At 57.2% G+C, this 64,798-nt stretch overlaps 1 protein-coding gene across 1 annotated transcript; it reads right to left on the reverse strand.

Moving 5' to 3' along the window:
- Nucleotides 1-23,276: 23,276 nt before the first annotated feature.
- On the reverse strand, nucleotides 23,277-45,625 carry MAP2K3 (mitogen-activated protein kinase kinase 3). The gene is made up of 12 exons (XM_029212252.1): nucleotides 45,424-45,625; nucleotides 33,095-33,161; nucleotides 32,727-32,775; nucleotides 31,858-31,971; nucleotides 31,643-31,762; nucleotides 30,905-31,021; nucleotides 29,942-29,993; nucleotides 28,665-28,792; nucleotides 28,163-28,240; nucleotides 25,924-26,063; nucleotides 24,785-24,830; nucleotides 23,277-24,291 (listed from the first exon to the last, which is right to left on the reverse strand). Exons 1-12 carry the CDS (start codon nucleotides 45,470-45,472, stop codon nucleotides 24,208-24,210), a joined length of 1,044 nt encoding a protein of 347 aa, XP_029068085.1. The 5' UTR covers nucleotides 45,473-45,625; the 3' UTR covers nucleotides 23,277-24,207.
- Nucleotides 45,626-64,798: the final 19,173 nt, after the last annotated feature.

The following is a 64,798-nucleotide window of genomic DNA, read 5'->3' on the forward strand; positions in this document are numbered from 1 at the left end:
GTCCACTCGGGTGTGAGCCCACAGCCTGTGACCCAGCAGGTCCACTCTGGGGTGTGAGCCCACAGGAACCCAGCAGGTCCACTCGGGTGTGAGCCCACAGGAAGTGAATCCACCGGAAGGTACACAGCAGACGCTCTTGCTGCTTTATTCGTAATCACCCTAAACTGGAAGCAACCCATCAAGAAGAGGAAGGACGAACGCACCGTGCACATCCACACGGCGGCACAAAGCACAGCGGCGACGCGGACCAGTCACGTGCACCAGCGCTGCAGACGCGCTCCCGGCGAGGGACCCAGATGCAGAGCCACACACATGCCTCCAAACGGGCCCGTCGGTTCTCGGCGATGCCGTCGGAGTGGGGCTGCCTGCGGGGTGCCGGGGCCTGACCTGGGTGGTGGCCACGTGGCGGACGCGTGAACACGTCGTGAACACGCTTTATTTAAGCAGAACCATGAAGAAAAGGTTGACAAAATGAGTCCACTTAACCCTGGTGTTGTGGAGACACCTGCCCCAGAGGCTTTCAGATCTGGGCTCACTCTGGCTCTCCCAGCCACGCAGCCTCGGGCCTCCCTCTGACCCCACGAGGCTGCAGGCCCAGGTCAAGCCAAGTCAGCCATTGGAAAGGGACACCACCATCCTCCGAGGGGACCCTCAGGCCCTGTTGCTGCACTCTAGCCGCAGCCACCCCCGGGCCTGCCAGCCTGGACGTCCAGAGGGCTGCTCTCTCCATTCCTCCAACAGACCCTGTTTATTCCTCAACACAGGCGCTTTGCACCTGCCCTGCCAGGACTGCCGTCCACATCTCCGTGCACTTCATGTCACCTCTTCTGGGGGGCCCCAGACGGCTCAGCAAACCCCGGGAAAGCTGCCTCTGCCTCACCCCTCCTGTGACTGTGATTAGGATGACTGCTTTCTCTGCCATCTATTCGCCCTCCCAGCCTGAGCCCCCTGGGGCAGGTCAAGTTCGGGGCCGCATCCACAGGCAGCCTGCTCACAGCGGGGCTGGTGGACGCGTGCTGGATGAGTGAGTGGACAAGAGAGTGAATCAGGGCATGTGGAGCCGAGCTCAGAATCTCCCGAGGCCACAGGCAGGCCGGGAGGTCTCCGGGGAGCAGAGGCAGTGATCGGCAGGGCAGGACAAGGCCGGGGGGCCGGGCCTCAGCAGAGAACGGGAGCCGCGGGCTTCAGGACTGAGGAGGACGGCACTCCCCTAATGGCCCCGGAACCAGCCCTGCCTGCGGGGTCGCGGCAAGGAGCGCAGCCTGGAGCCGCCCACCTGGGGTCAGACGTCTGCGCCGCGCCCTCGGGAGGGGAGCTGTGCCGTGCAGGCTGGCACGGAAGGTGCTCAGAACAGAACTGGCTGCACAAATGTTAGTGCTTTTGAGTGTCTGCCGTGGGCCATGGCCGGCTCGCGCCCGGCCCCGAGGCAGTGCTGTGACACCATTTTGCAGATGAGGAAACTGAGGCCCAGGGAGGTAAAGCTACCAGCCCGAGGCGGAGCCGGGATTGGAGCTGAGTCCTCACTCCAGAGCCCAGGACTCCACCCCCAGGCGCTTTACCTCCCGGCTCTGCCCCACACACAGCGCGACCTTGGCCACGTCACCACCCTCTGGGCTCATCGCCCCACCCCCACCCCCGACCCGGACTCTCTCGGGAGGCCCAGCAGCCCGAGGCCTCTGCCCACCGCCGAGCCCATTCATCCTCCCTGACGGGCGGCCGGACTCCGACCTCTGGCTCTGGCCAGCGAGGCTGAAAACACACCCACACAATGTTTCCATTGGCTTTCCTCGGCTTACGGGCTGGGGTCTGCGGCTGCTTCCAGCTCTGACTCCAGAGGCCCTGCAGGCTCCGGAGGAGCCAGGCCAGGTGACACCCCGCCTTTCAGCCCAGGGGGACCACCACACCTCTCCCCACCCCGAGAAATGGGCTCGCGTCGCCCCGCCCCCTGAGGGCCCACGTGGCGTTTCCCTGGGCGCATGTGCACCCGGCTCCTCTGGCCCCCACACTGTGGCCTGCGGTGACACGGATTCAGTGTGACTCAGCAGAGGACGAGGGCAGTGGGCACTGTGTTGCTGAGTCAGTGTTTGTGCTCTGGAGCAGGGCCTCAGCTGGATGCCTGAAGAGGGGTCAGGACATTGACCAGAAGCTGGAAGTCCGAGCCAGAGGGTCCTCGGAGACGCCAGATGGGAAGCTGCACTTTCTACCGCGCTCGAGGTGGGACCGAAGGTTCCGGAAGCCGTGAGCCCAGTGCACCGGCCAACCCACCCACGGGTGAGTGTTCCCCAGCTTCCCGCCTGGGCGGAGGCGGAAGCGCCTGCAGCCGCGGGGCCTCACCCTTCACACACACACCGGATCCTCGTCTGCTCACAGGCCGTCCTGAGCAGACCCCTCGCTGACCCTCTCAGAGCCTTCTCCCCGGATCCCTGAACCCAGACCTTACTCCAGCTGTGCTGGCCGTTACAGGAGCGTCTAGCCACACGTAGCTTTCTAAATTTAAATTAATTAAAGTTAAATTTAATAAAAATCCAGTTCCACAGTCTCACTAGCTACATACAGTTTAGTGCTCAGTGGCAACGTGAGGCCAGCAGCCACCACACCGGGCAGCACAGATCCAGAGCGTTTCCGCCTTCGCAGAAAGTCCTTAGCTCTAGAGGATAAATCCTGATGGGTCTAAACCAGTCATAGAATCCCATTGCCCAGAGCCAGTGGCTGGTCTCTTCTACTGAACAGGGAGACAGAAGGGAAGGCTGAGAAAGATGATCCTCCTGGTACAAAGGGATGGACGTGGGAGGAGCAGACACTTTACACATTGGTGACCCACCCCTTGCCTGCAGCCTTTGAAGACTGTAGTGAAAGGATGTGAAGGCTGGAGCTAAGGCAGCCTTCTTGCAGCTATAAGGCAATAAGTCTCAGAACAAAAGCCAACACACGGCAGGGGGCAAAACAGAAGGATGGAAGGAGACTGGGCCTCCACTGACCAGTGGAACTTACTGCCTCTGAACTTTTCTTGGTATGAGACTGTTTATTATTCAAGCAGCTGTGGTTGGGGATTTCTCTCACCTGCAGCTGAGTACTTTCTAACTGATAAACTATGAAACAATACCTGCCTCCGACTTCCAGGCCTCTAAGTCGTTCCTTCTAAGTGAAAGGTCCCTCTTCTCAACTCTCTCCAAATCCCAGCCATGTTTTAGGGCCCAGATCGAGGGCCACCTTCTCTTAACATCCCCCACAAAGCAGGAAGTGACCCCTTCCTCCTGTAACCCATAGGCTGGTCCCCGTCTTTCAGCACTTGGCACCAACGCACGGCACAGCAAGGACAGGGTCACTACCCATCCTCATGGAGCTGTACCCCCAGACCCTACGAAAGTGCCTGGCGAGTAGCAGGCACTCAAATAATATTTGGTGAAGAAAGAACAGATGCTTTGGGACTTCCCTGGTGGTCCGGTAGCTAAGACTCCACACGTCCACTGCTGGGGGCACGGGTTCAATCCCTGGTCGGGGAACTAAGATCTCGCATGCCACTTGGTGTGGCCAAAAAAAAAAAAAAAAGAATAGATGCTTTATCTTAGCATCTCCACCATGCCCTACACGTGATGTACGTTTACACCAAAGTTTGTGAAGAAGTGGAGAAATTCAAAGTGAGCTGTCTACCCCTACCTCACACCATCTACCCAAATACAGTCCTGGTCAATTAAAGGGTCAAATGCAGAAGCAAACGGTTCATATTTTTATTTCTTTCTTTAAAATTCTATGTGGAGCCAATTGATGAATGAAAGGATCAACAGAATGTAGTATATGCATACAACAAGATATTATTCAGCCTTGAAAAGGAGGCAAATCCTGGGACTTCCCTGGTGGTCCAGTGGTTAAGACTTCCCCTTCCAATGCAGGGGATGCAGGTTCGATCTCTGGTTGGGGAGCTAGGATCCCACATGCCTCTTGACCAAAAAACCAAAACATAAAACTGAAGCAATATTGTAACACAGCAGTCCCCAACATTTTTGGCACCAGGGACCAGTTTCGTGGAAGACAGTTTTTCCACGGACCGGGGCCGGGTTGGGGGGCGGGGGCGGGGGTGGAGGGGAGGGGGGTGGTTTCGGGATGATTCAAGCACATTACATTTATTGTGCATTTTATCTCTATTATTATTACATTGTAATACGCAATGAAATAATTATACAACTCCCTATAATGCAGAATCAGTGGGAGCCCTGAGACCCCTCTGCTAATGAGAATCTCTATTTGCAGCCTCTCCCCAGCGCTAGCATCACCACCTCAGCTCTACCTCAGACCATCAGGCATTAGATTCTCGTAAGGAGTGTGCAACCTAGATCCCTCACACGTGCAGTTCACAGTAGGCTTCGCGCTCCTATGAGAATCTAATGCCGACGCTGATTTGACAGGAGGCGGAGCTCAGGCGGTAATGCGAGCGATGGGAAGCGGATGTAAACACAGATGAAGCTTTGCTCACTCGCCCACCACTCACCTCCTGCTATGTGGCCCGGGTCCCAACAGGCCACACACCGGTACCAGTCCATGGTCCAGGGGTTGGGGACCCCTGTTGTAACAAATTCAATAAAGACTTTAAAAATAGTCCACACCAAAAAAATCTTTAAAAAAAAAAAAAAGGAAGGAAATCCTGCCACAACATGGGCGAATCTTGAGGACATTATGCTGAATGAAATTAAGCCAATCACAAAAATACAAATATCATACTTGTATTCATAGAGATAGGAAGCAGAATGGCAGATGCCAGGGCCTGGGGCTGGGGGGTGAGGAGTTGTTTCATGTTGGGGACAGAGTTCAGCTTTGCAACGTGAAAAGAGTTCTGGGGGCTGGCTGCACGACAAGTGAATGTACTTAACAGGAATGAACTTCAAAATGCACTTAAAAATGGTTAAGATCGGGCTTCCCTGGTGGCGCAGTGGTTGAGGGTCCGCCTGCCGATGCAGGGGACGCGGGTTCGTGCCCCGGTCCGGGAAGATCCCACATGCCGCAGAGCGGCTGGGCCCGTGAGCCATGGCCGCCGAGCCTGCGCGTCCGGAGCCTGTGCTCCGCAACGGGAGAGGCTGCAACAGTGAGGGGCCCACGTACCGCCAAAATAAATAAATAAATAAAATGGTTAAGATACTCAACATTACGTTACATGTATTTTACCACAATTTTAAAACTTTTAAGTGATACGTGGGATATACACATACAGAAGGGTACATAAAATGACTGTCCGGGTTGAACCAGAATGCAAAGACGAGCCCCCGTGGGCCCAAACCATCTGAAGAAATAGAGCATCATAGCCCCTGTGAAGCCGAGCGTCCCTACCTGATTTCACCGCATCCCTTAGAAGAAACTACCCTTTAGACGCTGTGTTCACCATGTCCTTGCTTTCCTTTACACTTTTGCCAGGCATGTTCTTAAACAACAGACAGTTCAGTTTTGTTCAGTTATAACCTCTACATAAATAAAATCAATAAAGCAAATGCGACATCTCTTCTGACACTTCTTTTTCTCCTGGTTATTTTTGGGGTAGGCATTTTTATTACTATTATTTGTTAAACTTGCATTCGTGTCATAGACTCTTTGGTATGTCTCATAGATTTCACAGTTAAAAATAAATACAGGGCTCCCCTGGTGGCGCAGTGGTTGAGAGTCCGCCTGCCGATGCAGGGGACGCAGGTTCGTGCCCCGGTCCGGGAAGGTCCCACATGCTGCGGAGCGTCTGGGCCCGTGAGCCATGGCCACTGAGCCTGTGCGTCCAGAGCCTGTGCTCCGCAGCGGGAGAGGCCACAACAGTGAGAGGCCCGCGTACCGCAAAAAAAATAAAAATAAAAATAAATACACACAGTGCTAAATGTAAAGATAGAAGTTCTTAAAAATAATAATAATAAGGGAATCTTGGTAACTGTTTTTATAACCCTCAGCTGAGGAAGGACTTTCCAAGCATCACACCAAAGACAGAGCCCCAAAGGAATAAGCCGACATGCTGGATGACAGAACATTTAAAAACGTCCGTGGATAAAATATGCCTGAAGCAGAGTCATAAAGGCAAAACAAAAACTGTGAAAAGTATTCACAACGTAAGACAGAAGAGATTAACATCACCGCTATATGAAGGGCCCTTCCAAATCAGCTAAGAAAAGATGAACACGCTCCCACGCTGCTGGTCTTGATATAAGTTGGTCCCACGGTTTAAGAAGGCGATACGCATTGATATGTATCAAAAGTCAAAAGAAAAGTTTAGACCCTTTAACCTCGTAATCCCACTTTTAGGAATTTTTGCCTTAGAAAATAACCAGAGATGTGTACCAACGTCACATAGAGGTCCTTCACAATCATATCTGTAATGAGGAAAAATGCAAGTGTCCTAAGTGCTAAACAACAGGGGATGGTTTGAATTATCAAAACCACTGAAATCCTGTTTCAGGGAAATATTGCTGATATATGAGTTAACTTTAGAAGCAGGTTATGCTCTGATAGACGGCTGATTGGGAAACAATGTGGTGCAGTCGCTTTGGAACACAGCCTGGCAGCTTCTTCTAGGGTCAAATATGCATTTGCTATACCACCCAGCAATTCTACCCTTAGGTATTTACCCACGAGAAAGGAAAACACAACCACACAAAACTTGGGCACAAATGTTCATAACAGCTTTCCTCACAGCAGCCCAAACTGGAGAGAACCCAACTGTCTGTCCACTGGGGAGCAGTCATGCGTACTGTGGAGGGCTGCTTGGCAACCAAAAGGAACAGACTTTCGGGTAAATCTCAAAAGCATCACGTTAAGTGAATGGAGCTAGACATGACAGGCTACGTACAGTGGGATTCCATTTATACAGCACTCTGGAAAAGGCAAAACCACAGTGTCAGGAAAGTGACCAGTGTTTGCCAGGAGCCGGAGGTGGGACTGGAGGTCGACTGCCAATTGGTCAGAGAGAATTTCGGGAACGAAGGAAGTGCTGTTCCTAACCTTGATCAAGGCGGCGATTATACAGCTGTCGACACTTATCAAGCTCATCAAGGTGTCACTTAAAATTGGTGGATTTTATTATCCATAAATTATGCCTCAATAAAGCAGACTGTTAACGGCCTTTTTGAAAAGAATGTTATAAAATAACATGGCTGGGGACTCCGCTGGTGGCGCAGTGGTTGAGAATCTGCCTGCCAATGCAGGGGACGCGGGTTCGAGCCCTGGCCCGGGAAGATCCCACCCGCCACGGAGCAACTAAGCCCGTGCACCACAACTACTGAGCCTGCGCTCTAGAGCTCATGAGCCACAACTACTGAGCCTGTGCTCTAGAGCCCGCGAGCCACAACTACTGAAGCCCCCACGCCTAGAGCCTGTGCTCCACAATAAGAGAAGCCACCGCAATGAGAAGCCCACGCACCGCAACGAAGAGTAGCCCCCGCTCGCCGCAACCAGAGAAAAGCCCACGCACAGCAACGAAGACCCAATGCAGCCAAAAATAAATTAATTAATTAACTAACTAAAACAAAAATAACACGGTTGATAGGGCCTCAATTTTGTGTGAAAAAAACAGTACAGGGCTTCCCTGATGGCGCAGTGGTTGAGAGTCCGCCTGCCGATGCAGGGGACACGGGTTCGTGCCCCGGTCCGCGAAGATCCCACATGCCGTGGAGCGGCTGGGCCCGTGAGCCATGGCCGCTGAGCCTGCGCGTCCGGAGCCTGTGCTCCGCAACGGGAGAGGCCACAACAGTGAGAGGCCCGCCTACCACAAAGAAAAAAAAAAAAAAGTACACATCTGTGTTGGTTAGGACTAGGATATGCTGGGTGACAAAAGCCCACAGTCTTGGTGGGTGAGCCAAACTACGCTTCTCAAACTCACGTCCCAGCCTAGAACAAGCTGGCCGATGGTCGCGGCTGCTCTCCCCTGCGTGCTGACTACAGCTGGCATCCGGGCAGCCTCCACCCTCTCGTTCAGAACCTGCAGAGTCTCTGTCCACAAGGCTGAGGATGGAGGAGCTCCAGCTCCCACCTGTGTCATCCTGAAATTAACACGTGTCACTTCTGTTCATTGCCCATGGGCCAAACAAGTCACGTGGCCCCAACCCAATGGCCAGGGAGACTGGAAACACGGGCCTCCAGTGAACGCTCGTGGCCTCTGCTGTAATCCTCCAAACACGCCTGCCCCCTCCTTCCTACACAGAGAACACACCCCTCGTCCCCTCCAGCACAGCCTCCAGCTCAGAGCAAGGGATCTCTGGGGACATGCAGTGGCCACTGTCTGGGCGGCTCCTCTTAACTCCAGAGCCTTGTGAACTAAAACAGTGGGTTATCGACCCTCTCCACGCACACACATGAGATACAGGCATCAGACAACAACAGTAAGATTCCCATCTGGAGCCCATCAAGACACTTCCAAGTTCAAAGCCACCAGGCACACTTTGTGCAGCCCCGTCTTGAGGCATTAGGCCCTGAGCCCTCTCTGCGCCGCAGGCCATGTCCCGGTGACCCCTCGCTCTGCCTTTTGGGGGTGCGCCTCTTTCTCTCCTATCTCGTTTCCCCTCTTGGCCGCATCCGGAGTGACTCTCCTCACTGCTCAGCCCCCTGCCCGTCTCCAGGGAGGGTGAAAGTCCCCACGCCACCTCATCCCATTTCAAGTCTCCAGTCACCGAGGCTTCTGCGGGCCAGGAATGGGATTCCATTGGAATGACACTCCCTTTGGAAACCTAGCAGGTTCTGACCTGCTCGCCTCAGGTCTGTTCCACGTGCCAGTTACTACACCTGAACTTCTTCTTCCCAAGAAACAGTTCTCACCTACGCAATTTCCCTTTATCATCTACGGGCCTCTTTCTCTAGTTACTGGTTGAATCTATCTGAAACAGAGCTGGGAAGGCCAAATCCTCACTGCAACGTTCACCCAGCGAGAGATGTTGCTGGGTTTCTGGCCCAAAGCCTTTTGAACCCCACTGGACTGTCAGGAATCAGGAGGCACCCGAGTGTCCCCGCCCTGCTCTCTCCTGAGCCTCTGACTCACCCCAACACCTTTCCATTCCTTCCGAGCTGATTCCTTCCTGTAACCCTTGCCAAATGCAGCTGGTGGCGGCAAAGAAACATTACCAACCCCTTCTTTTCCAGCTTCTCCCCGGGAGCCATGAACTCAGAAGCCGTTCCGTGCACCTTCCCAACCCTTATAGGAGGCTGGTCTGCAGATGGTTTACCTCTGCGGACGCGGCTCTGTCTTTCCAGCCCCGCATGTCGCTGTCCCGGCCGCCTGGCCACACTCAGCTAGGCCAGCGCCCCCCGCCATGGGTCTGCAGTGGCAGCATTTCTCCTCCGTGTTGGTTTCTCTGTGAGTCAGAACAGGGAAGGCTGTGGAATGAGCCCCAGAGTTCAAAGGCTCCCCACTCTAAAAGTTCACTGTTGGCTCCCACGTGGTCTGGCGTGGCCTGATGGGGGGTCCGGGCCCTCCCGACGCAGCTCTGCCTCCCAAGAAGAGCACAGCAGTGATGGAGGTGGAGAGACCGTGTACGCAGCCTGGGAACTGGGAGGGGTTCGCTGCACACGCCCAGGTGTGTGTGCCTGTAAGCGGGCAATGTATGAAGGAGCTACGGCGGGCCTGCAACTCGCAACACAAACTAAACCACTCTCCAGGGCAGGGCCCTACACTGAGAAGGAGGTGCTGAGAACAGAGTCCAAAATGGGCAGAACAGAGACAAGAGGGGCCAAAAACTAGAAATGAGAGGTGTGGGAGTGAGGAGAACAGGAAGAAAGGAAGGGAGGGAGGGAGGAAGGAAGGAGGGAATACAAGACCATTTTTTTTTTAATGTTTCATGAAAACAGCAGAAAAGGAAACTAAAGATTATGACGTTCTGAAAGGCATTTCAGATAAAAATGAACAACAGAAAAGGTTATGGTTAAGTCCCATACCAAGATACTGGAGAAATGAGAAAACCAAGCAGTGCCCCTACGGATAATGAAGGCGGTGTTCCAGAAACACCCACCACAGAACCACAGCCAGAAACAAACAAAAAAATGTATCCTAAAATTTTTGCATGAGTCAACAAAAAAAAAGTAAGAAATGATACAAAAGAATAGCAAGTCAACATGAGAAGACCTCAGAAAAGATGTGCTAGAACTGAGGAAAGAATTAGGAAGAAGAGAAAAAAACGCATTTCAGAACGACGACCGCAGTAGAAGGAGCACAACACAGCGAAATACTATGAGATGATGCCTAAGAGAATCAGAAGTTAGAATGGAGGGAAATTTTTAAACAATAAAAAAATGGGAGAGAGAAGTAGGATTCAAGAGAAAGCGACTACGTAGAGAGCAGGCAGAGATCTAACGTGTGCAACACCAGTCCCGAAGAAGGAGTCCAAGTGTTTAGCCAAATGCTGAACGCTGTAATTTTAAAAAAAGGAAACAACTTTCCTGAAATATATAAAAACTTGAAACAGCATTGGGTATCTGGACAAGCTGATCCAGAATAGCCAACAGAGAGGCATATTCTACAACATATTCTATGGCTGCCTTTGGGAATTCAGGCAAAAAAAGATGAAGTCACTTCCGGGAAAATCAGGTTGTCGTCAGACTCCCCGACGTGAGCACTTCCTGCCAGAAGCCCCAGGGGCACATCTAGACACCAAGGGCGGGAGCAGAGCGGGGCAGGTCCAGCCAAACCGCCTTTCAAGTACAAAGGTCGTAAACAGTTATCAACAGGCAAGAACTCCGGGACGTTATTCCCACATGCCCTCTGAGGACCCACCAGAAAACAGGTCTCAAACAACCAAGACAACCAGAGAAACGTAATCCTAAGGTCTGACTGTGAGTACTAAATGGGTAGAACATACGGGAACTTACACAGTTAAGACCAGTGATGGACACACCAGATAGAGTATATTTGAGGGAAAGTGGGAAGAACATGGAGAAAATAGAATAAGCTTACTGACTGCCTTGTAGTTAAAGTCTGAGAGTAAAAGGATATTAATTCAAATCAGATGCTGTGCACAGAGGATTGTAGCAAGTTTCAATATCGCTCATAGTAGGAAACCAACAGACAAATAAAAGAGAGGACCAATATTGCGTACAGATATTACTGTAAAAGTAACAGTTGCAACAAAAATAGGAACCTTTCCTAAGTACCAAAAAGATAAAGTCCAGTAAGAGAGAAAGAATATAAAAACCACACTGAGGGCTTCCCTGGTGGCGCAGTGGTTGAGAGTCCGCCTGCCGACGCAGGGCACACGGGTTCGTGACCCGGTCCGGGAAGATCCCACATGCCGCGGAGCGGCTGGGCCCGTGAGCCACGGCCGCTGAGCCTGCGCGTCCGGAGCCTGTGCTCCGCAGCGGGAGAGGCCGCAACAGTGAGAGGCCCGCGTACCGCAAGAAATAAAAAAAGTAAAATAAAATAAATAAAATAAAAACCACACTTAAAGACAAATTGTTTAAAACTCTTGCACGGGTAGGTGTAAGTGTAACATAAAACACCATGCGGAACTGAGGCTAAGCATACTGGTCGACTGGTCTTAACTCACCTATTAATAGAAAACAGATTTTCAGGTTGGCTAAGAAAGGAAGCTCCAAAGCTGGAGTGACCGCCAGAGCCCGCCATCCAGGGAAAGTCTGAGGCGGAGGGAGCAGCTGTGGCGTGGGGGAGATGCACGCGGTAGGTGTCAGCTCGTGTTCCAGTGTTCAAAGCTCGGGGGAGAGAGTTCCGATGACCTATTGCCCCCACCACCACCCCATGGCTGGCGTAGACGATCTGTGTAAACTGTGTAAACGATTTCGTGGTCAGGAGCCCAGACAGGCCCGCCGCACGGGTCCTCTTCCACGTGGCGTTGACAGAGGTCCCTCACTGGCATCCAGCTGGAGGACAGGCTGGCCTGGAGGCTGGGCTCACGGGGACTCTGGACTGGTGTGTCTACACCTGGCTCTCCAGCACAGGGTCTCCGCGGAGCGCGGCTCTGCGGCGTGTACACCCAGCTCTGCGGGCCCCCAGCGCCTGTCAGCCACACTCTGCTGGTGGCTGGGGCAGGCCCAAGTTCCCCAGAGTCAAGGGGGGGACAGAGACCACACTTCTCAATGAGACGTGTGTCCAAGAATTCGTAGCTGCGTTTCACAACTAAAATGGCCACCAAGGCTAAACCATTTTTTTTAATGGTTATATACAGGGGAGAGAGCCTCAATAAGGGTGATTATCACAAACAGCTGAAACACATAAAATATCTTTAAATCCATGTGTTCCTAATTGTTTTTTTAACCCCTACTTGATCACCACTGGAAGACCAACTTAATCAGAAAACTGTTACAGGGACAAGGCAAGCATATATCCTGCCTTTCCTCTATAAAACTGCACCACCAGGTAGCCAAACACTGGGGAGGGCAACTTTCTCTCCGAGAAACACTTCAGCTAACAAATGAGGCAGGAATGGTAGCATTAGGATGTCACCAGTCTACAGCCACTAATAAAGTAGTGAATCCAGGCGCTGAGAATCGGCAGCTGTCAACACAGCAGAGACGGTAGGACGCCGCGCCGCCCACTGGGGGAAAACAGTTCCCCCACAAGTAAGGCACAAGGAAGAAAACACGGGCTGAGCCTCTAGATGAAAGCTACTTGGGAGCTACATCAGGCAGTGTGACGTGGGGACCTTATTCAGATCCTGATTCAAACCGTATCTTGTTCATTTTGACATTTAGGACACAATTGTAAACTGAGGCTGGATACTTGCTGATATTAAGGAATGGTTGTTACATACGAAGCTCTAAACAATGATATGGTCTTCTAGGTCACAACCTTTCAGAAATACACTCTGAAATATTTGTGGATGAAATTACACAATGTCTGGGATGAACAGGACGATCGTCCCAACAGTTTGGGAGGGAAAAAGTGGCGAGGGCAGAGATGAGACCAGACTGGTGTGTGCCGATCGCTGTTGAAACAGGGTGCTGGGTGCCTGCAGGCTCATTACTCAACCTAATGTTGTATACGTTTGACCCTTTCATAATAAAAGCTTTATGTATGTAAATTTTTGCACAATAAAAACTTATATATAGATAAAAAGGCTGGAAGGATATAAAGCGAAATGCTAGCTGTACACCTTAAACTCACACAATGTTATATGTCAATTGTATCTCAGTGAAAATGAATTCTAAAAAATGCTAGCCATAAATACTTCTGGCAGATGGGATTATAGATAAATTTTCTTTTTAAATTGCTCATTACTCATCTTCTAAAATTTCTACAATGAACACATAGCACTTTAAAAATCTGGTAAAGAAAGATTAAACCAAACTGGCTCCCTCTCGCCCGGGCTCTGCAGGCGGGTGGGCCCCTTGGCAAGACCCAGCCAGGAAGCCATTTGGCTGCACAAGCCGTGGCTGTACAGGCAAATGTGGTTGCCTCCACCCCACTTCTCTTCTGGGAATCGTGCCCAGGGAAATCATCTAAACCTGAAACGCCAGCCGACCTGCCTGCTCGAGGATGCCCACGTCGGCGCAGTTACTGGGGTGAAAGCTTGGAGTTGGGGGCCACATCCCGCGACAGGGGTCGTGTCGGTGAAGCACGGACATCATGGCGATGGACCGCTGGGCAGCCACCAAAACGGAAATTGTGGACTTAACGCTGGGTGAACCGAGGATGCACGTCTGTACGTCTGTCAGGAGTCCAGTTTTGCAAACACACGTGGAAAATGAGCGGAGCCCTTCTCAGCTTCATGGGACATGCTGTGAGTATGAAGCGTGTTAAGATGCCCTGACCCTGGCCCCTCACGGGGAATCGGCTTTCCGTGAGATCCTCCAGAAGCCCTCAAACCCAGCCTGCTCTGGCCTGTGTCTCTCACATCCCCAGGTCAGCTTTGTCTTTTGCAACTCTCCCCTCTGCCCGCGGACAAGCCCCGCCCAGGCTGCAGTGGGGCACACTTCCACCGAAGGGTGGAGGCTGGTGGGTTCCACAGGGAGGGGCGCCTCCCACAGGCCACTCTTCCTGGCCCCTTCCTGTCTCTGCCTGCCCAGCCCCGGCTGCACCTCACAGCCCTAACCTCCCCTGCACCCATGGGCCCTCCCGAACAGGAGCCCCTTTACTGCCACAGGAACCTAAACATATTTTCTTAAACAGAGACCATTATCTCTGAAGGAAGAATTTTGTTCCAGATTTAGAGCAATATTCTGTCCTCCTTACGTGTGCTGAGAATAAACAGACTTCCCCCATTTCTATCCCCCTCTTCCCAGGCCATAGAGCCCCTGAAGCTTAGGTGGGTGCTGGGCTGCCTGTATGGACTACACTTCCCAGCCTCCCTTGCAGCGTGGTGACCATGTGACTGAAACAGGATGTGAGCCAATGATGCCTGTGCCTTTCAAGGGAAGGGATGTGCCACCTCTCCACCTCTCCTGCCGTCCTGCCGCCCAGTACTGTGGGCTGGTGCCGGGGACCATCTCGGGTCATGTGGATGAAGGCATCAAACACCCAGGATGGAAGGAATCTAGGCCCTGCTCCACGAAAAGGCCCTTTTGCTACAGACCGCTGACCCTCAAACTGTTACAGGAGAGAGAGATGATCGTCTATCTGGTTTAAACCAACATTAGCTTGGTTTTGCTGGTGTTTTTAATAAGCCGCCAAACCTCGATCCTAACCAATAAACTCGCCTGATTAAAATGCCCCCAAGACACCCAGTGCCAGCAGGCTGTCTAGTCAGATTCTCCCAGAAGCAGGACCTGAGGCAAGGATTCAGGTGCCAGAGCTTCAGGAAGGAAGTTCTCCCAGCAGAAACCAGTATGGAGCAAGGGGAACAGGAGAGAGCAGCAGAAGCCCACCAAGGGTGCATTTCTGTCCTGGCCGTGGCCCGACCCCAGGGAGCTCTGCAGTGTCCGTCACACCTCTGAGTTTGTGCTGCTCCAAGCGAGGAGCTGGGCTCTCCCACTGCAGCAGATGGGCCGGAGGTGCCCAGGGAGGCAGGTGTCAACTCCCAGGCATGCCAGACGTTCAGGGCAATGCAGCTCCGGGGGCCTGAGGGCCACTCTCTGAAGCAGGTCTGAGATGTGAGTGGCCAGCTGCCAGGCCCAGGACAGTGGGGGGACCAGGTAAGAGGTTCCCTTGACGGCTCTGGCAAGGCGCCGACAGGGCTCCACACACAGAAGGAAGCCCCCCAGACCTTTTGCGATTCCCATCCTGTCAGCCTCTCCACCTTCCTCACACTGTGGCCCCAGACGAGGTGAGTAATGGCCCCACAGACACTTCCCTGGGACCCTTAGCCAAGAGTGCTGTAAGATGCCGCGACACTGCGGATTTGGTTGCCCAGGAAGCCATGCTGGCGATTGCCCTGAAAAGGCAACAAGTCCCAGCACAGAGAGAATCAGAGAGGTGCAGCGACTTGCCCATGGCCACACAGCTGAAGTGGAGGGACTGAGGCGGGTGGGCCAGGGGAGGGGCAGTGTAACAGAAAAGCCCTGAGAGAGCCCGGGAGAAGTAGACCCCAGATTCTGTGCAGAGCCAGGACTGAGCTGATGGGGAGGGGACAGCGCCGCGGGAGGATCCCTGTAATGACTGCAGGTGTCACTTACCGAGCACATCTACGGACTGAAAACCTGACCTCGGTTAGCGCCTGCGTCCCCACCCTCATTCGCAGAGGTGCTCCCTCTGAGGTAGCAGACACTGAGGAGGATTTAGGTGCAAGGAAATCCTGGGAAATGCCCACAGGAAAGCGAGACGGGGCGTGTTCTCAACACAGTTCCCCTGAGCGCCTGGAGCTGCATCCAGCTGGGGCAGCTGGGGGCCGCGAGGGCCCAAGAAAGCTCGGGGGCAGGGGCGGCGGCTGCGGCGGCGGCACCGACACAGGCACCGGCACCAGGGCGGGGTCTGCGAGGCGGGGTCTGCGAGGCGGGGGCGGGGTCTGCGAGGCGGGGCCGGGGCCTGTGGGGCGGGGCAGGGCGGGGGCGGGGCCTGGCACCGGGGCGGGCCGGGGCGCGGCCGGGTGGCAGGGGCGGGGCCGGGGCGGGGCCGACGCTCTTCACCAGCTGAGGCTGGTACTTCCTTCTTCAGGCTCGAGGGGCTTCCCGTGGCCCCTCTGGCCCTGGGCACAAAATCCTTCCACTCCTTCCAGCACTTTCTCCCTCTAAGTTCTAGAAATAGCGGGAAGTCCCTGGCGGTCCAGTGGTTAGGACTCCGCGCTTTTACTGCCAAGGGCCCTGGTTCCATCCGTCGCCTGGGAACTAAGATGCCACAAGCCCAGCGGCCAATAAATGAGTAAATAAAGCATGCCAGTGTTTGAGACCTGTGTGCCTTCTTTATCCGAACAACTTCAAGAATTGAGTGACGTAGAGCTTTTCATCTGGACATTGGCATTTTATCTACTCACTTGATTAACCCACTCGGGGGGAGGAAGGTCACTGTCTTCAAACGCCTGAGAGGGGAGGAGCAGCAAAGTACCAGATCCCACCCGGATGGAGTCGGGCCTGGGGGACTGGACAGCCCCTCGCTCCCCTGCCCTTCGGGCCAGGCTTGCTGAATTTGGATCCCAGGTCTTCCCCTTACCAGCTGTGCGATCTTGGATAGCTGCCTAGCTTCTCTGTGCTTTGGTTTCTCCATCTGTAAAATGGGAAAGGTAACAGAAGCCACCTCCTAGGGGGTTCAATGCATAACTCCTGCAAAGAGCATGGGTTGGGGATGTGCCTGGCACAGAACGAGTGCTGGAAACATGCTGACCAACCTCTGGTTCAAGGCAGCAGATCCGGTGTGGGAAGCAGACCGGGACGTGGACATGGCCACATGTGTGACTGGGGCTGGATGGAGGGAAGCAGGGGGCTGGGGGGAACCCTGCAAAGGAGGTGACTAGTACCTGTGGAAGTGGGTTTTGAAGGATGAGTAGGAGTTCGCCAGCAAAAAAGGGGGTGTAGGGAATATGTGTGTTGGGGTGGGGTGGCTCTCCAGCACCCAAACCCCTTCTTAGTCGGGAGGGATCCCTCTGTGTAGAGTCCCCAGTGGGCAGGGTCCTATTTCCCACTGCAGAAGCTGTAAGGGCCAGACTTTGGTCTGGTCAGGAGGCCACTCCTGCCTGGGACTTTGAAGCTTAATATCTGGGGCAATGGCGACAAGGGATTCCTTACCACATTGGCCTTGATGGCCAGGCCCCTGTAGCCCCCTTAGCCCCTGAAAGTTCTCTTGTCCACGATGTAAGCCCTTAGATTGAGCCAAGAAATGCCCCCCTTTACTTATGGTGGACAGAGTCGCTTTGTGTTGCTCGCAGCAAAGAACTCTGTAGGGAAATCCTGGCAGAAAGACCAGGATAAGCAAGAAGTGGAAGGGAGCGATTGCATGAGAGATCCTGACCCCCAGGCCCTGCACCCGAGCCCTGCCCTCCCCCAGGCTTCCCTTATTGAGGCCATTGCGATCACACGGGGGGCAGGCTGGATGGGGGCCGGCCTCTCTGATCCATTTCACAGCCAACAACGCTGAGCCCTGAGAAAAGTGGTGACTTGCTAAAGGTCGCCCATAGAGGGTTAGATGCTGGCGAGGCTCTGCCCTTGTTCCAGTCAGGGGCTCCAGCACCCCGAGATGGGCAGGTCTGTCCCCACCTGCCACAGCAGCCTGTGAAATCCTACATTCGCAAGGACAGACCTTGAGACCAAGGTTTAAAAGGCAAGCCCATCTCGGCCACAGCCGTACATCCTAGGGAGACAAGGAGGAATGAAGCTTTGTTTTAAAGGCAACTGTGAGACGGGGAATGAATTTGGAGCCATGGGATACAGGGACTGAAGCTCATGACTCACCCTCTGCGCCTGGCCCAAGGGGCGGCCCAGGAACTGGAGGGACAGGTTCATTAACCGGGCACCTACCATGTGCCAGGATCGTGATGGGCCTTGCGCTCTCCAGCATTTCGTGGAAGCCACCTGCTATCCTGTAAGATCAGCATTAGTACCCTCAATGTGCAGAAGAGGACGAGTCTGAGAGACACTATGATGTCTTCGAGGTCACATTGCCCGGGGTGACAGAGTCAAGCTCAGGGCCGTCTGACCCGAGAGCTGGGGGTGGGAGGCATGGAACAGGGCTTTGGAGGCAAAAAGACACGAGGACGTTTCAGAAAGATGATCCTCTCGTTACTGTTGTTCTTCATGTAAATCCGGTTGCATCTCTCCCCTGCCTAAAACCCTACCACGACTTCCCTCACCCCCTGAAAATAAAGTCCAGAGTCTTTGCCATGGCTTTGCGTGGTCTGCCCCCAACCCCTGATTCTCTTTGGTGGCACCAAGGCCCCTCCCGCCCCAGGGCCTTTACACAGGCTGTTTCCCATCTGCTGTCCGCACTCCTCACCTACATGATTCCCAGCCCTCCCGCCGCTGCCCTACCCGCTCACTGGGAGTCTTCTGAGGCTGTGGGCCGCCCCCCAAGACAAGCACCCAGTAAGGGCGTCCCCCCCCACGCCTCGCGTGTCTCCTTTTCACCCCACTGAGCACAGATTATAATCCTCTGAGCCGTGCATTTTCAAGGGAGGCAAAATTTGGTTCTTGGGGGACTGAAAAAATAGATGTTACAATTACTTGTGGCCCCACATAACAAACTCTTATTCATTAGTATTGTATCTCTCATTAGGGAGAAATTAAATAATTTACTTAACTGTAATTAAGTTTAATTAAATGATTTAATTCAATAAGTCAATGTTTCTCCTTAGGGAATGAGAATGGGGAAAAAGTGGGAAATGTTGCTGTAAGCATTTATGAGTTTGCTTATGCTGTCTGATGCCCTCTGAGCTCAAGGAGGGTAGAGACCAGGTCTGTCTAGGTCCTGCTACAGCTCTAGTTCTAGAACGCTGCTGGCACACAGTAGGTGCTCAGGTAACACCTTCCATGTGCCAAGCCCTGCAGAGAATAATCCGGACAAGGCTCTGCCGTAGAAAGGTGGTGCTGGGCCTCCCCTCCCTGGATTCTGTGGGCAATAGGGAGCCATGGAGGGTTTGGAAGCCAGGAAAGGAGAACTTCTTGGGCTGGTGCGTCCCCAACCAGAGCTGACAGCTGCTTCTGCATCCCAAGCCTCTCCCCGCCCAAGTCCCCGCCACCAGGCCAGCCCAGGACAGAAATAGAGCAGCCCACGTCTTCTGCAAGGCTGGAGGGGGTGGATGCAGCTAAACCCAGCTCGGCAGGTGGCTCACTCAGGGTGGGAGCTGGGGGTAGGGCAGGATTCCTGGGTTACTGGCTCACTGTCTGGTGGGCCTCAGGCAAGCCTGGACCCTCACAGAGGCTTTGTGGCCTCCAGGAGAGCCTGACTGCCCTGGGCCTGAGGATGAACGAGCGACACTAAAGATAGCACAGCTGATTTATATATAGACCCTCCCACCTGGTTTCCAAAAGGATTCAAAACGGCTTTCACAAGAGGCAAAGAAATGAACATTTAGAGCGTGCCAGAGTTTACACATGAGGCTCCCACGTCACAAGCCTCGGGGAGTAGAACCAGGACAAGAAGAATCTCAGATCCCTCCAAGAAGCACGTCTGAATGAGAATGAGCTCCCCATCAGGGGCGGTGTGCAAGCAGAGGCCTCAGCCCCTGGCAGCGGTGTGAGTGGCGAGGGATCCCTGCACCGGACAGAGGCTTGGCCAGATGCTAAGTCCCTGCTGGGAGAGAAGATGGCACCAGCCCCGCTTTCTCAGCCACTGCCCCTGTCCACAAAGCAGTCAGGGATGCAGCCGGAGGTAGGGTTGGTGGTAGGAGCTGGGTGCTAGCCCCTTCCCCTTTTCCTGAGCCAGAGTTATCCCCACGGACTTAAAAACTGGAGCAAGGGTGGGGGGATGGGCGGGTAAACCTTACCGCTCCTGGGACTGCTGTGCTGACATCCGCAGTGACGCAGGCAGCCCTGCCTCAGACCCCAACGTGGTCCCAGCTTTGGCACTGCTCGCTGTGTGGTCTTGAGCTCATCGCTTCCCTTCTCTGACGCAGAGTCCCCGTTCAGTACAACCAGGGGGTTGCCTCGGTCCTAGAGAGCCCTCCTGGGATCCACAGCCCCAAATAAATAGAACTGCAGTGCCCACCCCCACCCCCAGCCCAAGCCTTCGCACAGATCCGGCAGGGCCCTGCTCTCTGGGCCCCATTGCATTGGTTCTGGGATCGTTCTTGGGGCCGGAGGGCACCTTCCCCGCACTTGCCCTGTTTCCTCTGTCATTGCCTGACCCTCGTCCATGCCAGGCTCTGAGCAAGACAGACCCATCTCAGCCCTAGAAGAGCTCCCAGTCTAGTGAGGGAGCTGGCCAGCAGACAAGAGTGTGAATAAATAGGTTGAGGAAAACACAGCAGGGCAAAGGGACAGAGAGACAGGGTGGTCAGGGAGGCCTCACTGAGGAGGTGAGCAGAGGTGTCCTGAGCCAGCCAGGAGGATGGCTTGGGGGAGACCACTCTGGGCAGTGGAGGACAGCTAGTGCAAAGGACCTGAGGCAGGTGAGCACGGCATGGCTGCAGAACAGGGAGCAAGGGAGAGTAAGGGTGGGGGCGTGGGGGGAGGGCTGGCTGGTGGGGGCCATGGGGAGGCTTGGACAGAGGGAGGCCGGAGCTACAGCAGAACTCTGAGGAGAGGGGAGGCCGAGCTGGTGTCTAACAAGCAAAGCCGCCTTTCCTGGCCTCTAGAAGGGAGTTCGCCAAATTCTCCCTCAGAGGCCACCTCCTGCTCTCAACCAGGCCCAGACGCTGTATTTTTTTTTTTTTTTTTTTTTTTTGTGGTACGCGGGCCTCTCACCGTTATGGCCTCTCCCGTTGCGGAGCACAGGCTCCGGACGCGCAGGCTCAGCGGCCATGGCTCACGGGCCCAGCCGCTCTGCGGCATGTGGGATCTTCCCTGACAGGGGCACAAACCCATGTGCCCTGCGTCGGCAGGCGGACTCTCAACCACTGTGCCACCAGGGAAGCCCCTAGACGCTGTATTTTTAATGCTGGCGGTCGAGGAGGCTTTCGTGGCTGTAACTGAAACAGAAAGTACAGGAACCTCCACCATGTGGCTGTCAGTCCAGGGAGACTCATTCACCCCAGGTCTGGGATAGGCCCCTGCCTGCCCATCTGGTCCCTGTGCCCATGACCGCCACCCCACAGCCTAGGGACAGGGAAGGGGGCCCTGCCACGTGCGGCAATCACGGGCTGAATAAACTGTCAAGGGCCTGGGCACTGGCATGTGCTTTGTAAATGTCAGTGACCTGCACACTGGCTTCTCCCACTTGGATGCCTGGACACCCTTTGTAAAAGCTGAAGCGTCCCCTAAATAGTACCTGAACCTGTAAACAACCGTGTTTGCACTAATGCCGAGAGGAACCTACAAACGCTAACGTTCTAATACGGCCAGGGCTTGGCAAACTGGGAACCACTTGCTGAGCTATAAAGCGCCTCATAATCCTGCGGAGGCCCTGTGCACGAAAAATTACTCTGTAAGCTGTGTTTTGTAAACAGCTCTGGGCTTTGTAAACCGCAGTCCTTTGGACACTGCAGATGACTTGCCAGCTGTAGAGCGCTGTGCACCCAGGAGAACGTGCGTCAGGAGTCGCCCTCCCTCGGCCCCAGGCTCCCCTCCGGGCCTCCACGCTGAGGACGGACGCGCGCGGGCCGCCGGCTGGGCTCCGGTCCGGGGCGCAGAGCTGGGCGGCGAGGGTCCCCCCGACCCCTTCCCCGCAACCCAGACACCGCCCTCTCCAGGCCCAAGCGCGGGTGGGGCTGGGGGCGGGCGCTCCGGGGCCGCGGGGTCGAAGCGCGGGCTCTGCCGCCTCCTGGTGGCCGCGGAGGGAGGAGGGGCCGTGGCCGCGGCCGGGACTTGGGTCTGCTGGTCCTGCGCGCGCGCGGAGGACACGCGTGCGTGCGTGCGTGCGTTCGTGGGCGTGTGTGTGTGAGGCCGTGTGTGCACACGGAGCCACACTCGCACGCAGGGCGATCCGCCCACGCGCACATCCACGCGCGCACCTTCAGGACTCATGCCCTCGTCCTTCCTTCCACGTGTTCATTCACTAGTGTTTTCATTGAACACAGGTTGAGCGCTCCCCGGGTGCGGGCACTGAGCACACGATGGTGGCGGGTCCGATCGGCCCAGAAAATTCAGAGAGAGGTTAGTACACCGATGGGACCAGGTGCCGGGCCTCCCTGGGGAAGTGACAGGGGAGACAGGAACCGGTGAGCAGGGGGCCACAAGGAGATGGGGAGGAGCGTTCCACACAGAGGGCACAATCAGTGCAAAGGCCCCGAGGTGCGAACAGCCTTCACGTGGGAAGGAGGTTGGAGCTGTTAAATGCTGTGCCAGGGACGGTTATAGGTAGAGGCTGTCCCAGACTGAGGCTACCTGGGGACGAGAACTGGACTCTGCCTCTGGCCGAACTGAGGCTGGGAGGACTGGTGGACGAGGCAGAGGGGAGATGGACCCCAGGGGATCGGTGTCTCCTTGTGGGAACACACCCACTGCCCTGGGAGGACTAGCAAGGCTAGTCCTCAGACCTTGGGATGTAGGGAGGCTGACTCTCCTGTGTTGGGTCCTTTTAGCCTGAGATGGGCTTGGGGATGAGCATATGACCCTTCCTAGCTGAGAAGAGCCGGCCCTGGGACTTCGGTGGGAGCTCTGGGCCCCTTTGCTAAGCTGGTGGGAGCCACTGAGTCCTGACATGGCCCCGTGTGGGGAGTGTGAAACTGAGACAGAGGAAACAGCTAAGGCAGACTTAAGTTCCACAGGATATTAACCTGGCTCCTGGATCCCACTATGCCTGAAGCCAGACTCAGTTCTGCTTACATGAGCTATAAATCCCCTTCTGCTTCAGTCTGATGGAAGAGGGCCTCTACCCCATTCTGCCCCAGCCCAGGCCCCGAGGATGACAGAGCCAGACCGGATCTTGCCGAGGATGCCTTCCTCCAGCTGCCCCACTTCCTCTGTAGGGGCTACTACCTGTCCCCAAGCCTGTTTCTCCATCTCACAAGCCATGTGGCTTTGGGCAAGTGACTTCGGCTCTGCGGGCCTGTTTTCTCATCTGGGAATAACGACATTACCCCTCAGTTGAGGTGACGGCCCAGGCCCAGGTGCAGCACCTGGCAATGCACTCATCAATGCCAGGGGGACAGGTGGCCCCTCGGGACTGGGCTTGTGTTGCCGCTCTGTCCAGTGTTCAGCAAGGGCCTGGCAGCTCGTCACGGCCCTTGGGGGCAGCCTCGTGTCCTCACATGTGGAAGTGCAGGGCCCCAGCAGGTGAGAGGCCCCCACTCCCCTGATCACGCTGCCGTGTCCCTGTCCCGGGGCAAGGGGTCCCCCCTCCAGGGCCACCAGCCGTCACTAAGCAGGAGGAGGGCTCGCCGCTATGACACATAGTCTCACACGACCTTTTGTCCCACTTTTTTTTTTTAAATTAAAACAGCAATCAGGTAACTGCCCCAGCCAATCAGGGACAGGACCCTGGACGGGCAAGTCCTTTCTTCAAAAAAATATATTTTCTTCTTTTTTTTAAAACAATACCAAAAGCAAATCCACAGCCCCCGTCGAGCCGGTCCCCAAGGAGAGTGAGTTGGATGGCTCCCCTAGCGCCTCTCTAAGCAGAGACCTTGGGCCCATCCCCCTAGACCCCAGCCTGAGCAGAGAGAGCAGGTCTTAGCCTGATGGTCCCCTAGCAGGTGACAGAAAAGTGATCGGCTCCAAACCATGCAAGAAAAACCAGCCAAACCCACAAAGCGAAAGAAAAAAATCAAGAGGATAAATTAAAAAAATAAAAGTGAAACAACACCCCTAGAGGCGGCAGGCAGGGGCGAGGTGGCCCCGGTGCCCTTAGAGCCCCGTCTGCCAGTGCTGGGGTGAAGGCCTCGGTGGCTCTGGCATCTGCCTCATGGGGGCTCCAGGGGATTCACGTGGCTCATCCCCCTACTGGGTCCCCCTACCGATGCCGGGACAGAGGTGTGGCCAGCCTGGGCCAAGTGTGCAAAGTCCATTCAGTCGAGAGATAAAAAAATATACAACTTGGGTGGCATCCAGGGCCGGGCCAAGGCAGCAGCCTGTACAAGGCACCACTGCCTTCTCTGTGAGGGGCGTCTGGCCCCTCCAAGTCCAGAGTCTCAGAGTCCTTGGAGCAGCAGGGGCAGAGGCACCGGAGGGCCCCGATGGTCTGGTTCTTTGGCACTTGGGACCAACAGCCTGTCAGGCGGGAGCAGCCCCCTGGATTCCTGCCGGGTGCCCAAGGCCAGGTTGGCAGTAGCTTATGGGTGTGGGCAAGCACTGCCGCAGCAGAGGGCTGCGCGGCGCCGCGGGGCCAGAGTGGGTCCAAGGCCCCGCCGCCTACGAGTCCTCTCCCAGGATCTCCTTCACAAAGGCAGCGATGTCGGTCTTCTTGGTTTTGTGCGAGGTGAAGAAAGGGTGTTCCTGATGGGGACAGAAGGCAGTCAGTCACCTTGGAGGGGGCGAGGTGGAGGTGCCCCCACATGCTTCTCCTGCCCAGCAAACTCCTAGTCATCCTTCCAGGACCTCTGCCCCCCAGAAGCCCTCCTCTTAGAGGCAACGTTCACAGCCTCCTCCTCAGCACCCCCGCAGCCACCCTCAACTCACTCTTCCCCGTGCATGCTAGGCCTCTGTCCCTCAGTGGGTAAATCCTTATTCACCCTTCTAGGCCCAGTTCCCCTGCAAAGCCTCCCCTGATGCCTCCAAAGAAAATGGTCCACCTGTCCCCCCCTTGCACTTTGCCTCCCTCCACAGGGCCTGGCATGGAGTGGGGAGGAGGGAGCCAGGGTACACATGAGTGAATGAGTGACGGGAGTTCCTAGGAGTTCCTAGGAGTGAATGCCCAGGCAAGCCAGAGGAGCTGCCCACTGCTGTGCACAGATGCAGCCCTCTCCCAGAGAGTCCCGCCCACACTCACCATCAGCTCCAGGTAGCTCATGCGTTCCGCAGGGTTCTTTCTCAGGCTAGGACAGAACAGGGCAGGCTGAGGGCAGGCTGAGGGCAGGCTGGGGCCAGACTGGCAGGGAAGAAGTGAGTCCAGCCCATCCAGGCCAGCCAAGCCAGTCTGGGTTCAGCCCTGCCTGGGCAGCAAGGGGACACACATGCTCCTTGGGCTCAGGGAAGAAGGGGCTGGACTGTTCTGGGGGGGGCTTCCAAGGGCAGAGTGGGATCCATGGTGCAAACTACAGAGATTTGGACCAAGTTTCTTTGCCTCTTGGGGTGTTAGCTTTCTTGTCTCTATAATGATCTAGGGAATTTGCAATGATCCCAATACCAAAATGCTAACATTAACAATCACTTACTTGGTATCCTTAATCGGGATACCCCCTACCACGGGTCTTGGGAGAAAATGACTCTGTCTGCCAGGCTCACTTGTCTCCAGTCTTTCTTATTTTCCAATAAAAGAAATAAAGGCTACGAATTTTCCTCTGAGTATCTCTTTGGCCACAACACATAGATGTTGACATGTTATATTCTCATCGTCTTCACTTCTGACTAGTTTATAATTTTATTGTTTAAATCTCTCTCATAACCCAAGAGTGCATTAGAAGAATTTACTTTTAATTTGCATGTAGCTTTTTTCTCTTCAGTTATGGATTTCCCGTTCCAGCTAATTACAGTCAGAGAACGTGGCCTATATGGCTTTGCCTTCTGCCTCTTCCTCTATTTCCTTTGTAATCTCAAACATAATTAATTTTTATAAGGATCCTGTGGGCATTCTTTAATTTGATATGAAGTTCTAAACAGCAATGAAAGCAAATTTGTTATGCATTTAAATCCTCCATATGCTTTTTGTTTTCTTTTTTTGTCTTCATGATCTGTCCATTTCTAGAGGGACTATATTAAAATCTCCCCACTAGGACCATAGTTTGTTAAATTTTCCTTGCACTCAAACTATTTCTGCCTTACTTATTTTGATGCTATGTTGTTTGGGGGTTATTTGCTAAAGGAGAAGGAGACCAAGCCCAGGGAGGAGCTGGGATCTGGCCGGGACGGGGGGGGGGGTACTGACTGGGCTTGGGGAGGCCCAGAGGTCCAGGCAGGGCTGAGACTCACCACTGTGCAGTGAAGTCCACAAACTCGGGGGAGAAGCGGTCAGCTGGGAGCTGCGGGGACGGCTCCTCCACCACCTGCTTCAGCTGCTGGAACGGGGTCCCCCAGGACTCATAAGGAAACCGCAGGATGGCCATCTCGATCTGCAGTGGAAACAGCGGCACTGGGTCAGATGCACCCACATTCTGCACGTGGAAGCAGGGCCTTCACAGATCCTGCCTGTCCTGGTCCAGCACCCAGAGCTGGACTGTGAGGCAGGTCCAGGGGCTGATAGGTGACACCATACCAAAGATGAAAGCCAAGGGGACACCAGTAGTTAGTTCTTCTGACCCAGCCAGCAGCTATGGCTCACGGAGCAAATCCAACCCTGAGTTTTGACTGGCTTAGCTATCATCAGGTTTTCAAACAATCTGAATTCAGAAGATTGTACATGAAAACCCAGGTTTCAGCTAATCTGAAGAAATCAGAGGAGCTGCCAACCTGGGGACGCTTTCCCACAGGCTGCCAGCAGCAAAGGAACTCGGATAGGCAACCAGTTTCCCTTTCCTTTGCCACAGGCCACTCCCCACTCCCTAATGTCTCAACAATGACTTAAGCGTCTGCTGCCATTTATTTGGGCTGTTGTTATTACTGAAAGGACAAACAGGAAATGAAATGACTCTCATGTGTTTGCAGAAGGAATGTTAGACTGTGAGGTCTGCCTTTGACCATGAGTTTCATCTACTGGATTGTGCAACAATCCACCAGACTCCATTAGGAAATGAAGTTTACAAGCCCCTCCTCCTCCACAGAGCCCCCACTGCCCAGCCACCAATACCTGTAAGGCCCATCTCCAACGCCTCCCCTTCCAGGAAGCCTTCCAGCTCTGACCTCATCACTGTTTCTCCCTGACTCCCTGGACACAAGGCTACCATGGCCTCAGCTCTCCTACTAGACCCGGACCTCCCTGTGCCTTGGGTGCCTCACTTGCAGTTGGCAGCAGTCATCTGTGGGAAAGACTGACAGCTCGGGACTTCCCTGGTGGTGCAGTAGTTAGGAATCCACCTGCCAATGCAGGGGACACGAATTCGAGCCCTGGTCCGGGAAGATCCCACATGCCGCAGAGCAACTAAGCCCATGCGCCACAACTACTGAGCTGATGCTCTAGAGCCCGCAAGCCACAACTACTGAGCCCATGCGCCACAACTACTGAAACACGCGCACCTACAGCCCGTGCTCTGCAACGAGAGAAGCCACCACAATGAGAAGCCCGCACACTGAAACGAAAATAGCCCCCGCTCGCCGCACCTAGAGAAAGCCCGCACAGAGCAACGAAGACCCAAGGCAGCTCACAGCAAACTCTGGGTTCCGATTTTGACCGCTGAGATGAAAACACAAAGCAGGTCCACCCAGGCCCCTTTCCCTGACAAGTGATCACCGTAATGAACAGAAGAGACCTCAGCTCAAGCAAACGCTTCTTGTTGGTGGTGACTGGCACCCAAACAGATTGCTAGTCACTGTGCTAAGAAAGCACCTTCCCGTTAGGCTAAAGGCCCCTTTCCAGCCAAGACACAAATGCATCCCACAGATGGAGGCGGTACAGTGCGGTGCGTGTGGGTGTGACCCTGGGTTTTCACAGGACAAACTCAGCCTGCATTTTTTCCTAGAGTTTCCAATGATTCCGACACACAGAAGTGAGGACCCTGCCTGGGCAGCAGAGAAGGACCACCAGAGTTTACAAGTAGGAAGACAGAGAAGTGTCCAAACCCTGGACCTCGTAATTCCTTTCCTGGTAATTTTTTCTAAGGAGCTCAAAAAAAAACCCACAAAAGTATCAACAGCCTCTGGGCACAGAGATGCACAGCACGATGTTATCTGTGAGAGTAAACGTGGAGAAGCAGTGTGAGCATCCAGCGCCAGGGCTGAGTCTCACCGTGATCGTGAGGGGGCCACATGTACAGGGAGCTCACTTAATTTGGGGTTGACTGTGATTTCTCGACAAGCGCCACGAGCGCCGGGTAAAGTCCAATGGACGAGTCATCAGAGACGTCGAGAACATGTAAAGCTGCCCCTCACCCCACGGCGGGCATAAGGCACCTGCAGATGCTCCCCTTAAGACACCGTAATTTTTGATGACACAGTCTCTCCTCAGTTTGTGAAGCCAACCAACATTTCTGTCCAAGGCTAAACTATTTCCCAGGCCCCGGAAGCTCAAGGACCTGGTACAGCCCCTCCCAAATAGCAAGGGAGCCCCAGGTGGTACCATGGTGATGCCGAGGCTCCAGACGTCGGACTTGACATTGTAGCCTTTCTGGTTCAGCTCCGGGTTGATTCTCTCAGGCTGTAAGAGGGACCAGAGCAGGGTCGCCCAGGCATCCTGAGCTGGGTCTGGCCTCCCCCACCCCAAACCGAGGGGCCAGGGCTCAGCCATCCCACCTCGCCCGGGACAAATGAGGAAGCTGAGGCCAGCGAGGGCCAGGGTCTCAAGGTGGAGGCCCTGCCTGGGGGTCCCACCTTCGGGACACTGGGGGAGGGGCGGGACCCCGCAGGCCCCACCAGCCACCTCCCTGAGGTGAGACTTATTACCCAAATGGGCACCACGGGGCCAGTCAGAAAGGGGTGGAGAGGGCCGGGCAGCAGACCCCTCTGCCCCCAACGGCAGGAAATTCGGGGTCTGGGGAGGTCTCATCCCTGATGGACACAGGACATGGCGGGGGTGGCCAAGCCTGGCTGTTTCCTCCTGGGGTGGCCCAGGAACCACTCACGGCCATGTAGGGCTTGCAGCCGGCATCCATCGTCTTGGCCACGGAATCCACCAGGTAGCCACTGATCCCAAAGTCGCACATCTTCACGTGGCCCTCCTTGTTGATGAGCACGTTGGACGGCTTCACGTCTGCCAGGGGCAGGACACGCCCTTCAGCTCCTGGTTGTGGGGCCCCCACTGCCCAGGTCAGAGCTGGTGGCCACACAGCCAGGAGCCCCGGGCTCCAGCCACAGTTAGGGGAGGAGGTCAGGGCTCTGGGGCTTTGCCCGGGACCATGTCTTTGCAGCCAACCAGCTGGGACTCTGCCGCCACTTCCCAGCACAACCTCTAGCTCTGCGGTCCACCCAGGCTCCAGGGGGTCCCATCACTGACAGCGTGGGCACTGGAAACCACCCCGTGCCCACCCAGAGGGGTCGGCAGATTTGTCCAGGAAGCGCAGGGCAGCAGCTAAAACACAGAAGAGGGGTCTGCGGGAGAACCCAGAGCCCCCGGACTCGAGGTGGACATGGAGTGTGCTGGAGGGCACAGCAGGGACCGCCCAGCGAGCACACACAGGACACACACACATCTCTGCTGCCTTCTGTGGGGACTTCTGTGTGGATACAGACGCCCAGAAAAAGGACCGAAGGTTTCGTGACAACCTGCCACTGAGTGGTCAAGGGGGCTTAGCCTAATGAACTTGGTCTGGAAAAGCAGAGCACCCAGAACACAGACGAAGAGGCAGGACGTACACTGCCCGGGTGAGTCTCAGAATCAGCGGGCCAAGCAGGAGGCTGAGAACAAGCAAAACCAACCCACTGTGGGAAAATCAGAGGAGTGTGGCCCCAGGGCGTGGGGGGCTGGGGGCATGACTGAGCAGGAAGGGCTGAGAACGTGCCGGGAGGGCGGGGAAGGCTGGAAACACCTTCACCTTGATGCGCGGGGGTTACGCAGTGTAAACAACGATCAGACTCACGCAGTGGTACACAAACCCCCTGCGTGTCTTGCAACACATAAACAACACATCAAAACAAGATGGCTCAGCCTTCCCAGGACAACGGTCCACCCCATCCGTGCTCGGAACACCAGCCAGTGGAACTGGGACTGGGCCTGGGGGCTGAGGAAAATGGCTGGGAGGAGTGGACAGTGGCCTGGACCGGGCAACAGGCTCAGCGCCTGACCCAACAGGCACGTCAGGGCCGGCTGCCTCTGGGCCTCGGCGGTGCGGGCCCAGCAGGACTGGGCAAGAGCGTGTGTGTGAGCAGCCAGGCCCCTCCCCCGGCCGGCCTGGGCACTGACCTCTGTGGATCACGGACAGCTTGCTGTGCAGGTGCTCCAGGGCCCTCACAATCTGCCATTTGGAACAGGAAGAGGGGGGAAGAGACCGGGTGGCTGTGATTCCCGGTTGCATCAACAATGACAGAGCTGTAAGACACCCCACCCAGGGCCATCCGTCGCCCTCTCCCAGGTACACACCCAACCCTTCACTACCCTAGGCCCTGCCCACATCCCAGCCTTTGCTGTGGGGTCCCAGCAACCTTGGTGCAGACGCACTGGGTTCCTGCATTGCTCTGAGTGGGCAAGGGTCTCAAGTGACATGCCCACGACCCTGCAGAGTCCCAGACTTAGGAGCCCCCAGGGTGTTGTCCCTTCCCCCTGCCAGGCTCCTGGTAGAACCCAGCCCTCTGCAGCCTCCCTGCTTCCTCTCCCTCCCTCAGCAGTCAGTGGGCCACATGCTCGGAGCCATTCCCCACAGGAATGACCCCAAAGATCCTGATTCAACGCCAGGGGGATGTTCGCACGTTCGCAGGTGCGGTCGGGAGGAAGGACCGCTGGTTCGCTGACTCCATTTCCCTTTCTGCTTTGGCTGCCGGGGCGCTCATGCCCGGGGCTGCCGCCCTGCCCTAGGGACATGCAAGCTCAGGAGGCAAGCACGGATGCGAACCCCTCCCCCGACACCATGCCTCTGTGAGCTGCCCCAGAGCGGCCCCGTCCTGGGCATGAGGAAGTTGTAAACAGTAAGTCCTTTCTCGTGGCCTAGAAGCTCAGAAAGGCCCAGAGGGCCTGGCTCTGCCAAAGCTGCGCGGCTCCAGGAGCCCCAGTCTCCTCAGCAGGGAGGCTCTGGTCCAGGGTGGCGGCAGATGGGCTTCGAGGGGCAGCCGCCCAGGTTCAGGGCCACAGCTGGGGGCCATACTGGGAGCCCGACTCTGCCCAAGACAACATCATCGGGACCCCCACCCCAGCAGGGCCTGAGCCACTTACAGATACAGCGATTTCCCCGAGAATGTCCTCTGGGATCGTCATGTCCTTGTCCAGCACCTTCCGGTAGAACTTGTCCAGGGATGTGTCCATGAGCTCCATGCAGATCCACACGTCTCCCTGCACGTGGACATCGGGAACTCAGCCATGCCCGCCCAGGACTGCCTGGGCCGGCTTCCTCCCGTGCCCACCTCCCCGGAGCCGGCCAGCGCCCCCGACACACCTACACCCCTCAGCCTTTGCGGATGCCCCAACCTCCCAGCTCCTCCCCCTTCCCCCGAGGCTTGCCCACTCTGCTGGCCCCCCCCGGCACCCCCCCCCCCCGGCTGCTGTCACCTCTGCGCTCCCCCATCTGACCCCTAATTCCACGGCAGGCTCCAGAGAGAAGTGACTGTGTCCCTCCAGTGGGGGCTTCTGGGACCTGCCTGTGCCAGCTCAGCTCCATGCCCCGGCCCTGCAGACCCCTCCTGCCTCAGCCCCATACCCGCCCCCCCGCCGCCCCATAGCTCGTCCCAGCTCTGAGCCTGGCAGACGGGCCCTTCCTCCGCCAGCCCCCCACCGCCCGCCCCTACCCGAGACAGCCTTGTGAGAAGGCTGGGTGCAGCACCCCCTGGGGCACCCCCAAGCCCCTGGGCCCCCTGCCAGCTCTGACCCAGCCTGCGGTGAGGCTGGCGTGTCTCCCCTACCACGGCCTGGGCCTGGCTGAGCCCCAGCCCCCAGGCCCGCCCCCCGAGGGCCCACCTCTCTGAAGAGGGCCCCGTAGAATGTGACGGTGTAGAAGCAGTCGACCGTGCGCATGTTCACGTCCAAATCCATGAGCAGGCGCTTCTGCTCCTGCGAGTTCACGGTGGCACGGATGCGCTGCGGGGCAAGGGCTGCGGTCAGGGGCTGGGAGGCAGGCGCGCGGCCCCCGGTGCCCCCGGCCCTGACAGCCCCAGGCTGGGGGCCCTGCTCACCTTCACGGCCATGATGGTGCCGCTCTGGGCGTGCCGCACCTTCTCCACTACCCCGTAGGCGCCTCGGCCCAGCTCCGAGATGGTCACCAGGTCATCTGCCTCCACCTCAAAGTTCTTGGGGGACACAAAAGAGAGAGGGTTCACGGGGGCCAAGTCAGGCACCAGTGGAGACACTGGGGCAGCAGAAAGAGAGGACCGCCGGCCAGTCAGACCTGTGCTCAAATCTTGCCCCAACCACTTCCGCTGTGTGCCCTGGGGCAACTCACTTAAACTCTCCGAGCCTCCCCTCACCTTCTATAGAACAGGCACAGCACCTCCTTCCAAGGGCTGCTGCGAGGTGTCAGCAGGCCGGCCTGGGAAGTGCTCCCAGCGGCGTGGGGCCCTTGAGAGATGCTCCTCCCCTCTCGCCCCGCCCCACTCAGGTGGACAGACTGAACCACTCGTTCGGCACCTACTGCACGCAAGTCCCTGTTTCAGGCACCGGGGACACGGAGAGGACAACAGAAGGGCCTCACCTCACAGGGAGCAGCCATAAAAGGGAGTGAGCAGGGGACGAACGGGACACCCTCAGCGTGTCCTGTGGTCCACACACGGTCCCCAAGCCGGGCCTCCCAAGCCATCAGGAAGTGCGAGTGAAACGCAGGTCCCCGGGCACCAGCCCCGAGGGCAGGGCCAGGGAACTGCGCGCTCAGCACCACTCCTCTGAGGTCGGGGCGCTCCACGCCGGCTCCGGCTCACCAGGGCCCCAGGAGGCAGCCACCACCTCTGCCCCAGACGGGCCACTGGTCAGCAGCGGGGAGCCAGCGCTCCGCCCCAGCCCAGCTCTGTCCACCACCCGCAGCCACCTCCCAGGGCCCGACGACACCTACCCTGTCCCCGATGGTGATGAAGGCCCGGGAGTCCAGGTTCCGGGGGGGCCTGCAGGGAGGAGCGGGGCCGTGAGCCCGGGGAGCCACGCCCTCCTGAGCGGGCAGCCCAGCCTGGTGCACATCCTGCCCGGGAGCCCCCACCCCCAGCCACGGGGCGTCTGCGGGGCAGCATGCGGTACAGCACGCGGACGCGGCCAGGGCCTCGCCTTCCGTCCTCAACGGGAGAGCAGGGCCCTGAGCGGACGTGCGAGGCCCGTGGCCCCCGCAGCTGCCCAGAGGAGGTGCTGCCCAGGCAGGGGCCCGGCTCTCACGGTGGCCCCTTCAGGAGGCTGTTGGGCGGCGCCGGGGGAAACCCGAGGCCAACTCACGTGGGGCTGGGCGCCGGCGGCTTGGACACGCAGGAGATTCGTAAATCCTTCTTCCTCCTGGACTTTCCTAAATGGGAGGGAGAGAAGGGAGCGTCCGCTCAGCCACTGCTCAGTCAACGTCTCCCGGGACAGGCAGGAGCCCCAGGGTCCCGGCACAGACATAGACGCCGAGGGTCAGCGTGGTCGGCGCCGTGACGGGGCCCCGGGGCCTCCGGGAGCCCAGAGGACGTGCCCAGCCTGGGTTGGAGGGCCTGAGCCCTGCCAGTCCTCCTGGAACAGTCACCCCACAGCCACCTGAGAAGAGACGGCGCCTCTGAGGAAGACGTACCGTCACAGACTGGCCCCCACGGCCCCCATCAGGCCCCCGCGCTCCCACCCACACAGAGTCCTATGTGTCCCAGGTTTCCCGAAGGCCTGAATTGTGTCCTAACCCCTGAAAGCTGAAGTCCTAACCCCAAGTACCTCCAAGCATGACCCTCTTTGGAGAGTTACAGAAGATGATCAGGTTAAAATGAGGTCTTTAAGGTGAGGCCCTAATCCAACATAACAGGTGCCCTTTTGAAAAGGGGAAATTTGGACACAGAGACAGACACGCGTCAGAGAAGACGTCCGTCTGCAGTCCCGGGGGCGAGACTGGGGAGGCTCCTCCCGTCACGGCCGCAGCAGGACCAGCCCTGCGACACCTAGGTGGGCTCCGGCCTCCAGACGGGGGACAGGAGGTCGCGGTGTTGATGCCGCGCAGCGTGTGGGGCTTTGTCCAGCAGCCTGGGAAGGTAGCAGGGCCTCTACCCACCCCACCCCCCTGCAGTGCTAACCTCGGTGGGGGGGCACCCACCAAGCCGGAGCCCCGGCTCTGCCGCCCACCCCGCCTCTGAGCCTCGACGTCCCCACCTGTCGTGCTGGAGCGCAGATGCAGGCTGGGGGCCCTGCCGGCAGGCATCACATGCAACCCGGCCTGGGGTGTCCACAGCCAGGCCCGTGGGCCGGGACCCTGTGTGCAGGCGCCCCGCCCCTCTCAGCCTCAGCTTCCCCAGAAGGGGCCCCAGCTGGACAAAGTATGAGGACAAATACCACCTTCCAGGGCACCGGCTCAGCTTGGAAAACGGGGCCAGGGCCAAGGGCAGGAAGGTGAGTCAGGAAAGGACCGCATGTGCACCCGGGTCTGCTGGTTCCACAGCCAGGGCTGGCCAGGGCAGGGCACGACGTCCCCTGTGGAGTGAGGGCGCTGGACTGGCCGAGCTCCCACTGCCGCCAAGCCTGCCTGTGCTCAGGGCCAGCTCCCCAGCCCTCCACACAGCCCTCCCCGTGGACAGGCGGCGAGGCTGAGGTGCCTGTACCCACAGCTACCCCTGATGCTGTCGGCATCCCCGCCCAGGCTCACGCCGGTCTGGGAGCAGGGGAGGTTCCTGGGGGTCCACCTTCCTGGGGAAGCGGGAAGTAAGCCCAGCAGGCCTGCAGGGGCCAAAGCAGGGCATATCCAGGCCTGGAGGACGGACCCATGGTCTCATCTCACCCTGGCCCACTGCCCCGGGCACACTGCAGTGCCCCTGGGCCTCAGTATCCCCATCTGTGAGGAGCCCCACCCCCAGCTCTAGCCAACAGGGTGGGAGGTGAGAGGGGCCTGGCGGGGTCCACGTCCCAGGGGAGGAAGACCACCCAAGGTGCGGGCAGGGCCAGCTCTGGCTGGGCCCACTCACCCTGGAGGCCGGAGCCTGTGCACATTCTCACCACACGGCCCCAGGAAGCCCGCTCCCACCCCCCAGGGTGCGGGGTGGGCCTGAGTCGCAAGGCAACGCCTCCCTCACCCCTCACCGCCAGGGGCTGACAAGAAGTGTCGCCTCTCCAGGACTCCCTGGCCAGCTAAGGGTGCGGCCCGGTGCCCGGCACATGGTCGGTGCTAGAGAAGAATCGGCGTCGAGAGCACTGGGCAGACCTGGGACTCGACCAGGACTTCCCGAAACCACCCAGAGCAGAAACGGCGCCCACGTGCCTCTCCTGCAGGCACGTCCTTCCGCCTCCCACCCAAGGCCCCGTGCCTGGTGCCGCAGGCGCGCACAGGGCACCAGGAGACCCTGTGCGCGCCCTCCCGAAGTTACCTCTGACCCGGGTCTGGACCAAGCCTCCGGCACACCCTGCTGTACAGCCTCAGCGCCTCACCTGCGGCCCAGACAGGCCCACGCGCTCCCGCCAGCGGCAGGGCTGGGGCCGCCACCACCGTCCGCGACGGGAAGACGAGGCCCGCGCCCAGCTGCCCTGAGGGCTGGGTGAACCACCAGGAAAAGTCCGGTGGGGCTGGGCCCCAGCATCTACCCCTGGCGGGTGACGCAGGCAGACACTTGCAGCCTCTCCATAGAAACGCCCCCAGGGGCCCCCAGATGCCAGGCTTGAGGTGCATCCGTCTGTGCCCTGGCGGCCGGCAGGAGAGCCTCAATCCTGGCCAAAGGCCCTGACCCAGGCGGCCCCGGGCCTGCGGCCGAGTCAGTGCTCTGATGGCACAGCCCACAGCCCCAGAGCTGGGGCCCCTGCTCACTCCACACCAGGCTCAGCTCTCGCGCAACCCTGCTGCCACAAGCATGGGCTCTCTCTGCCACAAGTTCAAATCCCACCTTTGCCCCTTACAGGCTGGGCGATCTTGGGCAAGTGCCCACACCTCTCTGAGCCTCAGTATCTTCATCCATACAATGGGGACAAAACCAGCACCTCCTGGGAATTCCCTGCTGGCACAGTGGTTAAGACCCCACGCTCCCAATGCAGGGGGCCCGGGTTCAATCCCTGGTCAGGGAACTAGATCCCACATTCATGCCACAACTAAGAGTTCGCATGCCACAACTAAGCAGCCTGCGTGCCACAACTAAGGAGCCCGCCTGCCGCAAGTAAGACCCAGCACAACCAAATTAAAAAAAAACACACACACAAAAACCAGCACCTCCCTGTAGAGTTATCAGACAAGGCACTTAGAACAGCGCTCAGCCTGCATCGAGCTACTTCACCACCTCTGAACCCCCAGGGGCCTGTCCAGGACCTGACCGGCGCCACTGCCTGCCCCCAGCACGGGGCTGTGCCAGCTGCCCAATCGTGACCTTGTGTGTGGAGAGATTTCATCCCATTTTACAGACGAGGCAAGGTGGCTGGTTGTCAGGGGCCAGGGTGGGGGGCCTCCCTCCAAAGCCCTTTCGCCCATGAAGCAGCAACCTGCCACTCACACACGGGCCCTTCCCACCTCCTCCAGACGCCCCGACGACCCTGGAGGAGGAGCTCTTAGCCTCATTTTACTTGGGGAAACCGAGGCTCGGAGGTGGAGTCACTGCACATTAGTCAAGGGTCTGGCCAGGAGTCACACCTGGAGACCCCAACAGGCCAGGCCAGCGGCTCACAGTGCCCCTCCTGCAGGGAGGAAGGGACAGGCCTGTCACGCCCCCCCCCCAAGGGAAGCCAGCACATTCCACACGCCAAGAGGAAAACAGAAAAGCCGGGGCTTCAGTTCCTGAGGCCACTTCTGTGCTGCCCCAGATCAGACTAAGTCACCACCAGGCCCCAAGGTGGCGCAGGGGTCCACGGCGTGTGGAGGCCACAGGCCAGGCCAAAGGAAGCCCAGCTCTGCAGCCCGGCTGGAGCCCAGCACAGCGCCCTCCTGCCCGCACCTCTACTTCTCACTTGCTCGGAGGTGCACCTGCCGCCCTAAAAGGCAAGGCCGAGGGTCTGGCACACAGTAGGCGGCCCTCTAATGGCCCACAGGTGGACACCACAGTTATCATCAGGACCTCTGCAGAGGTGAAAAAATCCGTGCTAAGTAGTGAGAAATGTGAGTGGCTTTTATTCTTGACTTGATGCTATTTTGTAACCAGAAAATAAAACATTTTAAGTTAAAAGGTAACAGTCCACGTGGGGGTGTCCGGGGCTCACAGCCGCAGGCCCTCCTGCGCCTTCTCTGCTCTCAGCCCCCTTTCCACCTTTCTTGGGCTCAGCCTGCACACCCACGGCCCGCCCTGGGCTTTGGGAACGTCCCCCTGACAAGCTTCAGTCTCCCTGCCTGTGGCTGCAGTGTTGGTGGCGGGGAGGGGAAGAGGGCGAGGCCCTGCCTGTCAGGGTTCCCAGGCCTACGTCTAGAGTGACACAACTGGGTCTGCGGGGCGGCCAGAAACAGGACACCGGCCCCTCTCACCGTCTGCTCCGGGCCAGGGCTGCCCAGGTGCAGGCCACTGGGGCGACTGTCACCATGACAAACAGACTTTGTGGGCTGCCACCAGCAAAGCACAACGAGCCCGCCAGCTCCCGGTGCAGGAGGGCACAGTACCGGGTGCCTGTGTCCTCGTCCGCTCCGGCCTTCCAGGGGAGCCACAGGAGGCAACGAGGACTCCAGCCATGACCTGAATGAGCCACCGCTGTTCCCAGCTCAGGGCCTTTCCTGGTTCTGTTCCCTCTGCCCAGAATGCTCTCCCCTGCGACTCTGTCCCAGCTGATGCGTGAGCCTCAGCTTCTGCCTGTTCAGAGAGGCCCTCCTGGTCGTGCAGCGAAGCGCCCTTGTTAACTGGCTCTCCCGTGTCCAGCCGGCTCCACACAAGTCACAGCCCTGTAGTTACCTTTCAGAGGCAGCACTGACTCTGGAGCCAGGCGGCCTGGGCTCGAACCGCAAAGCTGCCACTTCCTACCTGGGTGCCCTCAGGCAAACGACTTCACCTCTCTGGGCCTCAACTGTGACGTGGGGACAACGGACCGACCTCGCACGGGTATCAGCACATCCCGCGCGGTCCAGTCCCCTGCCTTAGTGGTCCTGGCGCGAGGAAGATTAGACTGAGCCACCCGGAAACGCGTGGGACCCAAGCTAACACGGGGCCCGCAGCCCAGACGGCCGCTCTGTCAACACCCTCAGCAGCCCCGGAAGCGTCTTCACAGGTCTGCTGCACCAAGAGGGTCGGAGAGGAGGCACCAGGCGAGGTCACAGTGAGCCTCTGGTGGGGAGCAGACCCTGAGCGGGGCCTGGGGAGATTCCAACAACCCGGCCGTGCCCGGCTCTCAGGCTGCGGCCGCGGCGGGGGGCAGGGCAGACAGCCCCGCACCATGGGCCCTGCCGGGCCTCGCTCACACGGGAGCCCCACACCCCGCCACGTTCTGTCTCATCCGTGGCCTCCCCGACGAAAGCAACACCGGCTCCCACTTTGTTATTCCCGCCTCCTACTTTTGGATATTTGGGGTGCCTCTCGTGCTTTCCAATCCTGCTGGAGACGTCCTGGGTCCCCCGGGTCCGTGCCCATCAGGTAAGGAAGCGCGTGCCACCACGGAGGTGTCAGAGGCCAGATGTCCAAGGACGCCCCCGCCCCCGCCTGGTCCTGCCCCCAGCTGGCCACCTCTATCCTGTGGGAGTCCCACAGAGAGAGATCAACCAGGCCAACCCGCTCCCACTGCTCAGGTGGGCAAACTGAGGCCCCGAGAGGGGGAGGCTTTCAGGGGGGCAGCAGATTGACCTGCACAGTTAATGTCTATCACCAAGCTAAGCCAAGGCCCACCCCCACCCCCTGATATCGTGATCCCCCCGTTACCGCTCTGCGGGGGGAGAGGCAGGCACAGCAGGGACGTCCCCTCATGTTCACACCGGCTCCCCAGCTCTGCAGTGGCCTTTCCCCAAGGTCCCGCAGAGGGGAGGGCTCTCCGTTTCCTGGGAGCCTCCACGGGCCAGGCCCGCACCCGCCACAGTGCCCTTAGCACCGAGCCCACAGGGGAGTGACAGGCTGGGCGGGGGGCCGCTCAACCCAGCAGCCCTGCCCTGTGCCCCCACAGCGGCACAGTGGGCCCCGGGCCAGGCCCTGGCCTCAGAGGCCTTCGGCATCCCTCGTCCCCCCCACCTCCAGGGCCCTTCTCATCTGCAGAGCCCGTGGGGAGGGTCCCGAGCCCACGCAGCTCACAGCATCCGTCCCTTCAGCAGTGAGCAGACAGGGCCCTGCCCTCCCAGGATCACGCTCTAACCACAGCCACATGGCAAAGCCTGAAGACATTCTGCCGTCACAACTTGGGATGCCACTGGTATCTGGTGGGTAGAGGCCAGAGGTGCTGCCCCACAAGCCAGAACGATCCGGCCCTAGACGCCCGGGGCTGGGAAGAGACAGGGCCACAGACAGAGCCAACTAACAAAGTCCGGGTGCACACCGTTTACGCCGATTTCCACAGTGCTAAGCGCTCTGAAGAAAAGGGAAGCAGGGGACCCTGCGGAGGTGAGATCTGAGCTGAGGCTGACAGGGAAGAGGAGGCAGCCTGGAGAGCTCTGCAGCGGGGGAATCCAGACAGGGAGCTCGGGCTGGAAGTGGTCTGCTATCCGGTCTGCGCAGGGCAACTCGGGACGGGACGAGCTGGGCTGGAGTGAGAGGGGATGAGGTGGGCCAGAGGCCCAGACCCAGGTGCGCAGAAGAAACATTCCCCAGCCCCCGCGCCGAGCGGTCTCGGGCGGCCTCCCATCCAGGCCTCAGCAGCCGCTGGCCGCCAACACCGAGGAAGCAGCGACTTGCGGAGGCACAGCAATGCCCCTCGGCCCCCTGTTTACTTCCCGGTGGCACCCAAACACCTCCGCGGGCATCCGAGGCCCTTCACTTGTCCCTTCGTGCCCACTGGCTCGTGCAAACCTTAAGACAAACCCTCAAAGCTGCACAGTGACGCAGACGAGGCAACTCATGGCTGTGGTATAGCTGCGCAGTGCAAGCACTGCACCGCTTGGGCTGAGTGTCCACTTGAAGCAACAGGAGTAACAGCTGCAGGCACTCAGACACGCTAACCCTGAGGCCCCACACTTAGTGCTGCCACGTGTTAACACGCCGAATCCTCCACGCAGGTCCCGGCATCACCCCCGCAGTGCAGCGCCTCATCGCCAGCCAGCTCTAGCCGCTCCCCCAACACCGCTACACACCAATGCTGGTCCCACGGACCATGGCGTGGACACCGGCCCAGGGTTCCTGCAGGCCAGTGAGCTTAACAACACCACACGTACATTAGGGCTTGATTTAAAACAATAATACAGGGCTTCCCTGGTGGCGCAGTGGTTGAGAGTCTGCCTGCCGATGCAGGGGACGCGGGTTCGTGCCCCGGTCCGGGAAGATCCCACGTGCCACGGAGCGGCTGGGCCCGTGACCCACGGCCGCTGAGCCTGTGCGTCCGGAGCCTGTGCTCCGCAGCGGGAGAAGCCACACCAGTGAGAGGCCCGCGTACCGCAAAAAAAAAAGAAAACAATAATATAGAAATGACGAGCACACACATGAGGACAGTTGTCAGGGAGAGGCAACGCTGAAGGGCTGCAGGCGCACGGTATGGTGAGATTTCTTTAGCTGGGTGTTGGGTATACAGAATTCACTTTTCTTTATTCTTTAAAACGTAGAGGTACATTCCATATATCCTTCCGGTGTCTGCCCTGACAGGGCAGAAGGGCCAGTGCAGAGCGGCCCAGGGCGAGCATCGGGGGAGAGAGGCGACTGGACACGCCTCCCAGAGAAGCCAGGGCAGCCCCTGGATGCCAGCTCAGCCTGCAAGGACACCCCAGAGAGGACCTCAGGACAGGGGGAGGGTGACAGGGACCTGTGCCCAGGACTGGGGGGAGGGGGCAGGGGGAAGCCCTGTCAGGGTGAGCCTGGTGACCCCCTCTGGGGTGGAACATGGGCCCAAGCGTGGTGTCTGAGCTGCAGAGGGGCTGCCTCCCAGCCCTGCCTGCTCTTCACGCCCTTTACACGAAGCTTCGGGGGGTTTCCACGGCCACTGCTGGGGAAGCAGGCCTGACCACAGGGGCCACACCGAGAGGCCCGGCCAGTCCCGGGAGGGCGATGAGCTCCAGCGTGGGAAGCTGAGCTCAGGGAGGCCCGCCCCGTCGCCGCACCCAGCTGGGACAGGGCCCTGCGTGGCGTTCTTCTTCTGGGACCCAGCAGTGTCCCCTCCCAAGACGCTGACGACGCTCCCCACAGCGGCCTAGGCCCCACCCAGCTGCTCCCCACTCAGCTCAGCCCTGCCGCCCACCGACACGGAGGCCTTGGAGCTGGACCCTCGGAACCACTTCCCCCGCGGCCTCCTTCCGCTCCGCAGTTAGGGCGCTCTCCACCTACCCCTGCACTCCTGCAGCAGGTGCCCTGCCTGGCCCTGACGGAGCTCCACCCACTGAGGGGCTGGCCTAGGAGGCTCCCACCTCCCAACTCTCGGCCCGCACGCCCCCATGCTGCAGGGGCCGCCGATGTGCGGCCGAGGCAGGCCCGCCGTCCTCTCCGTTCCCCGCAAGCCCTCCCCAGAAAGGCCCAAGGGGCAATGAGGCTCCCAGCTCCAGCCCGGAGAGCAGTGGGGAAAGAACCTGGTATATTCTAGCTGCCATTACAGGGCCCTGCAGCCAGAGTCGTGTCACAGAGCTTCAAGTCCATCACCAGAGGTCCCCATGCTGGTCATTCATCCAGCAACGAACAACTGAACCACCATAACAATGAGAAAATAACAACAGATGACATTTGTTTGACAAACACCATCTCCCACCTTTACCACCACCCCGTGGGGGGCTGTTTTCTCCCACTTTACAGAAGAGGAGACTGAGGGTCAGAGAGGGCACGTGAGGAAGCTGGGAAGCAGTGGAGCAACTGAGAATTCGAACCCCCGAGCCCAGGCTCTGCCCTACTTCCTGTCTCGCTGAGGTTCTCTGTGGGCAGAGGGCAGTCTCGCTGTTCCCAGGACCCGACACTTAGCAAGAGTGGAATGAGGCTGTCTACACCTGTCCTCGCGGCTGCCGGCAAGACGGCACGCAGGGTTCCCACTCCCATTTTGCAGGTGAAGAAACCGAGGCCTCACATCCGAGAGCCGGGCGGTGCCAGGGAACTGAAAGCATTTACAGCAGGCAGCGGACGTCCAATGTCACAGCGAAGGGGCTGAGCTGGCATCTGACGGCAGAGTCTTCACCTCTGCACAGCCCTGTCTCCCAAGAGCCCAGGGGACCCCGCACCACCTCTGCTCCTCGGCCACCCGCGGCCCCCGGGAGCACATCGGAGCCGGAGGAGGCCCTGGGCCAAGGGCGGGAAACGGCCGCTGCTCCCTGGACAGAGGAAGCAGGGCCCTTGCCTAACAGAGGAAGTTCCGGGGGGGTGGGCGCAGGGCCAGGAGGGGGCTCCCGGCTCTATCCCAGGTCCAGGAGGGGGGCCACCTCCGTGCCCAGCTCCGGGCCACAGGCTGCCCGAGAGGTGGGGACTCCCAGCCCCCTCCCACCCACCAGCGGCCAGGCACTGGCCCTTTAAGCTGCAGCCAGCCGGCTGGCGTGCCCCACGGGTGAGTCAGCGCCCAGTGCCCGCTGACTCACGCCGGAAGCCTTCCGATGCCCCGGCCCTCTCCCCACACAAGCGACTGAGAACTTTGCTCCCTTCAGGCCCTGAGCCACAGGTTGGTGGATAGTTTCCTGTGCGTCACGCCAGGGGTGGGGGAAGTCCCCAAGTGCCACCTTCCAATCTTTCCGAGAGCCGGGACAGGACAGGACAGGTCAGGGGAGGGCAGCTGCACAGCAGGAAGGGCCGGGACGCGGTGCTCCTGCAGCCTCAGTGTCACCGTCAGGCATCCGGGAGCCACTTGAGGATCAACCAGGAAGTGCCCACGGGGGCAGCACTCACAGTGCAGTGGGGGCACCCCAAGGACAAACGTGGCCAGAGGCAGCAGACCCAGACTGTGCCGACCAAACGTGCCCCTGCCCTCCGGCCGCGGCTGCCCTCGGCCTCTGATCCCAGGCAGAGATGGCATGTGGGCGAGGAAGTGGGGAAAACAGCAGGGCTGTAGGGCCTGGGGCCTCGCGCACTCCCGGAAAACTCCCAAGGGCTGTGGCACGGAGGACGGGGCAGGGCACCCCTGCAGGGCAGGAAGCTTAGAGGTAAAGCTCCCTAAGGTCAAGCACCAACCACATCCTGCTTGGTCCAAATTCCTCGAGAAGGTGGCGAGAAGGACAAACTGTGGCCTGTGCCCAGGACACGGAGGGCTGGGTCAAGCCACTCCTCCCATCTGACCTCAGTTTTGTCACCTGACAAATGGGTCGGACCGCAGAGAGCATGAAATGTGCCAGCTATAAAGGGCTCCGCACACAGGAGACATCACCTCTGCTCAGTCCGTCCTCCAGGTCAGGCATGGGCTAGAGGAGATGCCTCAGAACAGAGGTGTGACGGGGGAGAGGGAGCATCCCACCAGCTCAGCCCAAGCACCCATCACAGAAATGGGACACAGAGGAGCACTGAGCCCTAGAACAGCAGCTCCATCTGTCACAGCTGTGTGACCTCAAGCAAGGCAATGAGCCTCAGCTTCCTCGTCTGCGAATGGGGCTGTGAGCAATAAATGGGCTAGCGCACGGCACACGGAAAAACCTTGGTAAGTGGGAGCTCTTGGGATTTTTGGCAAGAGGTCATTATGGCTTCCCCACCACATGCTGCCACAGACCCCAAAGAGGATGACAGCGTCCCCACCCGATATCATCTGTTACCTGGACCCACAGACTGGAAATGCATCCCGGTCCTCTCTCTGCAGAGAGGCTCAGAGAAGGCAATGCTGGGACTCAGGTCACACAGCATTTGAGTGTTTCCCCAAAGTGCTTTATTCCTTCACACCCATGACCCTTCTCCCTTCCCAACCCTGCAACTTTAATTTTTATTTTGATGAGGCATTCCCTGCCTGGAAGAGCTGAAGGGCCTTCAAAAACAAACACTGCTTCCAAGCTCTTCTTTCCACCCATGAAAACACTGTGGCCCAGAGAGGTTGATGGACCTGCCCGAGGTCTCACAGCACTGGCCAGGCCAGGCCTACACCTGGATCTGGGGAAAAGAAGTGTCTGATTTCCCGGTTCCCAAGCTCCATGAGGTCTGCGCAGTCCAAGTCCCTCCCCAGCTGTCTTCCCCCTCGAGTGCCTCCTGGGTTACTCACAGTGGTTGGGCAACGGTCAGGGATCCGGCCTCCCACTTATGTAAGACGTAATTACCCTGCCCACCAGGCTGGCTGGGCTCTGGCCCCAGCCACAGCAGCCGCCAGGAGCAGGGGCAGCGAAGGACCCACACCCTCCCCGGGACCCCACAAGCCCTCCAGCTGCCTGGGCTCCCCCAACCGCAGAGAAAAAGAGGCAGAGACAACCCCTGATTAGGGGCCCCCTAAGTGCCAGCTGCTACCTTTCTCCCCCTCACTCTGCAGCTACAGCCCAACAGAGGCAAGGCCTGGATCCCACATGGCTGAGGCCTTTCCAGCAAGAAGAATGGTAACAGTAATAAAACGCAGCAAGTACCCCTTCCCCAGCAGCTCTGAGCTCTTCATCTCAGCACCCACACTTGCCTAGAGCGCTTTAGTATTCACTGTCTCACATCCTACGCCAGGAGTCCACGGAAGGTAGGTGTGATAAAGGAACCGAGGCCCAGAGACAGCAAGTTAGGGAGCCGCGGGCAGCCCATTCATTACGGCTGCGTCCGGTTTGGAACTCTCTCACACAGCCCAGCCCGCTGAGACTCCGACATGCCAAAAACATCCTTTCCTCTTCCTGCCAAAAAAAATCCCCCTTTCGCCCTCCAAGTCTCATCCTCCCCCTCTGCATGACAAAGCCTGCTGCCGCAGCCGCCACCTCACAGACATTTCCAGGAAGGCCGGCTGCCTGGAGAAAACAAGAGCAAGCCCATCGCACGGCCAGCACCCACCGGGCAGCCAGCCCAGGACCCACAGGCAGCGTCAGAGGTGAGCACCGCCCCCCCGCCCGCCCCCGTGCACAGAGAAGCTTGCAAGTCCAGATGAGGGAGCCGATGGAGAGGCCATGCAGTAGGGTGGGGTGGGAGGCCAAGAGAGGCTCCCCGGAAGACAGGGCTGCAGACAGAGCTGCAGGACGGGGTGCAGGCCGCCAGGGATGGGGCAATGTGTGACCTAGGAGGGTGGAGAGCCTTGGGGGAGAGGACGGGGAGCTCTGAGCTGGACCGTGGCCAGGGCAGCCACACGGGAGGGGGCGTTTACAGAGAGATCCGCAGCAGGGGAGCACCACTGGGGGCCCAGACTGGATACAGCCCTGGGACCCGGGAGTGGAAGGGGGCTGGGTGCAAGATCAGAGTGAATCCCACCTGGGTCCAGCTGAGAGACCCAGACTGGGAGAGCTCCTGTCCAAGGTGCAGTTAAGGCCCAAAGTGGGAGGTCCAAGCAAGGTTCCTGACCTGGAACGGGGTGATCAGAACGAGACCCTCTCCCGACTTCGGGCCTGGGTGCAGCCCCAAGGCCTAAACTGGGGTCCGGCTGGGCCCGGGACCTAAGGGAGGCGTTCCGGGCAGGGGAGCTGCCCGGGTGCGGGCCGGGGGACCGCGCAGAGGTCGGGTCCGCAGCCCGGGCGTTCCTACCTTTGGATGCGGGCACACCGGCGGGCTGGCTCGCGGCAGGAGATTCCATGGTGCAGGCGGGTCGGGGCGGCGACGGGACTAGTCCAGGGGGCGGCGAGCTCGGCCCGGGCGGAGCACGCTCATGGCTGCGGGCGGGCGGCCCGGGCGGCTAGCAGGGCGTCGGCCGGTACGCGTCCGCGGCGGGCGGCGGCGGGGCCAGACTGGGCAGCGCGGCGGGGGCTCCGGCCGGACGGCGCCGACGCAGGCCCCGCCCCGCGCACCCATTGGCCCGCCGGTCTCCGTGCCCGGCCCCTGCCTATCAATCGCCGGCCGGGGCCTGCCCGTCAAGCTCAAGCCTCGCCCTCCATTGGCCCGGGGTACGGCTCCTCCCACCGCCTGTCAAGCCCGCCCACCACCGGGAAACCCGTCAGGCCCCGCCCCCCAGGCCCCGGCGGGTCCCTCCCGCTGCCTGTCCGGACGCAAGCCCCGCCCACTCCCGGGCCCCGCCTCACGCGCGCTGGCTCCTGTGCGCAGAAACCCTGGGTACCCCCGGCCCGCCCAGCTGCGGCCCCGGGGAGCGGGAAGGCGGGTGCTGCGGGGGTCAAAGTGCACCCCCCGGGTGGGGCCAGGGTCAGATCCCGCTTCGACTACTTCCTAGCGGGGCTGACCTGGGCAACTCAGGTCACCCCGGAGCTTGTTTTCGCGTCCGCGCCTCCGGTCGCAGCTGGTGGAAAGGGACCTGGGCTACCGCGGACACTCAGGAGGTGTTTGTTGACTATTCAGTCCGGACGGGCCAGCCCTCCCTTCTGCTCCCGCGTGGAGCCTTGGAGGATTTCGGGAGCCACTGACCAATCTGGCAGTGGGACCAGGTCACTAGGATGGACAGCCTGGCAAAGGTCATGGGGTCAGTCCCTCGCTTCACGCGGGCGTGAGTGTGTGACCTGCCAGGAGCCTCACACGAGGGAAGCAGATTCCACCAACTTCTTGTAAGGTGCCCTCCCGCTTGTAAGATGGGGTGACAGCAGGGCCTACCCACACAGTGATAGGGAGGGCCAGATGAGATGAGGGGAGGCCTGCTAATTGTCATTATTTCCTCCTGCGTCCCCAGGCAGTGGGAGGAAAGGCATGAGCTATGGACTCATCAGGTTACAGGTTCAAATGCCAACCCTGCCACTCAGAGACATCCTGAGCCACTCCGTGCCTGTTGACGTACCTGTGCCACGGGGACAGGCCAGCCTCTCCGAAGTCGGTTCACAAGTGCAAGCTTGGAAGTTCCTGGCTTAGGTCCTGGCACTCACTAGGTGCCCAGCAAATGTTTTTAAAATTCCTACAGGAAGCTGACCCGGCCTCACAACACCTGGGTGTCTGGAGTGGCCCAGGGCGCTCGGTCCCAAATGGGTCCTGCTGCTTATCTATCTGCAAAATGGGCCCCAGCAGCAGATACCTCCCTAGTGGGACTGCAGGCCTGGTCTGGTGGGTTTTCTGGGTTCAGGCCCTGCCAACCACTTGGACTCCTGCTCCCCTCGTGCTCCCTGTCACCCCCTCCGCTCCATGCCATATGCAAGGGTTCTCAGTGCTGCCCCTTGTACACGCCAATACCGGTCCTGCCTCACGGTCTGTGCCTCTGCTGTTCCCTCTGCCTGAAACATCTTTCTCCCCCACCCTCCCACCGTGACTGCTGGGGCTGGTCCCTTTCATCCTGCAGACCTCCTCTTAAATGAACTCCCCTAAGAGGCTTTCCGGCCATACCCCCAAATCAGTTGTAATTCTCTGCACAGCATTCATGCCACCAATGCCTTTCCTATTTCCTCTGCTTTTAATCTGACTCTTAATCTGGACCGTCAGCGCCTCCTGGGCGGGAATCTGGCCAACTCACTCCCTGCGGGGCACTCCTGATGCACAGCCCAGGGCCTGGCACATAGTAGGCCAGGAAAAATGTTTGAGGAATGAGCAAAGGACAGACAGAAAGCATGCCACAGACATTGGGAGCAACTCTAGTCCCATGCTGGCCTGCTCCTATGACTCAGACGAGGCCCTGCCGTTGGAGGAGGTGACGGTTAGTCAGGGAGCCTGACAGACAGCCCAAGAATCACAAAACTCCATGTGGGCTGCTATAAATAGATGCATGAGCAAGAGACCCAGGACGGTGCCAGGCTCCACCTAGGTGAGGTCGGGAAGGCTCCTCAGAGGAGGTGACTTTGAGACTGGACCTCTAAGGACCAGTAGGAGCTTGTGAGCTCGTGAGGCAGAGAAGCGAGAAACAGTCTCCCTGTAGAGGGTTGGTGCTGTGCAAGGGGCCCCGTGTGAGGGCCCAGCGGGGAGGCAGGGCTCCGTCGTCCCTTCCTCGCTGGTTGCAGCTCCATGACCACTCAGAAACCAGAAGGGATATTGGACAGGGTCCCTGTAACAGGCTGCTTCTTGCCCTGACTCCTAGAAGATAGGTCCCCAACACCCTTCTCCGTGGACTCAGGGAAAGGGGTGTGGTCAGATCAGGATCTGGGTGTGAGCTGAGGTGGGCGGGGCCTGGGGTTACCAAGGGCTGGAGAGAGGATGTCTGCGCCCGGGATGGCGGGAGCTCGTCCCTTCATTAACTCGACAGCTCCGTAGTGAGCACTGACTGTGTGCCTGGCGCTGAGGGCACGACGTTGAAGAGACAGACACAAGGCCCTGCCCTCTGGGAGGTGACTGGTGGACGAAACACACAAGCGAAATGCCCAAATTAAATTATAGTCGCCGGAGGATCTGCTACCGGGAAAGGAGGGAAGGGGACTGGCGTGCGTCTGAGGGTGGGGCTGTAATTTTAAAGAGGGAGGACAAGCCTCACCGGCAGGTGACATGTAAGCAAAGACCTGAGCAGGTGAGGGAGGTGTCATGAGGGTGTGGGGAAGAGCATTCCAGGGGGAGGAAACAGCGTGTGCAAAGGCCTTGAGGTGGATGGCTGGTGGGGGAGGAACAGGCGGGAGCAGCGGGGTATGAGGAGGGCCCTGCGCTCACCTCTATTCACCCCTGCACGTGCTCACTCACGCCCTCGCCGCCCACCCCCCCAGCTCACACCCAAGTTCACACACCCCAGACACATGCACACGCTTGTGAGCACGGGGGAGTGCACAAGCATGCACCTACCCGCGGAGCGGCCACACAGGCTCAGGCACGTGCACAGATACCACAAACACGCGCACACACACACACACACACACACACGCACACGGCCCTGACTCCGCAAGGGCCCCCTCAGCTTGCGCCCACAGTGCCCTCTGGTGGCCAGCCCTGGCATGGCGGCTGGACGTGAGCTGGTCACTCTACAGAGCCCTGGGCACTTCCGGGACCTCGTCTGCTCCCCCTCCCCCTCGCCGTGCTTCCTGCCCCCAGTTCCTCCACAGCAGCCAGAGCGCCTTCCAGAACACGGCTGGCCAAGCTCAAACGCTGCCGAGGCTCACTCAGAGGAGAACCTCCCCAGTCTCTCCCCAGTCCAGCCACTCCCAACCTCCGCTCTCCTCCCTGAACCTTTCTTTGCAAAGGCTGTTCCCTCAGCTTGGAATGCCCTTCCCTGCCTTCTCCACCTGACTCATTGCTACCCCTCAAGGCCTACTTCTGAAACAGGGAGGGGAGGCTCTCCCTGACACTGCCCCCTGGGACCCCATCTCTGCCAGCGGCGGAAACCCCACCTGCGTCTCCAGCAGAATCAAGCTGCTCCGAGGCAGGGGCTGAGTTCTTTCTGGCCCAGCATCAGGCCGGCTGGAGGTGGTGCTTTAGGGCAGTAAGGAATTGCCCTTGAGCTTGGAGGGAGGTGGGAGCCTCCCTCAGGGTCAGGCCCTGAAGTTGCAGTTTACAAAGAAGGAAACCTCGAGGGAGGGTGGGAGCTCACCTGCTCTATCTAAGCCGCCATCACTCTTGAATATCAAAGGGTGAATTCACACCGGTTAGGCGGCTCCAGGAGCAAAACAGCAAGTGCCATTGTTAGAGCACCTACTATGTGCTAATCCCTTGAAGCTCACGATTCTGTGGACTCAGTAGAGTCAAGCCGCAGGGGGGCTGTGACTTTGCTCTGGTCACTGCAGTGTCCCCACACACTGCAGGTGTGCAGTGACCAGCTGTGGAAAGGAGGAGCTCACAGTACTACAGCAAGGGGCAGCTGTTATCCTCATCCCAGTGTAATAGATGAGAAGCGGAGGCTCAGAGAGGGGCTGAAGGCTGCTGGCGATGGCAGAGCTGTTGTTGGAACGGTCAGACGGAGACAGAGTTTTCCCCGCCCAAGCTTCCGTTAATTAAAGTAGTTTGCGACACCCTCCTTCTGGGCAAATCACATCGCCCTTGAACTCCCTCCACCGCTTTCTGGGAAGATGCCAAGCACTTCGCTTCTGACTGAGCCCTCAGGTATATCCTGCCCAGGACCCTTCACGGCTGCACAGAAACCCTGAGGCTTTCCCCCCAGGAAATCTTCCAGGCAGCCAGGGGCTCAGGGCATCCCAGGAGCCCTGGCCCGGAGCCTGTGTGTCCCCAGGCCCTCACACATAGCACTTCACGCCTGGGAGGCAGGGCCAGGGGTTCACTGACACGCGTTATACTCCAAGCCCAAGACTTGACATGACCCGGCAAGGCCAGTGTGGTTAGACCTTCATCTCACAGACAAGGAAACTAAGGCCCAAGTCTTCAAGCAGCTGGCCCAGGTTCCACTGCCAGGTAGAACAAAGCCAGGCTTTTAGCCCTGGTCAGGAGCAGCCTGCTGTGTATCAGGCATTTTACTAGCAGGCTCAAGCCTGCCCCCTAGAATCCAGGGCCTGAGAGATGTCCTCATCACTGTGGTTTGGGGGAGAAGTACTGCAAACACAGAGACAAGCCACGTTCCCAAGATCACAGGACCAGGGAGAAGAGAGAAAGAACTGTGTCCGGACCGGGCTGACTCCACGACCCACACACATCCCAGTATCTGCCTGCAAAGGGCTGTTTTCCAATCTGAGGGGAGTCCTGGCTCCACCAGGATGGAGATGAGTGACCTTAAGCCAATCACCTGCCTCAGCCAGGCCTTGGAGGTAATCACATCCATTCTCACTAGAGTTTGTGTCCCCTTTCAGCCATCCCCAAGCCTGGGCTTACATCCCTTCCCTGATGAGGGGTTCACCCTCTCACTGGCAGTGTCTTCCATTCCCAGGAAACTCTGCCCATTACCAGCTTCTTCCTTAAGTTATGCTGAAGTTGCTTCCTGAAGATCCCAGGCTCAAATCCATCCATCCATTCAACACATATTTCCTGAACATCTATTTTTGCCTGACACCATGTTACATGCTGAGGGGGCAGTGAAGAGCAAAACAGACAGGGTCCCTGCCGTCATGAAGCCAGCCTTCTGGGGGAGGTTGAAAAAGAAGGAAAATATATCAGTGAAAGTAAATCTATACATTAATTTCAAATAGTGATAAGGGCTAAAAACAAAAGTAAAGCAGGGCAAAATGATAGAGAGGCACTGGGGTGGCTCCATTAGATGGGTGGTCAAGGAGGCCTACCTGGAGGAGATTTCTTCTGAGCTCAAACTTGGGTGACAAAAAAAGAGCTATGTGAAACTGGGTGTAGGAGCCGACTTTAAATAGTCCACGGCACACAGCAGGTGCTCAAAGAGAAGGTGAGGGGGACTCCTAATTAACCATGAACTGAACAGAGATATTTTTCTCCCTTCCCTCCCAAAACTCCACTAAAATAAAAGTAAAATAAGAAAACTTTAAGGCACAAACTCACAAGGGCAAAGAGAACAGGAAAGGCAATGACAGGGACAGAATCTATAAAACTTTGGAAGCTGTTAAATGAATAGAAAAATGGTAACCAACTTAGGAGAGTAGAGGAAAGTGAAATGAAAGTCTACAGGGGAGGAAGCCAATCTGCGGCCAGACCACCTACAGACAGCCCCTAGAAACAGCAGCCTGGGAGACACCAGGTCCCTCTGGAGGTGAAAGGGCAGGCAGGGATGAAAAGAAAATAAGCTAAGAGTTTGTGAAAGGAGGAGTTATGCCTTCCAACTTCCCAGAACGAAGGTCATGAGTTCCCAGATTGAAACGATCCCCCTCAATGCCCAGCTGGATGTAAGAAGAAAACAAGGCAATTATCAACTCCTGGAAAAACAAATAACACAAAATAGAAAATGTAGTCATTGGGACTTCCTTGGTGGCACAGTGGTTAAGAATCTTCCTGCCAATGCAGGGGACACGGGTTTGAGCCCTGGTCCGGGAGGATCCCACATGCCGCGGAGCAACTAAGCCCGTGCGCCACAACTACTGAGCCTGCGTTCTAGAGCCTGCCAGCCACAACTACTGAGCCCTCGTGCCACAACTAATGAAGCCCGTGCACCTAGAGCCCGTGCTCTGCAAGAAGAGAAGCCACCGCAATGAGAAGCCCGTGCACCGCAACGAAGAGTAGCCTCCGCTTGACACAACTAGAGAAAGCCTGAGCGCAGCAATGAAGACCCAACACAGCAAAAATTAATTAATTAATTTTTAAAAAAGAAAGAAAAGAAAATGTAGTCATAAAGTACTGCACAGCTCAGGTGGGAACAATATTTACATAATCATAATACGTAAACCAAAACACCAAATGCTGATAGATCCAAAAATTGTGACGAAAAGAGAGTGAGTACTGGGGGCAGGGGAAGTGCAGGGATCCATGTGGAAGGGACTAAGTCCTTGCCTGTAGTAGGAAGCATCAGATACTGTCTAACACCGAAAAGAGAGAACAGAAATAGCAATACAAGCATGTGATTGAGAAGTAAGGGGGAGCTACAAGGCTTGGAAGCAGTCGCACCAGAATGGTAGCTGAGGGAGGGTCCGTTTGGGTCCCTGCTGCATCTCCAGTGCCTAGAGCCCAGTATACAGTAGGTGCTCAGTTCCTGTTTGTCAGCGGGTGCAAGCAGGTGGCTGCTGGTTTTCTGTTCCTGGTCTCATAGGCCTTGCAGTGCCGTCTGACTTCTAACACTATGTGCCCGCATCGATCTAGGAAGAGTTAGAAGTCTCCTGAAGGAACACTTAAAGGCCAGCGTGTCTAGAGTACAGCCCAAGCAGGAGGCGAGGACCGCGGAGTGAGGGCCTGAGGCTACGAGGTCAGCAGGCCCGGGGCGTGGAAAGCCAAAAATGGAATATTTTTGGAAGATCTGGGCTGTCCGGCCTGCCGGCCACCCGCTCAAGAACAAAGACGCAAGCCTCCCCAGAGCCCTGCGGGCCAGACGCCCTCCCACAGCCTCGGCGGTGCTGGCCCTGCGACCCCGCCCGGCGTCGCCCTTCTGCCCTCAGCCTGGTTTCCAGCGCAGCCCGAGTGCGGAGCCGGTCGCGTGGGCGCGGGGCCCGCGAGGGGCCCGCCGGGGAGGAATCCGGGCCGACCGGCCATCGGACCCCGAGTCGAGCCCCAGATCAGTCCTGCGTGGTACCCCACGGGGCACTGTGACCAGCGCTTTGCAGCAGAAAATGCTATAAATGTCGAGTTTTTTCTACCAGCGTCTCTCTCCGGCTGCCCAGGCCTAGGGCGAGGGCGCGGCCTGGCGCTCTGAGACCGCGGAGCCCCACCGCGAGGAACGTTCTGCTCCCAGACCCTCTCCAGCGGCCGACACGTCGTCCTCTGAAAAGCCAGAGACAGTACAAGTTCAAGTGCTTGAACTTGGAGGGTCACAAACACTCTCGGGTAGAAAGAAGAATTTCCCGCCCTCCCCCCTCGGGCTGCTGGGGGCGGGGTGCCTTGATGCCCAGAGGAAGAAATTCATTTCCTCCCCAGGCCCAGGACTCAGACTGATTCTGACACTTGCTGGGCGGCCCCCAGGATCCCCCAGCTCCTCGGACAAGTGGCTTCCACTGCCCTGGGCCTGGGGGTTATTGTGCTTGGGGCTTAGAGGGCCGAGAGGTGGCAGGGAGGATGCTGGGTCTGGCACACTCGGAGGTGTCCCTCCACAGGGCTGTTCTGTGAATGACCAGGGCACCAGGTGCATGATGACCTTTTTGTTGGTGGCTGGGCAGGGGCAGGGGAGGAGGGCTCCACGCCGGCCGGGACCACATGCCGCAAGCCTGGCTTCCTCTGCTGCTGGTGGGAACACCCGCTTCTGCCAGCTGGTTTGTGCCTTGTTTGAACCACCGGGAAAGTTTGCCCAAAGTTGCAGCCTGGTCCCAGTTGCAAGGGGGGAAGGTAGGAAGTACTCCAGCAGGCCAGCCGTAATGATACCTGGGCCTAAGTTCACAAGGAATGTGTTTATCTTCGGTATGCTTTTCTTTTCAAACATTTCTGCAAGAATTATTTGTTGTTGTTTTTTAAATAAATTTATTTATTTTTAATTTTGGGTGCGTTGGGTCTTTGTTGCTGCGCGCGGGCTTTCTCTAGCTGCGGCGAGCGGGGGCTACTCTTCCTCGCGGTGCACGGTATTCTCATTGCAGTGGCTTCTGTTGGTGCGGAGCACGGGCTGTAAGCACACGGGCTTCAGTAGTTGTAGCACGTGGGCTTCAGTAGTTGTGGCTCACGGGCTCAGTAGTTGTGGCTTGTGGGCTCTACAGCACAGGCTCAGTAATTGTGGTGCACGGGCTTAGTTGCTCCGCGGCATGTGGGATCTTTCCGGACAAGGGCTCAAACCCATGTCCCCTGCACTGGCAGGCGGATTCTTAACCACTGCGCCAGCAGGGAAGTCCCAAGAATTATTTGTTATTTTTAATATAAATTAAATATATAATATTTTAATATGTTAAAAAAGTCAGTTAATATAATTATATTATTTTGATATTTTAATGTAAACAAGCAAAATGACATCATTATTTTTGACTCTGACTGTTCTTTACAACTAAATCCTGCCTCTTACATGCAGCCTTCCTGGATTACCCAAATTGATCCTCATGAGACTTGACACCACCTAGTGACCCAAGACTCTACTCCAGTGGTGTCAGGGGCTGGGTGTATGTAGTGGTTTGGGGGGAGCAGATGGTCATGGCCAATGTCCCCTGATTCTAATCCAGCCCCGTAGTTTCACAGGGAAGGGGTAAACAGTGGCTCTAGGGTTTGACCCTGGGCCGGGTTCCAAGACAGCACCGCCTCCGCAGCCCCCAGCCCCTCAGAGGTCCCAGCAGAAATGTGTCGAGAAAGGAATGACCTCAGAGTTGGGGAAAGTCACAAAATCCCCCTCTGCTCATCTCCTGCAGCATTCCAACCTCCCTAAACTCACTGGTGTTAAACAACTATTCTGCCATGCTGTCTCTGTCCCACGATGTCTGGGGCCTCCGCTGGATTCATCCGGAGGCCCTTCATTTCCATTCATTTCCAAGTCTGGCACTTGGGCTGGGAGGACTCCTGGGCTGGAGCCCCTCCACACAACCTCCGTCCCTGGCCAGGGCTTCCTCACGGAAGCATGGTGCTTTCTGCTGTTATTGCTGCTGCCTGACTCTATGGGCCAAAGCAACCCACCCAGTGCTAAGGGGCGGAGACATCGACCCTGCCCCACAATGAGTGGAATGACAGAGAACTTGCAGCCATTTTTCAAAACCTCCACACCCCTTCTGCAGCTGTCACGGGCAGTGACCATTCACAGAGCTACCTACTGCACTTCCCAGTGTGACAGCGTGACTCATAGGGCAGGGCCCCAGCGGGAACTTCCTCCTCCAGTGAGGAGGCTGGAGCGAGTCCCTGTGGGACAGGAGTGGGGCTGGAAGGTGGGGACGGGATCTGAGAAAGACTCGGAAGCCTTAGTGGCTGGTAGGAAGAGGGTAGAGGCCAAGGGAGGAGGCCAGGGTTACGGGGAGGCTCGCAGCCTCCTCCAGGGCCTGGAGGAGGGTGTCGATCATAAAATAAAATGGGGCAGTAGGTGTGGGAAGAGAAGATAGTGAGCTTGGTGGGAACACGTTGGACTGAAGATTTGACGGCCACCTCATCTTTGCAGGCTGAGTGCCAGCACCACCTTCCCCAGGAAGCCCTCCCCGCTGCTCTGGGTGGAATTACTGTTCCCTCCTCTGGGCTCCCGAAAGCCCTGTTCTGCCCTCATCACACTGGCTCGGAGACCTCAGTCCCAGGACAGCGCGTCTTTGAGGTTCCAGCCTCATCCAGGGCAGGAGAAAGGCACCTACAGGCTGAGGGGCCTCGCAGCTCCAGGAAGAGCCATATCCCTCCAAGGGCTGCCGGAAGCCTCATTAGGGTGGAATTCTGGCTCTTCCCTCACTAGTGTGTGACCCCAGGCGAGTTAAGGGATCTCTGAGCCTCAGTTTCCTCCTCCGTAAAGTGGGTATTTTAATGGTCTTCACTCTTAAGAGCCAGGGTGAGGATTAGAATGTGCCCAGCACACAGTCAGAGCTTCAGCGAGGCTGGGCTGAGAAACCAGCCCCCTCCTGAGGTCAGGCAGGAACAGGCCTAGGATCTGGGCCAACTCAGAGGCCACCTAGGGTCTTGAGCTGGACGCCAGGCCCCTCCCTCAGGGGTGCCCAGTGTAACCCAAAGGCCACAAGGGAAGGGCTGGTGGGAGGCGCTCCCCAAGAACTCGTGGGCGGGCAGCAGATTTAGAAAAGGGGGGTTCGTCACCCGACCCGCAAGTTACTCAAAACAGCACTGTGGTGGGGACACTTCAGGGGGTGGAATCAGAGGTGGCCTCCGGAGGAGGGAGGCATTTCAGTTCGAAATTCAAACAGTGATAAGACATAGAGTGAAAAGTGTCCCCGGCTCTGTCCCCCGACGCCCGGGCGCCCCCCCGCGATGTAGCCCGTGTGCATCTTTGCGCGGCAAGGCAGCCTCTGTTCTCCACACACCGTCCCTTTGTGACTCAACGTCCCAAGGCCCCGAGTGTCCTTTCAGCTCAGCATGGGGAGAGCAGCCGTCCTCGTCACAGCGGCCTACAGAATGTCCACAGAGTGACTCGCCACGCAAGGCACTCAGTAGTCCCCTGCTGACAGGCATTCGGGTGCCTTCCGGTCTTCTGCGCTGACAATGAATGTCTTCGTGCAAACACCATTTCCCACCCACATGAGTGTATCCGAGGAAGACAGTCCCTAGGGGGCGGCTGGAAAAGGACACACACTCCTCAGTGTAGCCAGATGTGGCTACGTTGCCCTCCACACTCTGGGGCCAGCAGAGGCTCTGAGCCAGCCATGTCCACACGGAAGGGTCTACTGAATAGGGGGTGCTCGGGTCGGGAGGGCAGTCGGGAAGCAGCCCGGCACAGACAAGGGTACAGAGATGGGGAGGGGGGTCACAATGAGCTTGAAGGGAGAAGGGAAGTGGGGAGTCATGGGTGAAGCGGGAGTGGCGTGACTGACTTCCCACGGGTATCATGACGGTCAATGAGGTGCACGCCACCCTCACCCAGTTGGGGCACGCCCCGCAGAAGGGACAGAGGCCATGGGTTCAGCCTGGCCCAGCAGTCGAGCACTCAGGCTGAGGGGCCGGGGTACCTGGGCTCAAATCCTACTCTGCCACTGATTTACTGAGTCACTTGGTCTCTCTCAGCCTCAGTTTCCTCATCTGTAAAATGGGACCATAACAGCTAGTCCCTGGAGGGAGATCACTCACGCAGAGCCAGGTGCTCAGTGGTCCCTGTCTGCTTCCCCTGGTCCTCCGCTCAGCCTGGGGGGACGTTTGCCAAGTGACGGCGCTGCAGATGACGCACTCAGGGCACGAGAGCCGGGGTCTCCGCAGCACCCCTTCTGGGCTGTGGACTCTGGGCGGCCACACCGGCTCCTTGAGCCTCCCCTGTCTCGTCTGGCACACGGGACTCGGATCCTGGGTGCTGTGATGAGGTTCAGATGAGGGGCGTGTCTGTGCATGCTGGCACGAGGAGTGTGGGCTGGAGATGGGAGGGGATGTGGCTCGGTCCAGCGGGCAGAGCGGGGCGGGTGAGGCGAGGCCATCTCTGCAGCCTCCTCTGGGCCCAGCAAGCGGCCAGGGCCAGCTGGATGGTTTAGATAAGTGAACATGTAAACAACAAACAACACGGATGTCCTGGGCTCCGGCGGAGGCTGGGCCCCCTCAGGGAGTTCCAGCAAAGGGGACCTGGGGGGATGGGGTTCGGGCAGCCTTGTTGCAGGTGCCACGAGGAGTTTGGGCAGAGAGGCGTGAGGTCTTATTCTATCCACAGGACAAAATAGAGTGATAAATAACAGTAGTAAAAAGAATAATAACGATAAGAGTACCCACTTACTTAGTGTGTATGGTGTTATTTAATTCTCAAAACAACCCTGAGAGAAAATATTTGCAAAACACATGTCTGATAAAGGGTTTGTACCCAGAATATACAAAGAATTCTTACAAGTCAATCATAAGAAAACAAACAACTTAATAAAAAATGTGCAAAAGGCCTGAACAGACACCTCACCAAGGAAGCTATCCAGACGGCAAACAAGCCGATGAAAAGATGCTGTCACCACCAGTCACCAGGGATGCAAACTGAGACCATGGAAAGAGCCCATTGCACACCTGCTAGGACAGCTAAGGTTTTTTTTTTATACACAGATTTTTAAAAATTGAAGTCTAGTTGATTTACAATGTTGTGTTAATTACTGCTCTACAGCAAAGTGACTCACACATTTACATATATTTTTTCATACTCTTTGCCATTATGGTTTTTCATAGGATTTTTTTTTTTTTCTTAAGCAGCTCTGTTTGTTTTTTGTTTTTTTTATTTTTATTTTTTTTCTTACTTTTCGGTACGCGGGCCTCTCACTGCTGTGGCCTCTCCCGTTGCGGAGCACAGGCTCCGGACGCGCAGGCTCAGCGGCCATGGTTCACGGGCCCAGCCGCTCCGCGGCACGTGGGATCCTCCCGGACCAGGGCACGAACCCGTGTCCCCTGCATCGGCAGGCGGACTCTCAACCACTGCGCCACCAGGGAAGCCCTTTCATAGGATAGTGAATACAGTTCTCTGTGCTATACAGTAGGACCTTGTTGTTTATCCATCCTATATATAAAAGCTTACGTCTGCTACAAACATGTTGGCAATCTCCTATAAAATCAAATCTATACCTACCTACGACCCAGCCGCTCTACTCCTAAGAGAAATGAAAACCTACACTGACACACACACAAAACTTGTATGTAAGTATTAATAGCAGCTTTATTCATTCTAACTAAATCCTGGAAAGACCCCAAATGCCCACAGAACTTGCGAATGGACAGACGAATGTGGTCAATCCGTCAATGGGCGACTCTTCAGAAACAAAGAAACGAACTCCAGATATGGGAACAACACGGTGCGTCCCAAGGGCGTTGAGTCCAAGATGCCAGACCTAAAAGGTGACACTCGGCAGGATTCCGTTTGAATGCCATTGTGGAAAAGGCAAAACTAGACACAAGACAGAGCCGTGGCTGCCAGGGCGGGGGCGGTGGGTTAACCGCAAAGGAGCTCAAGGGAACTTGTGATAAAGGAAACGATGCTGGTGGTGGTCGTTGCGTAACTATACATTTGCCAAAAACTGTCAAACACACTTAAATGATGAATTTTATTGTATGCAAATTATACCTTATTAAAGCTGAGGGGGCAGGGTGGAGGGAAGCCTGTCTTCCCTTCCTGTTGGGGCAGTCCCTGCTGTGTCACAGATGAGGAAACCAAGGCTCAGAAGGTGACGTGATGGCTCCGAAGCCTGTGGCAAATGCTGACCTGAGGGGATGTGGGCAGGCTGGCAGTGAGGCCGGTGGGAAAGCCTCAGGTGGAGCCAGGGCTGGGGCAGCCAAGGCTGTGGAGGGAAGGGCTCAGGCCCAGGGCAGCCTGTGGGAAGGCTGTGGAGATGCTGAGATTTCAAGGACGCAAGGCAGAGGGACATGTGACAGCACCAATGTGCACAGGGCAGCAGGCAGGAGCCTTCTCACCCGAAGCTGTGGCTCAGAGAGGCCAGGTGAGTCCCCCAGGTCACACAGCAAAGCCGGCGACAGAGCCGGACCTGCCGACTCCAAAGCTAGTGTCCTTGCTCTGGGGACAGAGGGAAAACGGGAGCCCTGAGGTCTTTGATGAACAGCCCAGTCCATTCACTTCTCTCTGGGCCTCAGTTTCCACCTCCATGAAGTGGGGGGAGAGAGACGAAGGCCTGGAAAGCGCTGCCTGCGCCCCGTCCCCACGTGGCCGACACCTGCTCTCATGCTGGGTGGGGAAACCAATCAGGAAGGTAGGTCAGCGGCCAGAGGGGACACTCCCTCCTCCCTGGGCCTCAGTTTCCCCGGCTCGTGGGAGCAAACTGGCTAAATGACAGGTGGAAAACTGGGGGCCACAGTTAGCACCCACACACATTCTGCTTTACCTCCATGCCTGCCTTTTCCCCCCTTTCCCCTCAAATTTGTATTATGCAAAGTTTAAAGCACACAGGAAGTAACAGCCTGGGCCAGCCATGTTCGCGTGGAGCCCCTGGGCTCTCTCACTGGCATAACCTTTTTCTCTGAACGCTTCAGCATGTGTCCCTGGAGAACAAATACATTTTCCTCGTAACCACAACACGATTATCCCACCTAAGAAAAAAGCCATCATGCCACAGACACCTAATACACAGGCCACATTCAAGTACCCCATTAACCCCGCATGTTTTTTATGGCTGATTTTTTTTTCAAACCAGGATCTGACAAGATTCACATATTCTACTTGGTTTTATCTCTTTTTTCCCATATTTTTTTTTTTGGCCGCGTTGAGGGGCATGTGGGATCCTAGTTCCCCGACCAGGGATCGAACCCGTGCCCCCTGCAGTGGAAGCATGGAGTCCTAACCACTGGAACGCCAGGGAAGTCCCCACATTTTTAATTTTAAAAAATTTACATCTCTAGGGCTTCCCTGGTGGCGCAGTGTTTGAGAGTCCGCCTGCCGATGCGGGGGACACGGGTTCGTGCCCCGGTCCGGGAGGATCCCACATGCCGCGGAGCGGCTGGGCCCGTGAGCCATGGCCGCTGAGCCTGCGCGTCCGGAGCCTGTGCTCCGCAATGGGAGAGGCCACAACAGTGAGAGGCTCGCGTACCGCAAAAAAAAAAATTTACATCTCCAGAAAATGGGCCAGAATCCTGCAATGAACGTGTAGACGGACGTTATCCGCCAGACCCCCTGTCTCCCTCTGCTAACCTTTTATGAGTAGGCAGTAGCCACGGGTGATTGTGCAGTCAATCAGCTGCCAGCTCTTACTGAAACGTCAGAAGACCCGGCCAGGTTTCCCACGTGAGCTGTCAGCCCCAGTGGGGGAGGTAGGGCAGGAAGCCCCACTTTGCCACACTCCGCACTGACCCCTTTTGCCTAGCACCCGCCTGCCTTCCCAGTCCCTGCACCATAGCAGGCCTGGGCCCGCCCCCATTGCACTGTTGACCCCGATCTACCCCAAGGGCCTCAGGGCCTCCGGCCGTCTCGGGAGGCTCCTTGGTCAGGCCTGCCCGGAGGCCCGACCTGTCCTCCACCTGGAACATCAGCCCTGGACTCAGCCTTCCCGGCTCTGAGTCCTGGCTCCACCACCTCCCCCCAGAGAGCTTCAGCAGCCCACTGCTCTCGCTCGATGGATCCTGGCTCCTCACGGGGGTGAGAGAGAAAATGAGACCTTGCCCGGAAGCACCCAGCACACACTCAGTGCAGTGAGATCCTGGCGCCTGACCCAACGGCCCAGTGACAGGGGCCGCTCAGAGGATCATTGTCTCCTTAAGATGGAAGAGCCGCAGTTGTGACAGAGGCTGTATTTAGAAATGACTCAAGTGCCTGACAATAAAGGGCCGTGGGGCGGGGGGGCTGCCAGGGCCTTGTCCTCTGCTACTGATGTCATGGTGTCCACTCAGCGGATGACCACACACTGGGCAGAGGGCGGGTCCTCGGCACGTGCTGGCACTGACCGGGCTGCAGGACCTATGGCTCAGTGACAGGCTTCACTTTGGGTTTATATGCTAACTTTGGGGTTCAAATGGGAAGAAAGAATACACATTTGTATTTACTTGGGTTTGTGTGTGGAAAACTGGAAAAATTCATGACAAGTGAGAATGCTTCCCTCTGTGAGGCGGGGGAAGATGGGAGAGGGAGGTTGAGTGTCCCCTGGGGCTTGTGTACATTTTGTTTTAGTTTTGGAAACATGTGAATATATTACATAATCAAAAATTAAATATAAGAATATTCTTAAAGAATGATTCTGTGGTTTCCTATATATTAACAAAGGAACTTGCTCACAGTATATTGTTAAGTGGGAAAAAAGACCACAAAACAGTGAATATGAGTCCACTTGCGCTGGAGGAAACACTGCCTGTGTGTAAAGAGCTCACAGGAGCAGTTTTGGTGCCTTATTTGCCGAGTTCCAGACTCTAGAACCAGGGCACTTGCTCCATACAAGGAAGGAAGGAGTGACGTCGCAGGAGGAGAAGCCACCCGGGAGGACACGCCACTCCAGCCGTGGACCTCGGAGGGGCTCGGTCTCCTGGATATTTTCCTGATTATTCGGAAGATTGTAAGTCAGGCCCCTCGTGCATCCACTCAGGCAGGAAGGACAGGAGAGGCTCTGTCCCAGGGTGGAGGCGGGGAGGGGGCCGCTGGGCGGGACGGTGAGCTCCCCGGGGAGGATGTGGGGCTGGTGAACCGCACGGGGTCAGGGGTCATAAAAGTGCTTTACAACTGGGTTGTGATGGCAGCTGCACGGGGTACACATTTGTCAAAACTATAAAAAGGGGTAATTTTTGCTATATGTAAACACTACCTAAAATGTTTTTTAATAAAAGAAAAAAACACAGAAACAAACACCACAGCCACGATGGGTACGCTGGGCTTCATTTTATAATTCTCTCTACTTACATATGTGCTTGAAATTTTCCAATATTAAAAAACAAACAAACAAAAACCCTAAGATCCCTGGTCTGTTCAGAACCCTCCCACGGCCCCTCCTGGCTCAGAATAAAAGCTGAAGACGCCACATGGCCTCAGCTCTTTAAATCCACCCCAGGGTCTTTGCACTGGCTGTTCTCTCTGCCTGGACCAGGCTCCCTCACTTCCTTCAAGTCTTTCATTAAAAAAGCCCGGTCTGTAGAGGTCTGTCCTCGATACCCCCTCTGAAACCTCTCCAAAGGCACCTCCTCCCCTCCCCCCCACTGAGTCTCCCTGGGCCCTTGTCTCAGTGAGACGGACCACGGATTTATTTCCTTCTTGGTGCCTCTCCCTCCCCTAGAATGTCAGCTCCTGAAGGGCAAGGAGTTTGGTCTGTTTGTTCACTGGGTGCCCCTAGAATAGTGACTGACACATAGTAGGTGCTCAATAAATATTTGCTAAATGAATTAATGGCTGACTGAATAAATGATACCCTATATACAATACATGGGACCCGGTCTCCGTGTGGCCCCACCAAGCCTTGGCCATTGGGGTTTTCATGACCCAGGGCCCATCTCCCCAGGACTGCTGGGACCCAGCTTTGCTTTCTAACTTTGAGCGGGGGGGGTCACAGGTTCATTCAGGAGCCCCTCCCCAAGGCTCCTCCATGACCAGCATGCTTTGGTGTTGAAAGATAGAGGCAAGTCCTTTCAACTCTGTGAAGACTGATTGCTTGCTTTATTCTTTGATTGATCCACTGCCTGTTCCACAAAGGATTTCTGCAAGGTTTAAAGACCCCAACAAGATAATAGACATTTAAAACTAGGACAGAAAGAAGGGAATCAAAAACAGGGAGGATCCTGGGCTCTTATGGTGGACTTGGTGTGCCCTCGGCCCTGCCAGGAATCTCCCCTGTACCCAGGAGGACTGAGGAGCTTCGATGAGGGCCTTCCGAGGGAGGTGATGCTTGCACAGCAGCGCATGCAAAGGCCCAGCATGGGAAACAGCATAGCCAGTTGATGGAATTTCCAGAAACTTCTTCTGGCTTCCCCACACCACTCAAGTTTATTTGGAGACAAAGAAATCACCTGAGACACACGAGATTACGTCTTGCTCAGGATTGCAGCCAGCCCTGACTCAGCTCAAGTCAAGACCCCCTCTGACCCCAGGATCCTCTTCTATTTCCTTGTATGTTATGACTCACTCCTCAGCCTTGTTTTGTTTCCAAATTCTGTGACACAACACACACTTATTTTTTTTAAATCTGCTAGGATAGGATATTCTCAATAAATATATCTGACAAAGGACTAATAACCAGACAATAAAAAGAACTCCAAAACAAAAAACAAACAAACAAACTTAAACAGGCACTTCACAAAAGTAGATATCCAAACGGTCAAGGAGTGGATGAAAAAGGTTCAACGTCATGGGTCATCAGGTGAATGCAAACTTAAGCCAGTGAGCGACGACTTCACACTCACCAGATGGCTAGAACTAAAGGGACTGAGCACCAAACGTAACTCTCAAAATTGTTGGCAGGAGTGTAAAAATGGTACAACCACTTCGGAAAAAGGCCTGGCAAGTCCTCATAAAACTCAAGGTACACTGAGGACAAGACGCAGCCACCTGCAAGGAGCACCATGTTCAAGAATGTCCACAGTACGTTTATTCATAACAGTCAAAAACAACCCAAACGCCCATCAACCGCAGGCAGATAAATTGTGGAATATGTACACAATGGAATACTATTCAGTGATGAAAAAGATACAACCACAAGGATTAACCTCACACATAAAATGTTGAAAAAAAGAAACGACCCTGAAAGTGCATACTATATGATACTGTTTACATGAAGTTCTAGGAAAAGCAAATTAGTCAAGGGGTGGGGCACTGGCTGGAAGGGGGAAACACAAGGGTCGGGTATCTGGTATTGGGCAGTGGTCACGTGGGAGTGACGTCATGCTTACACCTTCATTAACGAACTAGTAAAACCTGCAATCACCTGACTCGGTGGGCTGCTTCTGATCTGAGCAAAGCTGGGGGTGGGGAGGGGTTGTCCAGTCCCCTTTCAAAAAAGTAGTCTGGTCCTCACACCCCCAGTCCTGTGTGTCCTCAAGCAAGTCCCTGGAACTCTTGGGACTCAGTCCTCCCCCCCGCCCCGCCTTGAGTGGCTCCAGGGATCTCCAAGGCGCTTCCCGCGCTGCTGCCTCTGGGGTAGAGGTGGCATTTCACCGGATCCAAAGCAAGCAAGGGGACCTCGCAGATTTCCCCGGGCCCCTGTCCTCCCGGTGACAAGGGGTTAAGCGCACCTACTTCCCAGGCTTCCCTGGGGCTTTGCTGAGGGCAGGCACACAGCAAGCGCTTAATAAGTGGTGGCTGCGAGGAACTTCCCTGCTGGCGCAGTGGTTAAGAATCTGCCTGCCAATGCACGGGACACGGGTTCAAGCCCTGGTCCGGGAAGAACCCACATGCCGCGGAGCAACTAAGTCCGTGCACTACTACTGAGCCTGTGAGCCACAACTACTGAAGCCCGCGTGCCTAGAGCCCATGCTCCACAGCAAGAGAAGCCACCTCAATGAGAAACCCGCGCATCCCAAAAAGTAGCCCCCGCTCTCCACAACTAGAGAAAGCCCACGGGCAGCAACGAAGACCCAACGCAGCCAAAACTAAATAAATTTT

This window comes from Monodon monoceros, unplaced genomic scaffold (genome assembly GCF_005190385.1).
Source record: "Monodon monoceros isolate NGI ecotype Baffin Bay Population unplaced genomic scaffold, NGI_Narwhal_1 Super_Scaffold_9, whole genome shotgun sequence".
Classification (NCBI taxonomy): Eukaryota; Metazoa; Chordata; class Mammalia; order Artiodactyla; family Monodontidae; genus Monodon; species Monodon monoceros.

Coding starts and splice junctions, on each gene's coding strand:
- MAP2K3 (XM_029212252.1), bottom strand. CDS start 45,472: ATGGAATCTCCTGCCGCGAGCCAGCCCGCCGGTGTGCCCGCATCCAAA. Junction 26,064..28,162: donor GGAGCCTCGGCATCACCATG/GTACCACCTGGG, acceptor TTTCCACTGCAG/ATCGAGATGGCCATCCTGCG. Junction 24,292..24,784: donor TGAGCTACCTGGAGCTGATG/GTGAGTGTGGGC, acceptor TGTCCCCATCAG/GAACACCCTTTCTTCACCTC.